This window comes from Sciurus vulgaris (assembly GCF_902686455.1).
Source record: "Sciurus vulgaris genome assembly, chromosome: 8".
Classification (NCBI taxonomy): domain Eukaryota; kingdom Metazoa; phylum Chordata; class Mammalia; order Rodentia; family Sciuridae; genus Sciurus; species Sciurus vulgaris.
Window position 1 is genome coordinate 95,961,698 of NC_136468.1, and position 72,089 is coordinate 96,033,786.

The following is a 72,089-nucleotide window of genomic DNA, read 5'->3' on the forward strand; positions in this document are numbered from 1 at the left end:
GATAAATTTCTAGAGACATATGCTCCTCCCAAACTGAACCAGGAGGACATACACAATTTAAACAGATCAATATCAAGCAATGAAATAGAAGAAGCCATTAAAAACCTACCATCCAAGAAAAGCCCAGGACCAGGCAGATTCTCAGCCGAGTTCTACAAGACCTTCAAAGAAGAACTCACTCTAATACTCCTCAAAGTATTCCAGGAAATAGCAAAGGAGGGTACCTTCCCAAACTCATTCTATGAAGCTAATATCACCCTCATACCCAAACCAGGCAAAGACACATCAAGGAAAGAAAATTTTAGATCAATATCGTTGATGAATATAGATGCAAAGATCTTTAACAAAATATTGGCAAACCGTATCCAAAAACATATTAAGAAAACCATGCACCACCATTAAGTGGGATTCATCCCTGGAATGCAAGGATGGTTTAACATCTGTAAATCAATAAACATAAGCCATCATGTCAACAGACTTAAGGATAAGAATCAATTGGTTATATCAACTGATGCAGAAAAAGTGTTCAACAAAATACAACACCCCTTCATGCTCTAAACACTAGAAAAAATAGGAATAGTAGGAACATACCTGAACATTGTATAGGCTATTTATGCTAAGCCCATGGCCAATATCATTCTTAATGGAGAAAAACTGAAACCATTCCCTTTAAAAATGGGAACGAGACAGGGATGTCCTCTTTCACCAATTCTATTCAACATTGTCCTTAAAACTCTAGCCAGAGCAATTAGGCAGACCAAAGAAATTAAAGGGAATAGGAAAAGAGGAACTTAAGCTGTCACTATTTGCTGATGACATGATTCTATATTTAGAGGATCCAAAAAACTCCTCCAGAAAACTTCTAGACCTCATCAATGAATTCAGCAAAATAGCAGGCTATAAAATCAGCACGCTTAAATCTAAAGCATTTTTATACACAAGTGATGAAACATCTGAAAGGGAAATGAGGAAAACAACTTCATTTGCAATAGCCTCAAAAAAAATAAAATACTTGGGAATCAATCTAACCGAAGAGGTAAAAGATCTCTACAATGAAAAACTACAAAACATTGAAGAAAGAAATTGAGGAAGACCTTAGAAGATGGAAAGATCTCCCATGTTCTTGGATAGGCAGAATTAATATTGTCAAAATGGCCATACTACCAAAAGTGCTATACAGATTCAATGCAATTCCAATTAAAATCCCAATTATGTACCTTACAGAAATAGAGCAAGCAATTATGAAATTCATCTGGAAGAATAAGAAACCCAGAACAGCTAAAGCAATCCTTAGCAGGAAGAATGAAGCAGGGTGTATCGCAATACCAGAACTTCAACTATACTACAAAGCAATAGTTACAAAAACGGCATGGTATTGGCAACAAAGTAGACAGGTAGATCAATGATACAGAATAGAGAACAAGGACACAAACCCACATGAATACAATTTTCTCATACTAGACAAAGGGGCCAAAAATATGCAATGGAGAAAAGATAGCCTCTTCAACAAATGATGCTGGGAAAACTGGAAATCCATGTGCAACAGAATGAAATTAAACCCCTATCTCTCACCCTGCACAAAAATCAACTCACAATGGATCAAGGACCTTGAAATCAGACCAAAGACCCTGCATCTTATAGAAGAAAAAGTAGGTCCAAATCTTCAACTTGTTGGCTTAGGATCAGACTTCCTTAACAGGACTCCCACAGCACAAGAAATAAAAGCAAGAATCAATAACTGGGACAGATTCAAACTAAATAGCTTTCTCTCAGCAAAGGAAAGTATCAGCAATGGGAAGAGAGAGCCTACAGAGTGGGAGAATATCTTTGCCACTCATACTTCAGATAGAGCACTTATTTCCAGAATATATAAAGAACTCAAAAAACTCTACACCAAAAATACAAATAACCCAATCAACAAATGAACTAAGGATATGAACAGACGCTTCACAGAAGAAGATCTACAAGCAATCAACAAACATATGAAAAAATGTTCACCATCTTTAGTAATAAGAGAAATGCAAATCAAAACTACACTAAGATTCCATCTCACCCCAATTAGAATGGCGATTCTCAAGAACACAAGGAACAGTAGGTGTTGGTGAGGATGTGGGGGAAAAGGTACACTCATACATCACTGGTGGGGCTGCAAATTAGTGCAGCCACTCTGGAAAGCAGTGTGGAGATTCCTTAGAAAATTTGGAATGGACTCACCATTTGACCCAGCTATCCCACTCCTCGGCCTATACCCAAAGGACTTAAAATCAGCATACTACAGAGATACAGCCACATCAATGTTCATAGCTGCTTAATTCACAATAGCCAGGTTGTGGAACCAACCTAGGTGCCCTTCAATTGATGAATGGATAAAGAAACTGTGGTATACATATACAATGGAATATTACTCAGCTATAAAGAATAATAAAATTATGGCATTTGCAGGCAAATGGATGAAATTGGAGGATATCATGCTAAGTGAGATAAGCCAATCTCAAAAAAACCAAAGGATGAATGATCTCGCTGATAAGCAGATAACACATAATGGGGGTCGGAGGGGGGCAAGAATGGAGGAAGGAGGGACTGTATAGAGGGAAAAGAGGGGTGGGAGGGGTGGGGGGAAGGAAAAAATAACAGAATGAATCAAACATCATTACCCTATGTAAATGTATGATTACGCAAATGGTATGCTGTTACTCCATGTGCAAACAGAAACAACATGTATCCCACTTGTTTACAATAAAAAAATAATAAAACAATAAATAAGTAGCATGATCCTCATTTTACTCTTAAATGTGAACTAGAAGACATTTTATCTTTTTCTCATATAGTTAGCAATTTGTCTAAAGAAGTTATGGATCTGTAGTCACAATAAAATGTGCTAGATTTGACTACTCCTTTCCCCTGCCCCCAATAAAATCAACCTTTAGTGAAAAAAAAAAAAAAAAAGAAGTTAGAAGTTATGGAATGATTTGCCCTTTCTCAATTTGATTGAAGTGTCACTTCTATTGATTTGAAATGTTTCTCTTTATATGAACTTGAATCTGTTTCTGAACTTCCACTTTTCAGGACTGCCTGCTTCAGTGTAATGCTGCTGTAAGGAACGTTTTGATAATAGGAAAGGCAATCTACTATACATTCTTTTAAAAAAGTCACATTTTCCAGTATTATTTTTTCAAGAATACTTGAGAGACATGTGTCCAAATTTTCTTTAACATCCCATTAAAGTGTTATTTGACATTCCATAACATTTGTAGATTAATTTGGTGACAAAATTAATTTTTATAAAATTTTCATATATAGGTAAATCATATGTCTAGAATTTAGGAATTTATTTTATACCTTCTTTACATATGTCCCACACATTTCCTATTGAATTTATTCCTAGATATTTTATGTGTTTAATCATCATTAAAATGGGATTTTTTTTTCTCCCATTTGTATTTACTTTCTCACTGGTTGTTGCTCTAATGCAGATCTATCAAAATGTACAAATGCATTCTACTGTCATGTACAACTAATTAGAACAAATTAAATTTAAAAGTTAAAAAAGAAAAGCTATTGTTCTGTGCATATTTACTTTTTATAAGTCATTTTATTTAATTTCATATTTGATTTTGTTTTTTTTCAAGATAATCTTTGGATAACAATATCTTTTTGTCTTTTTCAATATTTATACCTTTCATTTTAATTTTTAATTCCATTATTTAAACTTCTCATACAATGTTCAACAGTTACTCTAAGTATCTGTCTTGTTTTCAATTTGAGGATCAAAATGTTTTTTTCTTGAAAGGTTTTTGACTTCTGATTTTGTGCTATTAATCTTAGGATATTGATTTTGGGATTCTTAATTAGGTTTAAAAATATTCTGTTTTTCTGTAAGGATTTTTTTAAAAATCAGGAGTATATATTGACCTTTTATCAAACACTTGATACTAAGGCATATTTATCAAATAATTTTCCTTGTTCTAGTAATATGATTAAGTACTTTAATAAATTACTTTAAACCTTTTGCGTCTACAATAAACTTATATGGCTACAGTACATTATTTTTAATATAGCTCTAGCTGTGATTTGCTAATATTTCATGTAAGATCATTAAATTTATATTGTTTCACATTTCATCTTTGGTTGTCTCTCTTTTAAATTCTAATTTGTAAAGGTTTAGTATCAGGGTTATGCTAGTTTTCTAAAATAAATTTTGAAGATTTTCATTTCCTTCCCTTTTCTTTGAAAAAGTTTTAATAACATAGGAATTGGGTTTATTGACAATATGAAAGAATTTGTGAGTAAATTTCTCTGCATTCAATACCTTTAGCAATAGATCATTCACAATATTTTCTGCACTTTCTGTGCTTCCTGTTCTCTTTTCAAATTCTTAATTTTTTATAAAACTTGACTATTGTATTTTCATTTTTTGAAGTCTTTGGTTTAATCAGGATTTTTAAATTTATCAACAGAGATGCACATTATGTATTATTAATTTTTTTTCCCAAATTGTTTTGTATCATTGCCTAAATCCACTTCTCATTGATATTTTATGTTGAATTTTTTGTTGTTTTGGTTCCCCCTTTCTTTTTATTTTGATTAGCCTTGTGAGGTGTTTGCCAATATAATTGGCCCTTTTCACAAAATAGAGTTTGGATTTACTATTCTGTCTCCACTTATCTAATTAGTTTTGCTTTAAATTTTATGCTATCTCCGGTTTGTTTTTATCATGTCTTTCTCTTTCTGGGTTGAATCAAATGCTTGGATTATTTTTGTTGTTATTTTTCTTTAATAATAAATAGACTTCAGACCAGGATTTTCATTACTGTATATAGAGGTATTCATCAATTTTTGCTAGGTTATACTGCAGGAACAAATAAACCCCAAATTTCACTGATTTGCAGAAGCAAAAGTTTCTTTCTCTTTCACATTACATGTTCTTTGCATGTGGGCGGCAGTTCCAATCAATGTCTTCTTCATTCTGCCATCCAGGCTGAACAAGCAGCCTTGTATCTGGGACATGTTGCTCTCACAGCAGAAGGACAAGAATCATACATGAAGCAACTACTCGGACAGGGTAGACATCTCTAACGGACAAACCAATCACACATTCAAAGGGAGAAGGGTGTGCTCCCGTCACAGGGAGGTAGCAAATAACTGAGAGAATAATGCAATCTACCACAAAATTTTGGTAACATGCCCAAGTATATTATTTGTGAGATAATAATGTTCATACTGCCCTTTTAGAAATAGTCTGCAACTATGATTTTTTTTCTTTGCCTATTTTTGGAACTGCTGATTTTTAATTTTTGAACCATTTTTTGTTTTAAATATTTCACATGTTTTTATTTCTAGTTTTATGGCATCATAGAGAACATAGCCCATACAACTTCCACACTTTGGGGTGAGGGTCTTGAGTTTTCTTTAGTGTCTTACAAAGTGATTCATTTCTCTTAAATATTTCTTTGATGTGGAAAACAATAATTTCTCTAATCTTATAATATTCCACAGGGACCTATTAAGCAAAGATTCTTGTTACATTATTCAGATTCTTATTTATTTTTGTCTCCTTGTTCTGTCCATGACTGAGCTGAGTGGACTGAGTCATAATAAAAATTTTAGTTCTTCTCTGTATCTCGAACAGCCTCTACTTAGAAGATTTGATGTTTGCTCATTATTTAGAATGTCATAAAATGACTTTTTAAGTGTCCACTTGTGAAAGCACAACTGATAATTACACTATGATGGCAGCATTTGACCACCAGATATGTCCCCAAACCACATCTTAGCCTTTGCAACAAACCATTTTTTTCATGTTGTAAGAAACAAGCATTTGCTCCATTTAATTTTTCCCTTGAATTTTCCTTGTCTCATATTGTCAATATTATTCTTTTACCTGTATTATGTATACTTTTGTCTGTCCCCTTTTAAAAGTTATGTTCAAACTTTCTGTGTCACTTTAAGCATGTTTCTTGTAAAACAAAATACAAATTATTGATTACAAAATCTAAATATTTTTATCTTTTTTGGGGGGTGGAGTACCAGAAATTGAACTCAGGCGCACTCAATCACTGAGCCACATCCCTAGCCTTATTTTGCATTTTATTTAGAGACAGGGTCTCACTGAGTTGCTTCACATCTCATTTTTGCTGAGAATGGCTTTGAACTTACAATCCTCCTGCCTCAGCCTCCCAAGTTGCTGGGATTACAGGCATGCTCCACTGCACTGGGCTATCTTGATCTTTTGTGATGAGAGTTTTTAAATCATCAATAGTTACTGTGAGCTTAGTATTTTTGTTCTTGTCACTGTGGTCATTTTTCTGTTATATATGTATAGACTTATGCATGTGCTTTTCCATTTCTTTAAAATTATAATAGAGCATATAATAAATGTTGAGATTAAAATTAAAATGTGTTCATTTATTCCTATGTAAAAATTAGCAATTGTTATTTATTTGTTTGTTTGTTTGTTTTGTATTGGGGATTGCTCGAAAAACTTCTCTCTACCTAGGACCAGTACACTTGGCTATTTAACCACATTTCAAATATTGATCTTGACATAAAAAAATTAACACCACTGGCTTCTGTGCTCCTTGGACCAGGTGTAGACAATTGACCTTCACTTGGGTGGTTTGATTAAAGAAGGAAACAGTCTACCCAGAAAAGCTATGGAGGTAGTAGGTGGGCTCCAACCTGCAGCCCAACCCACACCTTCCCACCAGTTCCTTAAACTTGCCTTATACCCCATTAAGAGAAGCCCCCTAATCCCTGGTACTTAACCATGGTCTGAGCTGATAGCAGGGCCTTCTCTGCTCATGCTTCTTGCATGACTTTTCTAAGTGTTGCCTGTTTGGATTTTGACCATGTTCAGGTGGGTGAGCCTACAGTAATCATTACAAAGCAAATGCTGAGTAGTGTGAGACCACAGAACAAAGATAGTCTGAAGGGTAGAGAGCTTCCTAATGGAGAAAATTTCCTGCTAGCCTGATAGGGAAGGAACTGAGACTTTTCAAGGTTGGGGCAAGTGGAGACTCCTTCAACTGTCTGATCAAAAGCCAGGTGACAATTGTTACTTTAGAAATTGTAATCACCATAGCAGCAAACCTGAACCAAACATGTACACAATGCTAAAATATAATATTCGAATGGTTAAAAACATGACTGCTATGCAAACACAGAAAGAAAATGGGTCAAAGATTTTTACTTGACTTCATAGTTTAGGAGACCCTGTAAGATATTGACTGGTTCAAAGGAGAATTCAAAGAAAAGAGAAATATGTGCAGGCGTCAGAAATGTTAATAAATTTTAAAAACAAGTTAATATCTGAAAAGGCAATAAGATGTAATCGTTGGGGGGGGGGTCATCTTTTCTATGTCTACTGAATGAAATCCATTTGCTAGGCATGTACAAGATCTATTTGCATTTTTACCAGGATTTTTGCAAGCTGACTTCTACCTCTGTGGTTGTAAAACAGCTTAATCAATAGGAAGGGTATGCCAGACAACACCCAGCACACCACTGAAAGAACATCTAATAGTCTCTTTTAAAGTTTTAGAAAAATTTCCTAACACCTTTTTTAAATTATGAAAAATAATTTTTCCAAATTAACTCTATGGAGTGGATCAAATATGTAAAAGCCCACTCCAATGTCTTTAAATTGGTACGTCCACTTCCCTGCCTCTATTCGGGTCTGGCCCATATTCTAGCCATCTCTACTGTGTGTCCCAGGAAGGTCATTCGGGTTTACTCTAGCTATCAAGGGTAACACATTCAGCAAATTCTTATGCTCTTGTCATCTCCCCAGCAACCTTTTGTGGGCCTTTTAACAGTCTGCTGGGTTGAGCAGGAAGAGACAGGTTGCTCTGGGCAGTGTTCAACAGCACAGCTCTTTGTCTCTTGTTGTCAGCCAGCCCTGTCACTACATTGTTCTCCAGGCGGCATGCCTTTGATGGACTATCTGCCCCTCCTGTCTCAACACTCTGGGCAGCATTTGGAGAAACAGCAGCCCCATGCTGTTACTTCTGTTACAGAATAATCCTATTACACTAGGATGTACTATTCACTGAATCCCACGCATTTGTTGAGAACACCCTGGGGAAGTCCCAAAGATGCAAGGCATGCTCCTTATTCTCAAAGAGCTCTCCATCTGTTGGGGAGACAAGTCATGCTTAAGAAGCAAACGGCAAAAAGACCTGAAAGAAGAGCAGTGAAGGGAAATCCAGTTGAAATCCTACTCTGCTACTCGTATGGTCTGGGATGAGTTACTTTTTCAACCTCATTCCAAGTTAGTTATTTTTTAACCTCATGATATGACATATAGACTGTGAAATCTGCCCATTGGAAACACATAGTCAGCTCAGTAAATTTACTGTAGTAGATTTACTGAGCTATGTACAACTCATCTCAATCCAGTTTTTGAACATTGCCGTCACTCTTAAAGAGTCCCCTCATAAGAACTGCAGGCAATCCTCACTTCAGCTTCTGATCACCACAGACCTGACTTCTGATTCTCTACATGTATCTTTCCTAGAAATTTTGCTTGGAAGCATACAGAATGCAGCCTGTTGTTTGTATCTAGTTTTGTTTACTTATCATGATATTTTTGAGCTTCATCCATATTGTAGTGGAGATTAGGATGGATTCAGTCCTTTTGATGGCTGAATTATATTCCAGTATATGGATATACCACCTTCTGTTTATCTGTTCATGGGCTGATGGGTATTTAGACTTTCAGTTTTAGTCTATTATGAATAATATTTCTGTGAACTTTAACATAAAAATCCTTGTATGGACATATATTTTCCTTTCTCTTGGGTAGATGCCTCAGAGTGGATTTGTTGAATTGCATGGTAAGTACTTGTCTGACTTTTTAAGAAACTCATATTCTATTCCAAATTAGTTTTACCATTGATCATTTCCACCAACAATGCTTAGTCTCCACATCCTCATCAACATTTGTTATTTCTGTCTTTTCAAGGGTAACCATCCTACCAGAATGGTTTTGATTTGCATTTTCCTACCAGTTAATGAGGTTGAACATATTTTAATCTACTAATTGGCTCTTCAGACATCTTCTTGGGCAAAATGTCTATTCAAATCTAGCTTGTCTTCAATTGGGATGTCTGTCTTCTTACTGTTGAATTACAAAAGTTGTTAATAGATTCTGGATACAAGTGCCATATCAGATATATGATTTGCAAATATCTTCTAGCAGTTAGTGGCTTGTCTTTTCATTTTCTTAATGGGCAAGTTATTTAAGCTACTTGAATCTACTCTCAATTGCTGCATATACATTGTGGGGAAAGTGATAATATCTACTCTCAGAATTATCATAAGGATTAAAAGAGGTTATATATGTGAAAAATACTTAGCAAAGAGTTTGGAAAATATTTGAGGGTTTATTGAATAATCTGAATGTAAGAAATTGCATGAAAAGTGCCAGATGTGGTCAGATGCCATATTCTTCACTCATTCAGGGAGGAAAGAAACCAAGCATTGCCTGAAGCCTCCACAGCATACCATAGTATCCTGTGCATAACCCTGAGATACTCCTTGAAGAATGGAAATGGCTGGACATAGGAAGGCAGCCCAGTGAGGAAAACGACCAACAAAGGTCTAGAGGCAGGTGTGATTGGAGCTTGTGAGGAAGGTGGAGGAAGCCACTATACTACAGGTTCACACAGGGCTGTCCTCACATGTGTTCTTCATACCAAGCCAAATATCACGGAAGCCTGATCAGAGGCAGTGTGTAAAAGTGGGCATTTTGTCCTGTCTTCTAACTCTCAGGTAATAAAAATGACATTTCTATTTTGAAAGGGAAAATCAAAGAAAGAGCAAAATTATTCTAGTTGATGTAAAAATATATAGTCAATTCTGAATAAAACTGCAAATATATTATTTGAGGTGGGAACAACTATGATGCCTAACTAATACCTGCAGCAGATGGAGCCCAAGGGCCAGCAGGTCTAGAGGCAGGAGTGCCCAGGTTTGCTCTACCAAGTTGTGCACGTAGCTTTTGGGGTGGGGCAGGGAGATATTCACTGCCAAGTCTTGTAACTTGTGACCAGTTTAAAACTCAGATCATTTGTGGCTGTCATGAAAAGAGGGTAAGCCCAAAAAGTCAGGAAATACTAAAGGCTGATATTTATTTGAGTTTACAACATATTAAGGCCTGGATCAAGTTTTCACATGAATTATCTCATCTAATCTTTGCTATTCCCAATGAAGTAGGTTCTATTATTTTTCCATTTTATAGTTGACCAATAAGACTTAAAGAAGGTAAGATACTTGGCAGAGTAGGGGGTTGCACCTGGACAATTTGGCCCAGGCCCAACCTCATTCACATCAACCACAGGAACCACTGTCTGATTCCATCCTGCGCAACACAGGGCCTGACACATAGGTAGATACCTAACAAAAGTGCTTTAAGCAAGGATGGCAGGGAATAAAATTGAAGCAACATCTAATGACACAGAAAGGAGCCAAGCCTTGATACATGAGGCATGAAGAAGAGACCTACAGGTGTACCAAGATCAGGCAGGAAGAGGGTTTGGCTGATGATGAAGAATTCCAAAGTTTAAAAACTGTCTACTTTTACACGAAAGTTAGAACAGATCCAGACTTTTTCCTCTGGACTAATCACTTCATCCCAAATCTCCTCATTTCATTGGACTTTGTTGAATGAGTTCCCTAATCGGTCCTCAGGGTTTGTTCATGGCACAGCATCCACCGAAGGACTTGGTTCAAAGACAGAGCCATCACACAGACAGCTGCCCTGCCCAACTCGCATCATTCAGAATTCAAAGGAGACTACGTCATCCTCTTGCTAGCCGTATGATGAAGGGGACATGGGGGGAGGTTAACTTCTCTGGTCTCAATGTCATCTTCTGCAAAATGTAAATAATAATAATTTCTATTCCATAAGAACCTGGGACAATAGGGAAGTTTAAATAAAATACTCCCTTTAAAGTCATGAGCACAGGGCCTGGCATTTAGAAAAGGCTCAAAAATTGTTAGTCTTATAATTTTACTTGCCTAGGTGCTAGTTCCGATGCCCATATCCGATGGGAATGTCTCATCCCCAAATGTGTCACATCCTTCCTGCACTGTGAGATCCCTGGCTGGATGTGCAGGATGCCAAGGGGCTGAATCTTGCCATTCTTATCCTGTGCAGAGAAGGAATAGACAGTCTCTGAAGATAAGACATCCCTAATTCCCTTCCTTCCTCCATCATCTCCACCCCCTCATTTGTCTTCTTTCAGCCTAGTAGACAAAGAATGAGAGTCCTGGCACCTTGCCAAATGTAGCAGGAAGTTATGAATGAGGATTGCACAGGACAGTTGACTCTCCAGAGAGATAGGCCCAAAATTAATCCTGAAGGCTGGGCATAACCACAGGAAACTTGGAGCCATGAGGCCAGCACTTAACACTTACATATCTCTGTCTATCCTGGAGTGTTAGGCAAACAATAGCTTAATCCACTAAAGACCCAGGGGAGGTATTATTAGTCATGGAATATCTGAGATCAACCTTTAGCAACATACACTCAGGAACAGAATCTGGTATCCAGGGTCTCACGTGGGATGAACATCCCTTCATGAGTCTTTGAGGAATGTCACAGCAAATATCCAACAACTGGTTAATGTCCACCAGTACTTAGCAAATTAGGCTTGTGTTGAAGTGTCAATGCCCAAGGGACTGATTTATTAAACTGCCCTAATTAGGATCTTGTAACACATCCAAGGGTCATTAAAGAAAACAGTGCTGGTTTCAAAGACTAAGGGATACACACAAGTGTGGTCTGTCTGTTTGCCAGGCTCAACAAATGCCATTCTGACACTGCCATGGACTTCTCTGGGATGGTAGCCATCAATTAAATTAAAACATGATCCTTCTGCTAGAGCAAGTCTGATATAATGTCTCCCATGCCCATGTTTTCCTTTCTCTTATATTTTCCTTTTTTGGAGGCCCAAAACTAGCTCAGAGTCAAGGTTGAGAAAGTTCTTGGACCAAAGAACTAGCAAGGACAACCTGCCATGGAGAATTCAGAAACAAATTGCTACAATTAATTTGCTTCTGAAATTATGGTTCTTCTCCCTCTGCTGCCACCATGTCTTAAATGCACATTTTCCATTTGAAATTTCCTTAACAACAAATAAGTACAACTTTCCTTACCATCACATCTTACTAGGCAGGTCAAGCCACTTTTGCCACTGAGAGTACATTGCCATAGTTATTTCTACTCAAGTTTTAACTCAGCACTGCACATTCATGCTCTATAACTTAAGTGAGATACTTAATCACTCAGTTTTGGTTTCTTCATCTGTAAAGAGGGAAAACCAATGAAAATTTTTACGTTGTGTTTTTCGGGGGAGAATTAAAATACATACTGAAGGTCTGGAGTTGTAGGTCAGTGGTAAAGTGCTTTACTTGCCTAGCATCCTACCATGCACAAGAGCTCTGGGATCCATCTTGGTGCTGCAAAAAAAAAAAATGAAGAAAAAGGAAGAAAGATTATGTCAAGTGCTTGATAAGGAGAGCTTGATGAGCATAATTATTGTTATTACACTCATAATATTATGATAAAAGAAGACTCAAATGATCATCTGTACCTGAGAAATATCAACAAGAAGTGACTTCTGTAGAAGACATGGCCAAGGCGGAGAATACTTCTCAAAATACCAAGAAGCCCTTGATTACCTTAAATACAGAACATATTACAAACCCCATAAAATTATGTTTAGCTAATTGTCAAGTTTGCCCTTTATTGACATTGAAGAACATAATACAAAAAGCAATTGTTGCCCACTATAAGTAACCAGGCTCCCTGGAGAAGGCCAATTTCAGGTCTAGGGCAGGAAATGCACAGGATATTTCTCGAGCTCCTTGTCATACCAGATGTCAAGGAAGCCCACGGCTTTACAGGAGTCAAACCAAAAAGACTCAGGAATTGTCCTGAGTGAAGCCATGAAACATTAAACTATTATGTGAAAGATGCTGTTAGGGTTTGGATCTGAGATGTTCTCCAAAAGCTCATGTGTGAGACAATGCAGGAATGTTCAGAGGTAAAAAAGATTATGAGAGTTGTAACCTAATCAGTGGCTTAATCCATTTGATAGATTCATAATTTGAGTAGATTAATTGGTGGTAACTGTAGGTGGGTAGGGCATGGTGGGAGGAAGTAAGTCACTGGGGGTGTGCCCTTGGAGATCATGTTATCCCTGGCTCCTTGTACCCAAGCTCTATCTGCTCCCTGGCTGTCATGAGTTGAGCAGCTTTCCTCTGCCATGCCTTTCTACCAGCATGCTTTGCTTCATCTCCAGCCCAGAGCGATGGAGTTGGCCAACCATGAACTGAACCTCTGAAACCATGAGCCAAAATAAACTTTTCTTCCTCTCAGTTGTTCTCGTCAGGTCTTTTTGGTCACTGTGACTATCACAGGGGTCAATCTGAAAAGGCTACTTAGCATTTGGTTCCCACTGTATGACAATCTGGAAAAGACAAAACTCAGGAGAGAGTAAAAAGATCAGTGGTTGTCAGGGGTTAGGGAGCAGGGAGGGATGAAAAGGCAAAATATAGAGGATTTTTAGGGCAGTGAAACTCTTCTATATGACATACAAATTTCATTTGACTTTCATCATAGAACTTATCACACAAAAGTGAACCCAGGATCTCTGTCAGTGTAGGTTCCTTGACTGTAACAAATGTCCCTCACTGGTGCAGGACGTTGACCAAAGAGGCTGTGCATGTGTAAGAGTGGAGGGTATATGGAAATTTTCTCTACATTCCACTCGATTTTTCTGTGAAAAACTGCTTTAGTAAATAAAGTTTAATTATTTTTTAAAGCAACCTGTGTGGAAAAAAACAACCAACTACAATGCACAGACCATGGACCTTATTTAGCTCCTGATTTGAATAAACAATATATATAGGGGTCAGAGAGGGAAGGAGAGGGAGAAGGCTGGAAGGAAATCAGACTATACATTGAGTGATATTAAGAAAGTATCGGAATGTCTTTGAAGATAAAAAAATACTATGAGTTTGAAAAACAGTTCTCTTGTATAGCTACATATTGAAATATTTATATAATAATATGAACTTTGAGATTTGCTATAAAATATTCTGATGGGGGAGGAAAGCAAGTGAAAATATGGAACACCAGGCTTGGGTCATGGGCACATGGGTTCATTATGCTATTCTACGACTGTTGTCTATGGTTGACACTTTCCATAATAAAATTAAAAAGTCAGCACCAATCAAGGTCCCAGGCCCGGTCTCAGAACAATGCATCTGCCTTGTGCTTGACCTCATGTACAGAGCTCTGGGGCTTCTTCACCAATACGAGGTCCAACATTTGACAGACTCAGTCAGTTAAGCCACTGCAATCTGGAAGGCTCCAAAAAGTTTAAGTAAACTTAATCAATTACTTCAAACCACTGAGTCCTCTACATATCAGGCCGTGTATGTTCAATGTGGTCAATGAAAATTAAAACATTGATGTTGCTATTTTCTCCACAACAGATATTTAAAAAGTTAAATGAGGAGGTCATCCCTTGATACTAGTCTGACAGAGGGAAGAAAATGAACATTTACCAAGTCTCTTCTAGGTGAGAGACCTGTTTCATCTCAGTTAATATACAGGAGAGTTAGGTAAGGTAGAGATTAATGTTTTCCATTTTGAGCTAGTGAAACTAAGCTCAAAGAGGAGAGACAGCCTATTTAAGGCCATAGAGCTAATAAAATGGCTGAGTCAGGATTTCACCCCCTCATCAACCTGAGGGTAGAGCACATTTTTAATCTCCACTCTATATTCTCTTAGTCTGAAGTTACTATGGTCTGAATGTGGTGGGCATGCCCTGAGATTTCATGTATTGAAATCCAGCCCCCATTGTTAGGTATTAAGAATGTGGAAAAAATCTGACTATGGTGATTAGAGCTGGTACCTTTGAAAGGTGATCGGGATTAGACAAGGTCATTAGGGTGGAGTCCTCCTGATTGAATACTAGTGGCTTTATAAGAAGAGGAAGAGAACAGACAGTCACACAGGCATGTCTCTTGCCATGTGATGTCCTTCCTGTCAGGAATCTGCCAGCAATAAGGCCATCACCAGATGCAGCCCCTAGACTGCACCTTCATAAACAGGAACCAAAATAAACCTCTTTCCTTAATAAAGTAGCCTGCCTCAAGCACTTAATTAGAGTAACAATAAGCAGGACTAATATAAGAGTAACCAAGACTGAGTTTTAGCCATCACTTAATATGATACATTCACCCTTCCCTTCTAGGTGTGAGTGTGGTGAGGCAAGGACTGTATCCACAAGATCTCTCATTTTCATTTTGTATACACTTCTACAGTAAAGATGGTCAATGCACCTAAAACCCAAAAGACTTTGTGTTAAAAGTCTCACAAAGTGACCCAGTATAAGGGGGGCTAGGATTTCTCCGATGCCCAAGGAAAGAGACACTATGATGAGAAGCAGAGTGGCTATGGGGGCAGACAAAGTTACTTTCCTACAAGAAGGCTAAAACTACAAGGAAGATTATGCTAAGGCTTGAACATATTGAGCCTGACTGCAGATGCAAGAGGATGCTGGCCACCAAGAAATGCAAGCATTGTGAACTGGGAGGAGACACCAAGAGAAAGGACCAAGTGATTCAGTTTTAAACTTTTTGACTTTTTTCATCTAATTTTGAGGGGAAAATATTGAAGCTATACAAAAATTACTTGTAGGAAAACGAAGAACTGATATAATCATAAAAAATAATGTGATAAATCCTACTGCTTTCTGTGGTCAAGCCTCATCTCTGTGTTGTTTTTCTTTGTCTCTCTCTATTCTATCATTCTCGGGAGGAGACTGGGTTATTGAGCAGAGGGCTAGAGGTGTGTGTAGAAGGGAAGTGTTGGAGAGGCTTGGGAAGCAGATTGAGAGTCAATGACCAAGAATTAAATGGAAACCACACAGCTGGCATCCATTCAACCAAGAAGCATCTCAGAAGGACTGGGCAAAGATCAGGTACAGGGCCGCAGGCTGGAATTGGGACCATCAGCCAGAAGCGAAACCTACGAAGAGTCTCACCTGATTCCCCAAGCCTGTTGGCACAGGATTACAGGTCCCTCTGCCATCTTGGCTGGAGCCTTTGGGGGGTCTGCTTAGACAAGCCCTGAGTTTTATAGTGTTACCCTCCTCCCATAACTTGCTACTTTTACACAATGCCCACTGCACCACAATTCTGAAATACAGATCTCTCCCCAGGTTATTTGGTGTTTTATTCTATAGGTCTCTATGCACATTCATGTTGGGAGGAGCCCCAAACTCTGTCTGGGCCAGAGGTTTTTAAACAATGTTCCGAAGTACCTAGGTAACCACCTCAGATCACCCATGGTCACAAGCCCAGAGGCTGATCTTCCCAATAATATAAGCATGGCCTCAATGGCTTTCGTCCTGCATGCATGATGTTTTAGTCAGTTTTATCACTGCTGTGACTAAAAGACTGACCAGCACAATTTTAAAGGAGGAAAAGTTCACTTAAGGGCTTCAGAGGTCTCAATCCACAGGCAGCAGTGTCCATTCGTTGGGGCTGGAGGTGAGGCTGAACATCTTGGCAGAGTATGTGGTACAGGAAAGCAGATCACATGGAAGCAGAGAGACTGGTCTCCATTTGCCAGATACAAATATATACCCAAAACCCACGCCCCCAATTAACTACTTCCTCCAGCCACACCCCACCTGTCTCCAGTTACCATTCAGTTAATCCCATCAGGGATTAATTCACTGATTAGATTAAGGCTATAGCCCAATCATTTCTCCTCCAAACCTTCTGGCATTGTCTCATAAGTGAGCTTTTGGGGGACACCTCACGTCCAAGCCATAACACATCAGGACGTTTCAGATTCCATCCAAGACAATAGTTTTTAAATGTCTTCCTATGTTTTAAACCTCTGAATCCAGGTGTGATTAGAATTTCTGACAGCCAGAGTGCATGGCTAGAAATGTGTTTTCCCTCTCTCCTAAAGAAACAATTTACAGAATTTGAATGTAAGAGATCTCTAACAGAACACTTTTTGCACCTGCTCCTGAAAGTTCTAAAATAATATATAAAAGCTGTCAAAGTCAATGTTATACACAATTACTTGCAGAGCATATCATTTTCTAGGCTGGACAAACTGGACATTTTGATTCTACTAAGACAAATTTGGGCAAAACATTAAAACTCCTTAACTGCTAAATGATACGTATTTGTTGATTTATTATATACATTCGCTATTTTATATGGCTTAGTAAGAATCCAGTTAGAGCAAGCATCTTCAGGTTTCATTATTTTGCAAAGGATAAAGATATCATAAATGTTTGGATTTTTTTTAATAAAGTAATACAGGTAGCAAAGTATCTTCTTCCAGGGTCATGATTTTTTTTTATGCCTGAAGATCTATGAGACAACAACCTGCCAAGATGGTGCTAAATCAGCCACTAAAAGGGAATTGGTTTGATATCTGTTACAGTTTGCATCTAGAATGTTCCCCAAAGGTCTGTGTATTAAAGACTTGGCCCCCAGTTTGGTGCTATTGGGAGGTGATGGAGCTTTTAGAGGCGGGAAGGAAGGAATGTGTTTAGGTCATTGGGGACAAGCCCTTAAAGGGGATAGTGGGGTCCTGATTTCTTCCTCTTCCTCCCTTTGGCTTCCAAGTGTTAAGGTGAGCAGTTTTGCTCCACCTCCCACTCCTGCCCTAAGATGATGCCTCACCACAGACCCAAAGCAATGGGACTTATCAATCATGGACTGAAGTCTCCAAAACTGTGATCCAAATAAAATTTTTTAAAGTTTATTATTTCAGGTACTTGTTATAGTAAAGGACCACTGGTTTGCATAATATCCATTCTCCACTACCTTGAATCCATGCCTGTAAGTTGTCAACAGCTACAGGAAAGATCGAAGATCCCCTAGTGCCAGGTCAGAGGCAGAATCTCTAAGGCATGTTAGGTCTTTATCAGACCCAAAACTCAAGTTATTTGTCTTTGTGCTTAAAGCTTAACCTTCTTGCATGCAAAGTACATATTTGGATACAAAATTGGATCCAAAAGATCCAAATGTCTAACAGTGCTAAGAGGAAACAGAATCAGAGAGGTGAGACTAGTCCAAGGTCACTGAGTCTGTAATGGCAAGACTAGAAAAAAGGTCAGGATGCCAGCTAAAAGTTTAGACATCCACCTCCCTCCTCCATTTTTTATTTTCAACTTTACCCTCTGTTTCTCTATTCCTTTTTCTTTCTGTGTGCTTTGTTTGTATGTTTAAGTCCCTGAGGCTGAGTTCACTGGAGTGGCCTCTCAGACAAGGCCAGGTCCTCTACCTGTCACCAGAGGAAGTGACCACCCAGCAGTAGTCAGAGTACAGCATCCCTATAGCTTTCCAGACTCATACCTGGGCCCCAGGATATCAGCAGGCAGTTAGTCACTCTAGTTTAGTCATGGTCATTTCTCTCCTCTGTTTACAAGTGTGCATCCGTTTAAGTGACTAAGAATGAGGCACAGTTGGAGAGGGCCTGGAGTTGGGGGAGAAAAGGAAGATGTGATTGTATCCACATTCCCTATAGCAGAGACTACTTTCAAGAATCCAGGTAAAAGCCAGGCATGGTGACCCATGCCTGTAATCCCAGATGCTTGGGAGGCTGAGGCAGGAGGAATATAAGTTCAAAGCCAGACTCAGCAACTTAGCAAGGCCCTAAGGAGCTTAGGGAGACTCTGTCTCCAAAAAAATATAAAAATATAAAAATATAAAAATGGGCTGGGGATGTGGCTCAGTGATTAAGCACCCCTGGGTTCAATCTCTAGTACCAAAAAAAAAAAAAAAAAAAAAAAAAAGAACCCAGGTAATTTTTCCTGGACCTCACCATCTATGAGCTCAGCCCTAAGGTCATTAAACCACTAGAAATTACTAGAAGTCCAGACCAACACAGATGGATACCATCCCTCTCTCCCTCCCTCTCCTTCCTTGTCTTGCTTCCACATAGGTGGTAGGGTTGGAGGGGCATGATAACTGCTCTAATAGACTTCAAAACAGATTTAAAAAAGACAGAAATATGAAAGGTATGTTAAGTCCTGTATTGGGTGTTGAATTCTCACTACAGCCCTTTAAGATAGGCATAATAATACCAGTATGTAAGAAAATGCTGCCCAGAAGTACAAGGAAATTCACTCAGGAACTCAACCAGGAACTGGAAGGACAAGGATTCAAACCAAACTTTGAATGCAGAGCCCACTAAGACTGAGAAGGCACCAGAATACACTTTGTTTCCTTCCAGTTGTTTTTTGCCTCCCCACCTCCACTCCATGTAGGTCAGTACTTGGTGAAGAACTTCCTTTCAGAACACCCAGGACATGTAGACGGCTCAGCAGAAGCAGCCATTGGCCGTCAGTGCCTTACCTAAGGAATCTTCACAGCCACCATATTTCACTCTCACCGGCCCTTCTGGAGTCAGCAGCCCTTTGTAGAGAAGAGGGAGCTCTGAGCCTGAACATTCAGCCCACCTTCAGGGTTTGCTCGAGCAAGAGAAGCAAACTAAATCAGGAACAATTTTAACAATTGTGCTGAAATCCTGTTTCATGGTTTTAGAGTGTCACCACCACTGACATGGAGCAGGCGATGAATGTGTTCACACATTGTGAATCTAAGCTACCACTGGTCAGACCTCACAGCCCAACACCTTCTCCTTGCCCTCCGAGCTGGAGCTGGGCTCCAGAAGCACAGAGGATCTACCAGCCTGGCCACTGTGGACAGGACCTCCACTCAACCAACAATCTCCTTCACCCCTCATAATAACCCTGAGGAACAAGAAGAAAGACAGTATTCTTCCCAATTTACAGACAAGGAGAAACTGAGGCACAGGGAGGTTATATTATTTGTCCAAGGTCCTAGAACTTGTACATAGTAGAGCTGAGACCATCTCCTTGGACTCCTGACTCCTAGACCTTTGTTCTTCCCATTACCCACTGAAGCCAGAGATGCAGTCTTATTAACATTTGTCATTATTCTTTAGTCTTCTTAATGAACTAAGGGACTTCTTCAGGGTTCTTCTCTATTAAAACATTGCTCAATAGTAACAGGGATAGCGTGATTCTCCCTCCTCTACCCCCAATAAGGTCATCTGCTAATAAATTTCCCTCTTTTGCCCCAAGTTCCACCCCTTTCTGACCTCTGCCCTTGCCATTGCCACTCATCCCCACAATCTGCTTTGACAACTGTTCTTTCGGACATGTCCCAAGGCCTTCCACCCTATCAGGTCCCCAGCAGGGAAGCATCCTTGGAGATTTACATCTCAGATACACTTATCCAAGTGAAAGAAACTGGGAAATAATGAGAAAATAGAAAATGTGGAAACAGCAGCTGTTTTCTCTCTCCTCCCTGGAGAGAGGAACCGAAGGAAAGAGGGAGAAATATTTCCTGCTTCTACAAACAACCCAGCTCCGAAGGGAGGCTTCTTTTACATACACTTTGCAGGGATGACTTAAGTAAGTCTTGACGACTCTCTTTCCCTGGAGACTAGACTAAAAGTATTGTTTAGAAATCTAATATATGGTTTATTTACTCAATTTGTGCTGAGCTCCACAGTTCCTTCAGGCCAGCCTCACTCGCCCATTACTCTATTAATGCTCCATTACTGAAATTAGTGCTGTAATTGGAGGGGGAAGGGCCGAAGAAGGGGGCACTCCTTAAAGGCGCAGGTCTTGGCTAATCACATCACCGGCCGAAGCACGGAAAAACTGGTGTGCCGGCCTCGACAGCGTTGGGTCCAAAGCGACGCCTTCGCAGCCAGGCGGCAAGAAATGGACTGGCCTCAATGTTGCACCGGCCAATCAGCGCGCGGCTCAGGGACGCGCTTGGCCTGGCCCAGCCGCGATCGGGAGCCCGCACGGATCACAGCACAGCGGGGGAGCAGCACCTGTGTCCGGCCCCGCAGGGCAGAGGGAGTGGCTGTCACTGCCCCTCGCCGCAGCTCCGCTGATCTTGATGCTTTGTCGCTGTGTAACCCTTCACACCAGCAGTTCCAAACAGCCTCCATGTCTGTCTCTGATCCCGCATTCCTGCCAGGTGAGCTCAGGCCCTTTGTCTTAAGCTTCCTCGACTGCCCTTATCTTTACTTCCACACGCTTCGTGTTTGCTTTTCTGTTTGCATACGTACTCAGAGCCCAGTCGCCCTCACCTCCCACGCGCACACCCACTCACTGTACCTTCAGTCTGCACAGCCTACTCCAAGAACCGGTGCTCTGCATCCTGACTTGTTTGCTGTCAGGTAAAATGCACCCGGCTACTCGATATTCAGCCCATCACTTCCTCTTAGAAATGAATTTCTGGTGAGTGCTGACCACACTTTTTGCCCCTAATCTTTACCGGACACTCAGTACTCAATTCTTGGGATCTGAAGTGCACCCTCTCCTAGCTGCTGAGACAGCTTGCTTAAAGGTCCCCAGTTTTCCAATCCAATGGCCCTTTCTCAACTTTTATTCCCCAAAGGACATCTGAGTAACATCTAAAATTACCAAACATCCTCTTTCTGGGGCGAATGTCCTCTTCTTTACCTTTACAAAACGTTTTCTCCAAGTTCTCTTCCTCTCCTCTCTGACAGAACATTCTCCTTCTATGGCTGGGATTTTTTAGTAGTTCTTTTTTTTTTTTTTTTTTTTAAATCACATGGTCTTTTGAAAATCTAGTGAAAAAACAAACATTCAGCCTATTCATGAACCCTACGGGAACCTGCAAATCCTAGGTTAACCACCTCTGCCTCTTTATTTTGTGATGATCTTGTCAATTCTTATTTTTAAAATAATATATATTTGGGCAATTCCCAAATTAATATGTCGAGCCTGGATTTTTTTTTTTAAACCAGTTCCTTACCTGAATTTTCAGCCACCTTATGAACACTCCATATATACCCCAAAGACACCTTTTCCTCTTACCTGGCCTATCTCTGTTGACAACTTGATAATATCCTATAGCTATGCAGGCTGGAAAACTTATGGTCACCATTAACCCTTCTGGTTTCCTAAGTCTGTCACCCAAATCTATAAGAAACTAAATCCTGGTGATTTTCTGTAACTGTGACCCTCAAAACTATTCCTTCCTCTTGGTTCCCACTGACACTACCTTAGTTTGATTCCTCTTAACTGATCTTGCCTCCAGACTATCAGTCCATTCATATCACACCACTGATGAATTAGGTATGAAAGAGCCCAGTTCAAGGGTCTTAGACATGACAGGGGTCTTCTAGTCTGGCCCACTACTTTATCTCCAGTTCCCTTCACAATGCATCTGGATGGTGGATGTTCAGGGTCTGCTTGAATGTCTCTGATGAAGAGAAACTATCTTCTTCCTTAAACAGTCATTTAACTTTTGGTCAATTCTGGTCGTGGAAGGCTTCATCCTTACACTGAGTTAAGTTCTGTCTTAACTATGTCACTCCTTAGCTCTTTACTGCTTCTGTCTGCCCACAGAAGATCCAAGTGTCACCACTAACAAAGATTAACTTGGTAAGTCCCTGCACACCTAGTGACTACATTTGCCAGCCTTCCCAGGAGCTATCAGTGGCTGGAAACTAAATTCCTGCTAATCTAAAGTCACTAAAAATGAAGTATGTTGACTTTTATACATGGAGCACACATTTCTCTGCTTTCTTGTCCTATTCCTTGAAACTGGAATAATAAGGTTTCCTGAATCATGCAAATGAGAGCCACACCCGAGGGAATGACAGAGCAATAGGCAGCAACCTGGGTCCTGAACCACTAAACAGAACAATCCTACCCTGACAGCCCGATTTACTCTCCTTAAGACTGATCCAGAAGGGAGGGGTAAGCTTTTCCATTCTTTAAGTCTCTGGCTATTGTTTAAATCACCTTAACCTTTAACGAAAGTATCTCTCATCAATCCCCCTTAGTTTATGTCCCAGCCACGTGGGACTTGTTTCCATGTCCAAATATAATGTGCCTTCCGTGTGTCTGTTCCATTGTTCAAGCTGATGCCACTGCCCGAAATGTCTTCCCCACCTCCCCCACCTGCTGTTCTCCACTCGACCCCCAAGACTTTCTCCAAATGCCACCTCTTCAGCTTAGACTTTTATGACTTCCCCAAGAATTTAGTAATAGGTGTTGCTTAAGCCATTTCCTCATTTTCAACATTTAGGAGTGTTTTTGGCCAGAGGCGACAAAAAATCCAACTGGCCCTGGCTAGGCTGAAGTATGCTTATTTCCTTAACAAGAAGTCAGGTGATAGGTGGTCTCAGGTTTTTCGTGGTGGCTCAATAATGTTACCAAGGCCCCGGACTCTAATATCTCTTTGCCACCCACAGGTGTTGTCTCTGGGTCTCAGAATCACAAAAGAGCTTCTCTAGTTTTAAGCATCACACACTTATACAAGAGCATTCCAAGCAGGAAGAATGGGTGCAGAAATAAAATATTTTCTCCTTATGGTTTCCTTTATCAGGGAGAAATATCATTTTGCAGATGTGTTGTTCAAAAGAACTCCCTGAAGTTTAATGGTCAGAACTGTCTCACATACACATCCCTAAGCTGGTCACTGGCAGAGGGAAGCTAATCAGACCACCATGATAGAGAAAATTAAAGAGAAATAAAACTGGAGTTCTGTTAGCAAAAACGGAGGGGAAATAGTTGTTCGTGTGACTATGTAAGCAACTAACCATACTGTGTTGTTATAAGACATTACTTTATTTTTCCAGACTAAGAATTCCTTAGAGGAGCAGAGATTGTTCACCTTGGAACCATTTTGTCCCCCTAGCCCACAAAGATGTTTAAAAGATGTTTTAAAGGATAAATGAAGAAACCCACATCTCCTGATTCTTTCCCTGGTTTCCCAAGTGTTTAGCACGCTTGTCATATCCAAAATTTGACGTGGGCCCCTATGCAAGAAGAGAGAAAAATGAGGAGACTCAACACCACTCACCTCAGTGTGAAATTAAACAGAACTAACACTGATCATTCCCAGGAGGCCTAGATTATTTTAAGGGTGTGCAGGTGAAATACTATTAGTGTCTCACTTCTCTTTACCCTTTGGTGCTGCTGCTGAAGCCAGAGCCAGAAGTGCTAAAATCTAGCTGAAAAGGCTGGTCTCAGGACACTTCTGGACATATCAAAGTTAGAAAGATAAAAATCCCATAAGATCAATTCTTGTGAGACTTAAGGCTGTGTTTTGGAATGACTCAAGGCTTCTGGAGAAGTGGCTGTCCTTCAGGGTGCCCTCTGGGTCAGTGGAGAGCTACAGAGTCACACCTTCTTGGGGCAGAGTGATATCTTCCATTGCCACAAAGAAGACCCTGCTAATGATTTCCCAAACACAGCACTTCTAAGTGGTCTGTGCTGTTCTCTGGTGGGAGCACACTCCTAGGAGGGGGGAGGGCTATTGTGAGAACTGAATGAGATCAAGTGTGTTGAAAGTGCCATGTGAGATGAGATTTGTGAAAGGAGTCCCCAGTGCCATGTGACCCCCATAGTAGATGTCAATAAATGTCAACTGATTGGTTGTTATGTGATCAAACATTCCTTTATACTCCATCCTTTCCAATCAAGATAGTGAACAGGTAGTCCACTATAATTAGAGTCTAATTGTTTGATCTTAATTTATATTTTCACCAAGAGGTAAAATACAAACTATAGAGCTTAAATCCTTCTATGATGATGACTGACCTACTGATACAACTGGAAGAGTGAGAAGATGAGCTTGAATTTTGTTATTTTTCTTTGCAATCAAGAGGCCAATTAACCCAGAAAATGTTAAAATAGAAGGTCCTCTATTTCAAATGCAAATCAAAAGTACCCTCAGATTTCATCTCACTTCAGTCAGAATGGCATTTATCAAGAATACAAGCAATAATAAGTGTTGGTGAGGATGTGGGGGAAAAGGTACACTCATACATTGCTGGTGGTACAGCAGACTGGTGCAACCACTATGGAAAGCAGTATGAAGATTCCTACGAATACTTGGAATGGGACCACCATTTGAACCAGCTATCCCACTCCTCGGTTCATACCCAAAGGACTTAAAATCGGCATACTACAGTAATGCGGCCACATCGATGTTTCTAGCAGCTCAATTCACAGTAGCTAAACTATGGAAGCAACCTAGAAGCCCTTCAACAGATGAATGGATAAAGAAAATGTGGTTTATATATACCATAATGGAATATTACTCAGCCTTAAAGAAGAATGAAATTATGGCATTTGCATGTAAATGGATGGAGCTGGAGAATATCATGCTAAATAAGCCAAACCCAAAATACCAAAGGCCAAATGTTTTCTCTGATAAGCAGATGATGACCCATAATGGAGGAGGAGTAGGGAAGAATGGAGGAACTTTGAATTGGGCAGAGAGGGTGAGGCAAGCAGAGGGGGTGCATTGGGGGGAGAAGGATGGTGGAATGAGATGGACATTATCACCCTATATTCGTGTATGATTGCACGACTAGTGTGACTGTGCATCATGTACAGCCAGAGGAATGAGAAGTTGTGCTCCATTCGTGTACAATGTATCAAAATGCATTCTGCTATCATGTATAACTTAGAACAAATTTTTTAAAAAGTATTCACAGGTGATACAGAAACCATGTTTTCAATAAATACAAGCACACACACACACACACAAGAAGGTATAAGATTCCACCCCTTGATAAGTAGTTGACTTAAACAACTGAATAGAATATAACCAATTAAAATAATGTAGAACCTTAAATCTAAAATATTATTTAGTCCTTGTTCCTTTAGCTTGGAGATAGGGACATCAATAGGAAGGTGCTCAGGTTACCTCACATCTGTCTTTGGTTTGGGCTAATTTAATTGTAAACTGCATACTTCAAAACTATTTTTCAACCTTTTCTGGTTGGTGTGGTAATTAGTAGCAATCGTCCCCATAATTGAGAGTCTTCTCTTATGTTTTTTTTAAAGTTATTACCTACCTTTTTTGTTTGTATTTTCATTGGTTTCAAATTAGCATTTTGGGGGACAAAGGAGGAATACCAAACACCATAACACCAAGTTACAGAAGTCTCTACTTTGAAATTCTAAATCTCACCAAGTTCTTTTTTCTTTTTGCAGAGCTGGGATTTGAACCCAGAGGCCTGTACTTGCGAAGCAAGCACTCTACCAACTGAGTTATACCCTCAGCCCCTAAATTTCACCAAATTTTAACTTTTCTCCCGGACTCAACAGGCATTACAGACACAATTGTATAGTGCTCTAACTTAATGACCATTTTTAGGTATGTAAGACAGTGTTCCTACAATAAATGACCCCAACATGTTGCACTTTAAAAAATCTTGTGTTTCCTCTCTCCTCCCTCCCTGTTGAGGGGCACTGCCAGTGCTTATATCTTTCCTCTTGACCCATTCTGCCCCTCATTTGAAGCCTTTAAAGGACTCTGCTCATTTCTGGAAAAGGAGGAATAAAATCTCAAGTGGGAAGAGATTTGTTAAGGATGACTAATCCAGTCATGCCTGCAAATTTTACCCAACTGGTCATCTATCCTGTTTGAACACACCCAGCAACAAGAGACTCACTGCCTCCTGGGACAGTGGATTCCATCCCTGGCAGCTCCAGTCATAACGTCAGTTCCTAAATTGAGCGGAAATGCATTTCTCCTTTGCTCCCCTCTGGTTGCTCCTGGTTCTACCACATAGAGACTTGAGTCTGTCATGTCTCCACAGGAGCACCTGCCAGACACCTGAACACAGGTTTTATGCACCCTTCCCACCCCAGATGCAATCTTCTCTGGAATAAATAGGTTTGGTTTCTTTGATCCCTCCTGCGATTCTCTGTAATGACTGGGGTGTGTCATTTGACTCATGAGAATCTTAGTTCAGTTCATGGGAAGCAGGAACAAGGCAAAAGTGCCAGGGAGAAACTGCCCATCGCCAGCTCTGGGGTCGCCATCATCAGAGGAGAGACAGGGCTTTCCTACGGGATGGGGGACCAGCGTTCATTCCTCATGGAGCAGCTGTCTCTGACACGAGATGGCCACTCACGTTGAAAGTTCAGTATAGAAGCTAATTCTCAAGGTGTGAGCAGGGAGCAAGGAAACCACAAGGGACGCTGCCATGCGAGGGCTGGTAGTAATGGGACCTGGTCACTATCCCCAAGTCCAAATGGGTGGGGGTTACAGTAGAACAGTGCTGAGTTTATTACTAGTCAAGTTACCTTCATTAAAGAAACATCAGCATTGATAACAACTGCTTAGCTTATATTTTGAATCCTTGCTGTTAGCATTAATTGGCATCGAATCAACTGATAAGAACTCCTTGGTTTTAATTAAGCATTGATCGAGGAATAAACCAAGGAAGACTGCTGGAGTAGGAGCGTGAGGGAGGTGCATTCTGGGACCTACGGTGAGGGTTCCTGTGGGCCAATCTCAAGCACCCTCCCTCTGCTCTCAGAGGTGGCAATTATATGTCCCTCTTTGGCTCAGGGCTGAAGCCCAGCCTGGCTGGGAGGCAGCTGGCACTGGCCCAGGCACGACTGCATGCCTGCCCCCCTGGGGCCCCACTGCTAGCAGGTCACCCGGGTCTGTGTTGTCACCTTGAAACATTCGAGAGAGCTGTGAGCTTCAGAAGGTGAGGCGCTGGGGGCCAGGGGTTGGGGGCAGGGAAGGCCAGCCAGGCGGGGTGGCTGGAGAGTTTTGACAGCCCAGAGCAGAGCCCAGGATCCCATTCCTGACGACGTGAGCCCCCCAGGCAGGCGCCGAGTGGATAAGCGTGTAGACAGCCCGGCCAGGCCGGCCTGTGACGCTTGCCAGCACCTGCAGATAGCAGGCAAATAATTGGCACATGTTTAAAAAAAAATTAAAAACCTCTTGGATGTGAGTATTTTCTAACAGCATCTGGCGGGAGTGCCTGGGAGGAATTTAATCAGCAAGAGTTGTTTAAACGGGGCTCCATGCAGCGGCCCAGGGAGGCTGGTAATGAACTCCGTATCATGTGCCACCCCTGTCTGCTGAGGACATTCAATTTGTTAATTCTGCAGCTGGTGAGAGAGGTCAGATAGGAAAGTGACGATTGTTTTTTGACGTTCCAACCCCTGCTCACATCTTTCTAATTAATCCTTTTAGGAGCCACAGGGAGATTAAGAAGGAGAAAAGGTGAGGGAAGCAACCATGAGAGAAATTGATGGAAAAACAGCGCTGCCCTTCTCAGATGGGATGGATGTGGGGAGGAGGGGCAGGAGAGAAAAGAAGGCTGCAGCTGCCTGCTGCTCTTCTCACACAAAGGAAAATCAGGCGCTGGGGATGGGACCCACAAGGGTCCCCGGATATTTTCCTATAGTGACCATCAGTTTTAAACAGAGAGGAAGGATCCATAGTCTCCATCACAGGTCTGGGGCAGACCTACAGGAATCAAGAGTCATGAAATTGTGAGGCCTCCCAAGCAAAGTGACAGGTGGGCAGGGTGGGTGTGTGACCTGCAGTTAAAGACCTTTGGCCATTGAAGTTTGGTAAGAACGTCCCCTGGGAGCCAGAGGCCCTAGGTAGATGTCTCCACCCCTGTATGTCCCGTGACTCTTGCCAACTTGTGGAAGAGGTTGCTGGTGTGCAGCTATCTTCGGTTGGTTGGACCCTCTAAATCCATCTTCCTTCTGCTCCACCCTGCTGTTTGTCATAGAACTAGAGTCCTGTGGATCTCAGTTACAGATTCCCCTGTCACTCAAACCTGAACAACAGGGAGCCTGGATAGCTGGGAGGAAGGAGCAGCCTGAGGTTGCTGTGGGCTGATGGAAGTGAGACCGCCTCACCAACAGCCTCCTTTGAGGTTTCTTTGTTGCTGCTATCTCCAGTTTCCAGCACTGCCCTCCTGATTCCCTTCTACCCACACACAGCTTTATAACTAGTGTCTTTGTGTAAACACCCCTCAAATCATCCTGATTGAGGATACTCTTCCTATTGAGACGTTGATACTATTGCCTTATGAATAGGGCACACCTGAGTTTGTATGATTAGGGACATGAGAAAGTTACTTAGCCCCTCTGAGCCTAGGGATAAGAATGCAGAACCACAGCTTGTGATATAAACCAAACCAGGTACCTAGTAGTTGCTTAGTAAAAATCCATGTCTTTGCTTATAAAAGACTCAGGATAGGTGCACCACCAATATCAGTAGAGTGTGAAATGAAAGACTACAATGAACCCTTGAAATGAAACTGAAGATATCCAAATACTTTTTCTGCCAGTGTGACCCTGGCTAGGTGGTGCTATTTGATATGAATCATCACTCTCGTGGTCTGGAGATAACCCTGCTCTGTTCTGTCCAGCTGTGGCAGGTACTGAGCCCAAAACACACATGTCCACTCTTACATCCCTGTGGCTCCTCACATCTTCCAGTATCTTCACTCACACTCTGATATTCATCCTGCAAGTCTGTGTGCTAGATACTATGTCCTAGGCCATCAGATGACTCAGACACAGCACCAGATTTCAAGGTGCTCACAACCATCTGGTGATGGACCCTAACTTTGATGAATTGATAAAATGCCATCAAATGCCATCAAGCACAAAGGTGGAAGTGATTACTTTTTGTCAATTGATTTATGTGTGTTTGTGTGTGTGTGTGTGTTGGGGGAGAAGGATCTGGAAAGACTTCTCCAGGACCTTGAAAGATGAGCATCTCAAACAATAGAGAAGAGCTTTGATTCAGAGGGAACAGTTTGTCAGTGTGGCTTGGAGGCAGCAGAGCAGGTGGGAAATCTGCCCATGGTCCATGGTGGTTGGCATGTGAGGTCCAAAGCTCTGACAGCAGTGGGGGTGGGGGGAGGGAGAAATAAAGGCTGACTTGGAAGAGAAGAAAGATTTGAAAACCACCCTGAGGAATTTAGCTTTGTTCTGGAGACAAAGGAGAAGGCGCAAAAGTTCTTTATTCTAAAGTATTTTGGAAAGAAAACACTGGCACAAATAAAGTAAGGATTTTTATAATCACTTGTGTCCTGATAGTAAGGCCCTATTCCCTTGGGCTGGCAAGAGATTGGTCCACAGCTATTATTGACACTTCCCTCTCCCCAGCCCCCATCTGGGATGGTACACTATCTCCAGAGACATGCACAGGGATGAGCGGACTCCAGGGGGCCCACAAAGCCTGCTTCTGGAAATCTGGCCACTTCTCCAGGGACTGCCATGAGGTGGGAGTGACTCCCACACCCTTCGTGTAACTCACTGACCAGGGACCTCTCCCCAGGCTAGGAGGAAGCTTTTCTTGTGTTTCTTTGCCCCTGATGATCCCCCTCATCCTCCATCTCTTCCTCCTGACTTTTCTATAAAGTTTATAAGTTCTATAAACTTTTATGAAATACAAGAGAAATCCTAGACTTCCGGCAGCTTTTGTTTATATGCTGTCCTGCAAAAATCCCCAAGACAAGGACACTCTGAGGTCTGACAACTGGTTTGAAATGTGAGAGAGCGAGCAATCCTAGGGAAAGAAAATACAAATGAATGTGTCCATGAAGCATCCTACCCAGCATATTTTTAAGGCTTTGATATTATTACAAAGTGGGGCAATTCACATTCTGAGGTCATCTGTCAAAGTAATTATCAGAATAATGTGGCATCCCAAGTGTTTTTGGCAAAAGCAATTCAATTAACTGAAGTGATAATAGGAATTTTTAAACTTGATATTAATAATTAATAAAAATGGTAACCAAAATAGTCTCTATTAGACAGTGAACTTCAGGGTAAAACTATTCATTATAATGTTCTTGAACTGTAGAATTTGAATTTCATCTCCAAGTGATATGACTTTGGGCAATTTTTTAATCCCTTGAGCCTCAGTTTTCTTGTTAATAAAATAGGGCTGTCCTGTTTGGCATGGTGACACACCCTGTAATCTCAGCGGCTCAGGAGGCTGAGGCAGGAGGATCATGAGTTCAAAGTCAGTCTCAGCAACTTAGAAAGGCCCTAAGCAACTTAGGGAGACCCTGTCTTAGAATAAAATGTAAAAAGGGTTGGGATGTGGCTCAGTGGTTAAGCACCCCTGGGTTCAATCCCCAGTAAGCATTGTGTGTATCACTGTTCACAAAAAGGCCTGACAGACAGTAGGTATTAAATAAAGACTGCCTGGAGGGATGGACAGATAGATGCATGGAAAGACAGATGGACAAATGGACAGACAGATGGGTAGACAGCTTAGCCCTTCGATTTATTCTGCATGCATAGTGCAAGTGTTAAACACCTTAAAGTGTTAATTAAACATATGTGGTCATGGCATCACTGGAAAGTTTGCACCTTGGAATACATCTAAGCATTTTGTGAACTTCCAGAGTGTAGCTTCTAAACTAGGATCTAAACTAGGGTCTCTGTCTTGCATATGCAGATTACTGCACATATAAATACTGAGTGAGGATAGGGAGAGAAGAGGTGAGGGTCAATTACTTCATTATCAGGTGTAAGGGCAGCACATTCTTCCATTCATTAGCACCTACTTATGCCTGCCAGGAGAAAGTCAATCAGCTGCCATTTGTCTAGGGCTCCAGCAGAAGGGGTGACCCTGGGCAACAGAAGACTGGGCTCCAGCAGTACAGAGGTCAGAGGAAGAAAGTGTAGACGTGCCAATCTCCAGAACAGGCCAGCTCTTCTGGCCTCAGAGCCTTCTCCAGAGATGCAAAGATCTGATCCTCAGGGCCCCTGGCTGAGTAGAGCAAAGAAACTAGAAGATCACTGGGGCCAATGTTAATCATAAAAAAAGTTGCTCTTCAGGACAATAAGAGGCCACTGAAATGTCAGGAAAGCAAATCTACCTAATGTAGTGGTTGGCAAGTGAGGTGACTGGCAAGTGAAGTTATCACTCTGAGCAAAAAGTGGCAGTCTCAGGTCCCACAGTGAGAGAGTACAACAGACACTGAGTGAGATAGAGGGGGCTCCACCATGATAAACTGCCACCTAAATGTGGCATGTTATAGGTCATCAGGTTTTCTAATTTTCAAAAAAGTCTAACATCTAGATATATGGGATATGTATGTGATATGTGAAATCTCCCAAGTTCAAATGTTTAAGTGTTGGCTATGATCTTTTAAATTTTCAAAATAGCTTCTTCTCTGGGAAAACACCAAATGGTGGATGACGCCAGTGCAGCAGGAGGGCCCAGAGTGCCCGGGGGCCCCGTAATGGGTGGCCAAGGAGAAGGAGGCTTCAGCAGTGGTCTCCAAGGCCATGACTGAGGCCGGAGTTGGGGCCGGGTTGGGGCTGGGGTCAGGGCCGGGGCCACGGTGCTCGCCGAGGCAAGACAGTGGATCCTGGTCACCAAGCTGGGCCGCCTGGTCAAGGACATGAAGATCAAGTCCTTGGAGGAGATCTACCTCTTCTCTTTGCCTATCAAGGAGTCTGAGATCATCAACTTTTCCCTGGGGGCGTCACTCAAGGATGAGGTTTTGAAGATCATGCCTGTTCAGAAGCAGACTCGTGTTGGCTAGTGGACCAGGTTCAAGGCATTTGTAGCTATCGGGACTATAGTGGTCATGTTGGACTGAGAGTAAGTGCTCCAAGGAGGCAGCCACTGCTATCTGAGGGCCATCATCCTGGCCAAGCTCTCCATTGTTCCTATGCTGAGAGGCTACTGGGGGAACAAGATTGGCAAACCCCACACTGTCCCTTGCAAGGTGACTGGACGTTGTGGTTCTGTCCTGGTGCAGCTCATCTCTGCCCCCAGAGGTACTGGCATTGTCTCAGCCCCTGGGCCCAGGAAGCTGCGGATGATGGCTGGTATTGATGACTGCTATTCTTCTGCCAGGGGCTGCACTGCCACCGTGGGCAGTTTTGCTAAGGCCACCTTTGATGCCATCTCCAAGACATACAGCTATTTGATTCCCAATCTCTGGAAAGAAACTGTGTTCACCAAGTCTCCCTATCAGGAATTCACTGACCATCTTGTGAAAAGCCACACCAGAGTCTCTGTACAGAGGACCCAGGCTCCAGCTGTGGCTACAACATAGAGTTTTTATTAAGAAAAAATAAAGTGAATGAAACCTGTTAAAAAATTTTTTTTCGAAACACTGTGTAGGTCAAATGAAATGTGTTTAAAGGTTATCAGTGACCCTCAGGCTGCCATTATCTCAATCAAACACCAAATGCAGGCCATGAGGCAAGAATCAAAGGCAAGCCAGTGTCAAAACTCACAGTGGAAGAGGCCACACACCCAGGATCCAGAGTTAAGTTTAGAATTAACAATGTATGTGAGAAGATAGGTGATGGGGTCATGAGGGGAGGTTTAGTAAATAGCAACTTAATTCTGACAGATCTTGTCTAATTGGCATGAAGTGTACCTTTCTAGTTTTTCTGTAGGCTGAGTCAAATTCATGGCCCTGTATATAAGAAAGAGTGTATTACCACTTTGAAGGTAGTAATAATGAGGTTGTGCAGTGAAGATCATTTTCACTTATTTAGATTTTAGGTTTTTTTCTTTTTCTGAGTATACACACCCAGAAGTAAAATTACTCTTGCATTTGACTTATGTTGTAAATTGATTCCCCAAAAAAACTGTACCATGTGTTGGGTTCAGCCTGACTTGTGTCAGGTGGTATTCACTAAATACTTCATATGTTCTCTTACATTTCTAACTCCCTTGTAATTAGTTTGGGGTCATGCGACTAATTCTGATCAGTGGGCTATGAGCAGAAATGGCACACATCTAAGATACCTAAGAGAGGTGTGTTTTCCCTGCCTCCTTTGTACTTATCAAGTCAATATGGAAAGCTATACATTGAGATACTACCATGGACTCCTGAATCACAAAATGTAAGAGAATCACAATAGCCATTGAGTTTGTTATAGCAGCATAGCCTAACTTATCCAGATTAATGCATACCTTTCTATAATACTATCATTAATAAACATAAATATCATTTACCTTTTATCTCTAGGATTTGTCACCACCATGAAAAACATATATTGTAACTTATTAAGGAGATGATGTATTATTCCTCAATTTTATTTAGTCTTGCTGAGATCATTTGTGAGATTGAATAGTTTTCATGTTTATTAGTTATAATTCCTATTTTATAATTTACCAATTGCTACTTGATAATGTATCCTATTGAATCTTTCATGTTTCTTATTATTTAGACCTCAAATTAGCCCTTTGAATAATAAAGATATTAAGCCTTTGTCAAAAAGAAATTGACTGAAAATATTTTCCAGTGTGGTTTTTGTCTTTTTATTTTGTTCATCATTTTAATGGCAGTTGAAATTGTGGGCATAAAATCAGTTATGACTTTGCCCTTCTTTGATGACTTTTAAAGTTAAAAATTCACCCACTACAAAAAAAATCTGATAGATACATAATTCAAATTTTCTCAAAGTTTTCTAATATTTGGTTTGTATTTATTTTGGTTTATAATAAAAATGATGGTCTAGATAGTACTTTAGTACAAAATACCAGTTATCCCATATATTCATACATAATGTGGTCCTTTTCCATATTAACTTGTAATGCCAATTTCATAAAATATTCTTACTTAAAATAAGTTTTATTTCTGTGTTATATGTGTCTACCATTGAAGCAGTGCTCCAAACATTTAAATTACTGTAACTTAACTGTGATTTACCACCAAGGAGACTAGTAGGTGTTACTCTTTGCTGTCATAGTCTTCTCAAAATCATCTTTCATTTTCCTGACTTAGCTCCTTTGTCATGTGAGATTTCACATATTTTTGTCATGTTCCCTGCAAAACATAGTTTATTGGAATCACATCTTGCTAATCTATTATTGGGGCAAGATGAAATATTCACGGTATTTGTTCTTTCATCTAAGAATATGTTATGTCTTGCCACTTATTCAAGTCAGCTTTTATGTCTCTTTATAACCTTCTGTAATTCTATTTATGTAAAGACTAAACAAATATACATTTAAATTGTGATGTAAATTAAACTGTGTGTAATTTAGAGTGAGAATATTTACAGGGTTTGGGGGACTCAGCACATGGTCCACTCTCTGAGCACATCCTGAGTGAAACGGGGCATTGGTTTCAGCTCCTGTACCTCTCATGGTGTCAGCATCTCAGGGTACTGACTGTGATGCTAAGTTCATGTTGACTATACAAGATTTTAGCTGAAATCTATTTGTGATCTAACTCCAATGTAAAATGTAGTTCTACTCTAGCTCACAAACAGTTAATATGTGTACATATATATATATATATGTATAGAGAGAGTAGATACATATATATTCCATATTTCCTGTGTTGCTGATGTGAGAATTCTTCTCAAAATAATCTATTGGTAATTTTTACTTTAAATTACTATAGGGGAAAGAGCTGTTCTTTATGTAAAATATATGAATACAAGTATCAACAGAAGAAAATTTTAAATATTAGTTTAAAAAATAGGTCAGACTAAGAAATTTTAAGCTTCATTTCCATAGAAACATTTTTAAAAACCACCTAAAATACCTTTATGGGTGCTCGGGAAAATAGTTAAGTCTCAATAGCAATCAAGTAAATGTTCAATCAAGAAAAAGACATATTAAAAATGGTAGGAAATTTCATCCTATTTTTATGCAAGCTTGTCTAGTCTATATCTAGTGTGGTGCATTCTTCATCTGAAGAAGGTAGCAACTCAGTTCATAATTACCTCTCTTGAATGAGAGGGAGTGGATTGAATAATGACAGTTAAAATTGTGGGCATAAAATTCTTAAACTTTCTATCAAAATGTATAAATGCATTCTACTGTCATATACAACTAATTAGAAGAAATAAATTTTAAAAATTTTAAAAATTCTTAAGCTTGATAATTTCAAATGTACTATCTTTAAGATTACTGATTATTTTTTTTCCTGTCTTCCCAAATCTGCTTCAATTATAGAATTTCTTTTTGATTCCTTTTTATGATATCTATATCTCTGTTGAAATTTTGATTTTGTTCTTGAATCATTTTTCTGATTTCTTCTAGCTCTTTGTACTTTCACCTCTTTGATTACTTTTAAAGTTAAAAATTCATTCACTGCAAAAATCTGATAGATATATAATTCAAGATTTCTCAACTTTTTCTAATATTTGGTTTGTATTCAACAGCAGATTTGAATAGACAGAAAAAAGTAGTCAGCAATCTTGAAATTATATTCAATAACGTGTCTGGGGACTGCCTAAAAGACTGCGCCCTGTTTTGCATTGGAGCTCAGGGAGAAACGTGGCATAGATTGGACCTCACACTGGGAAAAGTGGCAAAAGAACAGTAGGCATGTCTCAGAAAAGCTGCAGAGGGACCATGGACTTGCAGGCACCTGAGGCAATAAAGTACAAATGAAGAATTATAATGAGCCATCTAAGACCCCCAAGAGAAATTGGGGTGATATCATTTGTGAAACTGTGACATTTAAAACCAGTCAGGCAATAATGAAATTGAAAAAGTTATGCCTAAGTCCAGGAAAGACACATGCTCAGAAAAGAACTGAAAAGACCTTAAACCTTCACCTTGTCCTAATTCCAAGATTCCTGTTATGCTCAGCTAGTAAGTAGAGAAATATCCTGGCATGGAGACAGTCTACAAAGACTGGTAGAGGTGGCTGTTTTTCAAATGCTCAATTCCAACAACAACAAAATCACAAAGCATACAAAGAAACAGGGAAACATAACCCATTTAAAAGTACAAATCATATCCAGGAGTTATCCCTGAGGAAACACAGATATAAGACTTTCTAGACAAAGATTTTTTTTTACAATTTATCTTAAATATGCTCAAGAACTAAAGGAAAACACAAAGAACCAAAAGAAATCAAGAAAATGATCCTAGAACAAAATGAAAACTTCAACAGAGATAGAAATCACAAAAAGGAATCAAAAAGAAATTCTACATCTGAATTCAACAGCAGATTTGAGCAGGCAAGAAAAAATAATCAGTAATCTTGAAGATAGTACATTTGAAATTATCAAGCTTAAGAAGCAGAAAGAATAAAAAATGAGGATAAGTGAAATGAGCCTAAGAGGCTCAAGTAGAACAACATACACATTCTGGGAGTCCCAAAACAAGAATATAGAAAGTAATAGAGAAGTTATTTGAAGAAATAATGACTGAACTTCCCAAATTTGAGAATATACAAATTACAAATCCAAGAGCCCAATGAACTCCAAGAATGATAAATCAAAAGACCCACAGTGAGAAACATTGTAAGAAAAATGTTAAAACAGAGAATCTTGAAGAAATCAAGAGAAAAATGACATTACATACAAGGGATCCACAGTAAGATTATTAGCCTATTTCTTAGTAGAAACCTTGGAGGTCTGAGGACAGTGGGATGATATAGAGAATTCTATATCTGGAAAAATTATCCTTCAAAACTAAGGGCACATGCCTATAATCCCAGCAGCTCAGGAGGATGAGACAGGAGGATCATGAGTTCAAAGCCAGCCTCAGCAATGGTGAGGTGCTAAGCAACTCCATGAGACCCTACCTCTAAATAAAATACAAAATAGGGCTAGGGAGGTGGCTCAGTGGTTGAGTGCCCCTGAGTTCAATCCCCACTACCAAAAAAAAAGGGCAGGGGGGATAAATTAAGACATTTTCAGATGAGCAAATTCAGAGGAAATTCCTTACTATAAGACTTGCCCTGTAAAAAATGTAAAAGGGACACCTGCTTGAAATGAAAAGATATTGACCATGAGTTGCTCTCCTGTATCTTTTCATATGACCTCTAGCAAGTTAAATACGTAGGCAAATATCAAAACTAGTATATTTGTAATTTTGGTTTATAATTCTGTTTTTTGCTTTTACAGAATTTAAAAAGTTAAATGCCTAGAAATTAGTTATAAATCTATGTGAAATAGGTATAAAATATATAAAGATGTAATTTGTAACATTGCATACTGAAAAAGAGGGGGATGGAGCTATATAGGGATAGAGATTTAATATGCAGTTGGAGTTAAGTTTGTGTCAGTTCCAAATAAATTGTTATAATTTTAGGATATTATATGTAATCCTCATGAAAACAGTAAAGAAAATACACAAAAAATGAGGGAATTAAAATGTGTCACTACAAAAAATGAACTACACATCAAGAAAGGCAGTAAAGGAGGACATGAACAACAAAAAAGTTATAAGACATGTAGAAAATACATAATAAGATGTAAAAATAAGTCCTTCCCTGTCAACAACTACCTTAAATACAAAAGGCATAGATTGGCAGAGTGGAAAAAATAATAATCCAACTGAATGAGCACTACAAGATACTAACTTTAGATCTAAAGATACACATTGGTTGAAAATAAAAAAATGGATAAAACCTGAACCCATAATCTGAAAATTCAAAATCTAAAGTTCTCCAAAATCAGAAGTTTTTTAATCACTGATATGATGCCACAAGTACAAAATTCCACAATATGAAACTTTTTCATGCACAAATTTATCAAAAATAGTCTACAGGTGCTGGGGTTGTGGCTCAGTGTTAGAGCACTTGCCTGGCATGTGTGAGGCACTGGGTTCGATTCTCAGCACCACATAAAAATAATAAATAAAATAAAGATATTGTGTCTACCTACAACTAAAAATTTTTTTTAAAAATAGTCTATAAAATGATTTTAGGCTATTTGTATAAGATCTATATAAAACGCAAATGAATTTCATGTTTAGACTTGGGTTTCATCCCCAAGACATGTCATTATTTACATCCAAATAGTCTAAAATCTGAAAAAGTAATCCAAAATCTGAAACACTTCTGGTCCCAAGCATTTTGAATAAGAGATATTCAAACTGTAGTAATCAAAAGCGAGACGAGGAGGCCATACTAAAATCAGATAGGCTTTAAATTTTAAAAAATGGGATAAGAGTCAATTCACCAGGAAAACATAAGCTATAAAAACATACACCAAGTATCAGAGCTCCAAAATATATGGAGCAATCACTGATAGAACTAAAGGAAGAAATAAGAGTGCCAACCACTCTGGCACACAACAGCTACTCCCAGCAGCTCAGGAGACTGAGCCAGGAGCATTATAAGTTTAAGGCCTGCCTGAACAATTTATCAGAGGAGGAGGCAAAGGAGCAGGAGGTGAGAGAGGAGGAGTAGGAGGAGAAACTGGGGATGTTGCTCAGTGCTAAAGCACCCCTGGATTCAATCTCCAGTACAAGAAAAAATAAAAACAGAAAGCTCTGCATTAATACTTAAAATTAACACTACTAGTACTTCACTCTCAATCATGGCTAGAATACCAGACAGAAGCTCAGTTAAGGAAACAGAATACCTAAAAAGTAACAGTATGAATCAAACACCATTACCCTATGTAAATGTATGATTACACAAATGGTATGCCTCTACTTCAGATTCAAACAGAGAAACAAGATGCATCCCATTTGTTTACAATAAAAATAAATTTTAGAAAAAAGGAAACAGAATATCTAAACAACACTATAGACCAATTGTATGCAACAGACATATGTAGAACATTCCACCCAACAAGAGCATAATACACACTTTTCTCAAATAAATATGAAACATTCTCCAGGATAGACCATATGCTGGGCCACAAGTCTTAATGCATTTTTAAAAGACTGAAATCATAAAAAGCATCTTTCCTGATCAAAAAGGAATGAAATTAGAAATCAACAACAGAAGGAAAACTGGAACATTCACAAATATGTGGTGTCTAAAAACACATTCTTAAATCCGATGAGCCAAATAAAAAAATCACAAGGGAAATTAAAAAGTATTTTATGAGACACAAAAATGAAAACAAAAAATACTGAACCTTCAGAATCCAACAAAAGCAGTGCTAAGAGGAACACTTAAGTTTGCAAATACTTCTATCAAAAAAGGAAGCAAGGCCTAGAGATGAGGCTTAGTGGTAGAGTGCTTGCCTGGCATGTACCAGTCCTAGTTTGGATCCCGAGAGGGAGGAGGAGAAAAACTATCTCAAACCAACAACCTAACTTTACAATATAAGGAACCAGAAAAAAAGACCAAAAAAAAAAAAAAAAAAAAACAAAATTAAAAATAAAACCTAGGAAACAAGAGGGAAAATAACCCAAAATCTGGCAGACAGAGCAAATAATAATGGTTAAGGCAGCAATAAGTAAAATAATGAAAGAAAAACAACACAAGACAAAAGCTGAGTCTTTGAAAAAGATGACAAAATTGACCAGCCTTTTATCTACATTGACTAAAACATTAAAGTGAAGACTCAGATTACTAAAAGCAGAAATGAAATCAGGAATTTTACTATCAATTTTATAGAAATAAGGATTATAAGAGAGCAAGATAAAAACAACTATTGACAATAATTGGAAAACCTGAATAAAATGGACAAATTTCTAGACAGTCGTTAACTTACCAAAACCAAATTACAAAAAAGTATTAATCCCATCACTATTGTCATCAGTCTGAGGTCTACATAGCCAGATGGATGAATGGAGGGAGCAAAAATGGAATCTTCCATAACAAATGACTTATTTTACTCCTTCAATTGGTGACATCTTTGCACATCTATGGTTACCATTTACTCTCTACAACTGAACTGTCCAACATAAAAGTCAAATGTGTCCACAAGTCAGATGTGACTGTTTATGTTGTCATTTAAACTAATCAAAATTAAAAGAAATTAAAAATTCAGTTCATCAGTGGATTAGCTTCCCTGTGCTGTTGTCATTCATTGAAACATAGTCACAGGTTCCAGGCATTAAAACATGGACAGTTGCGGGGGACCATTGCTCTGCCAGCCACACTTTTAAGATTTCAATCTCCACACGTGTTGGGTATCACAGATTTCAAAACATTTTCACCTATTTTCATTGTCTGTCAGACAGTGCTGATCTAGAAGTTAAGAATCTTTGACAAGTTATTAGCTTATTTGTGCATAGTTTCTGCCTCTGTATAATGGATATAATAGCAAGATCCAGGATGGGGCTATAAAGAGTGGGGAGATTAATAATAGCGCTGTTGATGTTCTCATATCACATAGAATAAAATTAAAACTGAACATTCCAAGATTTAAAGTCACCTTAGCTCCCCATGTGAACTACTTTCCTAGATGCCCTGATAGTAGCTTGGTGGCATGCACCAAAGCCAAGGGACCTTGCTGCTTCCTGAAAGGCAATGGTGGACAGCTTGTGGTTCACATTTAGGAAGCACAGCTCATCCTCTGCCAGAATGATAAAGGACAATGGGGAAGAAACCAAAGTTGGAGGGCAAAAATGATTTCAGAGGGTTTAACAAAAACACAAGTTTTGAAGTAAGGAAAGAGACAACCTCCATAATAGCCAAATCAAGACTTGCAAATTGAATACAAAGCAAGAGTAATGAATGGAGTCCCAGTGAGAGAGCAGTTCAGCTGTCTGCTGGGAGTTCTGTGGGCAGCTACTGCCCCTTTCTCTCTATTCTCCTCCTTTGTGTCCTGCCTGGGCATTCATGAACATGTTCTCAACATGATGGATGGTGCAGGCAGACCTGGAAAGAGAGCTCTGCACTAAACTGAGCTCCAGCAAGCCCCGAAGCAGGTCCTCCATGTGCCTTGCACAAGAATCACAAGAATAATGCATTTTTCTTACGCAAAAGTAGTCATCAGGTTCCTACTTTGTACCCTGCTAAACTCTTACTGCTCCAGCCCTTCCAGATCTACCTTCCCTTGCCTCTCTCTTCATACTTATCTTAACCATCCTGTTCTCTGACCACCCCAAATTTATCTGGGTACATGCTTTTCACAATGAATTCATTCACAATGAATGCCTTCCCCTACCTGGTCTGTGTGCCAACCCAAGCTCCCCACATCTCACCTACACAAATTCATTAGCATTTATGTCCTTTTTCCAGATGAGAATCTGATCTCAAATAGGATATAGACAAGTGGGCAGGTCCAGGTGGAGATTGAGACATCTCACTATGGGAGTACTGGGGTGAGATAGTGAGGACTAATGGGCTATATCTGAGCCCCATGGATACTGGTCCTTTAAGCAGGGTCTGGGTGAGATAAGGGGCCTATAGGCATCCCTGGTTGGTGATAAGGAGTGGTCCCAAGAGGGGGAGCATGGAACTACTCACACACCAGCAAAGAACTCAGCAAGGATTCCTGTACTCACAGATCAAGTAGGGCTCCTGAGAGGAGCAGCTTTGTGAACCCAAGATGTACAGGGTACTTACCACTCAGCATGCAGCAGTGGCAGATGCACGGTGCCACTCTTAGTGGCCTTATGTGCCACAGGCATCACCAGAGTACACAAAATGGACAGGAGTGAGATGCTAGCAAACTCCTCTCAGCCACCCCCAGGGTTAAGGCCAGATTAAGATCTTCATATATGACCGGACAACCAAAGTGATCCTACAATATGTATAATCAGAAAAATTAGAGTATACTTCATTTACGTATGATCTATAAAAATGTATACATGCATTCTACTGTCATGTACAACCAATTAGAACAAATAAAAATTTAAAAATGTAAATTTGAAAAAATGATCTTCAGAGGCATCACCTGTGTAAATCCAGTGAAAAGTCACACTAAACAATACATATGTATCAGTGAATCCACCAAATCATTTTTCCATGGATAACCCACTGTATGCTTTTCTTATAATATCAAATCCATTGTCTTTGACAATTGGTTATCCTATGAACAGTGCTTGATTCCCTCAATGAGCACTGTTCAGAGACTCCAAGACCAAACAGGGTAAAACTAAGAAGATCTGGAGGGCCTCTGTGCAGCAAGTAAGCAAAGAAGTTAGCCAAGTTTGGGCTTTTTACAAGTACTGAACATCCATCAAACCCAACAGAGCAGAAGGGTCTCCAGAGTTCTTGAATTATGTGGCATTTTTCACATAGCCTGTGACAGTCCAGACTTTTTCAGAGGCAATGTTTTTCTACCTCACAAGTTACAGGAGTGGAAATTAAAGACCTCAAGCTGAATCGCCACTCTGCTGCGAACCCCCAGCTGCCCCTTACGAGGCCCTCATCAGTAGAGTGACAAGATCTGTCTTCACTGTAGGAGGCACAGGACAGCAGGAAATGGTCACATGGGACAATGACAACTGCTTTGCTTCCAACACTAACAGCCCCACCATGCAATTCCATTCAGGTCTGGATTCTGGAGAGAGACTTCCAGAAGGCACCATGTGGATAAAGACCTTGTTCCCTTCATTGGTATGATATAGGACAACACCCAAAATAGACATAGAACTCTTCAAAAATCAGTCTGGAATGGTTCATTTTGGGTGTTAACTTGACTGGATTAGGAATACCTAGAAACCTAGAAAAGGTGAGGCTGTTTCTAAAGATTAGTATGTGAGTCTGAGCAGATGAGGTGGGGGAAGAACCACCCTCAATGTGGACAGGCACCATCCCATTGGCCAGGCCTGGAGAATATAAATACAGAAGGTGAACTGGTCTCCTCTTCAAGAGCTATGGTAGACCTTTTGTCCTGGTGCCTTGAACATCAGAACTCCAGGTTCATATGCTTTTGGACTCTAGGATTTACACAAGCACCCCCCAGGTTCTCAGGCCTTGGGTCATGGGCTAAGAGTTTCTCCATCAACTTCCCTAGTTCTGAGGCCTTTGGACTTGAACTGAAGCATACTACTGGCATTCCAGGATCTTCAGCCTGCAGAGAGGCTTCTGGGAACTCCTCTACCTTTATAACTGCATGGGTCAATTGCTCTAATAAATCTCCCTTATAGCACTAGAAGACTCATATAGTCTTCTACTGGTTCTGTCTCTCTGGAGAGCCCTGAATAATACACAGTCATTTCTTCCATTCTCTTTTCTCCTTTTCCTACTTCCTTCCCTTCCCTTCATGCCTCTCTCCTTTCTCCATTCTTCCTTTTCTTCCTTCCTCCATCCATTTGTTTGTTCAACAAATATTTATTATGTACCTACTATAACCCAGAAACATTCTGGCCCCTAGGCATAGGTAAAGCAAAATCTGACAAAATCTGTCAAAGTCTCATCAAATTTACCTTCTACTCAAGGAAGTATAGCATAAAGAAATGAATGGGTGACATCATATTGTGCAGCACTGAGTGATATAAAGAAAATAAAGCAAAGTAATAGATGGTAAGGAGCTCAGGAGATTCTTTCAGATGAAGGGATCAGGAAAGGCCACTCTAAGAAGAAGGCATGGCTGGGCAGCAAGTATAAAGGACCTGAGGCAGGGACTTCTTGCTGTGTTTGAGGAGCAAAAAGGTAGCCAGTACAGCTGGAGCCAAGTGATTGAGGCAAATGAGAATTTGGGCCGGAGAACAGTAGGGGCTGGGTTCTGCAGGGCTTTGCACTCCATGGTAGGATTAGGCTTTTACCCCCAGGATAAGGAAAGTCCTGGTGGTTATGAGCAGAGGAATGAGATGATCTGATTCTTGGTTTTGATTTTTGTCGTTGTTGATACTGTTTTTTTGTTGTTGTTATTGCTTGTTTGCATTTTTTGTTGCTGTTTGTTTGATTCTCTATCCACACTAAAATGTTTAGGGGAAAGAGTGCTGATTTGTGCAACTTACTTTGAAAAGCAGCAAAAGATAAGATGGATAAAGGAACAAATGAAGACATCTGTGATAAAAACAAGTACTATAAAATGTTCATGCCTGAATCTAGGGGTGAGTATATGAACATTTGTTGTAAAATTCATAGCTTTCAGTAGATGAAATTTTTCACAATAAAATGTTCGAAAGGTACTGCCTACCATGTGGGAATAGACTGGAGGGAGGTAAAGTAGAAGCTGGGAGACAGTGAGGGGCCACTGCCAGGACCTGCTGAAGGTCTGGAGGCCCTGCACCAGCATGGTGACTGGGAATTAATGGGTAGTGGAATGTTCATTTGAAAGGGCAGCTGGTCTTCAAGGAGGGAGGGAAAACAATTGTAAGCTGGAGGTAGCTAGTCTAGCTGGAATCCTGCCTCTTCCACCTGCTCTGTGACCTTGAGCACATTACCTGCTCTCTCAGAGTCTCAATTCCCTTAATGGTAAAATGAGGGAACAGAATTTACCATGCAATGTTCTGTTTTCTTTATGCAGGGGATCACAACCAGGCCTTTGCGTGTATTAGGCAAGTGCTCTATCAGTGAGCTACATCCCCAGCCCTAATATTCTTTTCAATAATATGACATGTAAAATTGCCTAGAAGAGAGCTGGGAACAAAGCAGATGATAATAAACACTCATTCTCCCAAAAGGATGCATTAAGAGAATTTGAAAACCATTGATGTTATCAATGATGACTTGAACACAAACTCTGCTACCAATTTTGTACTAAAATAGTAAGTTCTGAAACCTCCATGAAAAGGATTTTTATTTTTTAAAACTCCTTAAAAGACACAGAAGGCCTTAATCGAAGAAAGAATAAAAGAAAACAAATGAGTTTCCCCTTTAACCTATAGGAGTCCTGGACATTTTCAAGCAGTAAGGGCCGTTCTGCAAATCTGTAACCTTGAAGCCTCACCTCCCAATCCACATGAGCATACTTCACTTCCGGTTGTTTTGGGAGACTGACAATGAGTCTGTTAAAATAAAAAAATTTTAAAAAAAGAAAGAAAAAGAAAAAAGAAAGTAGGAGTAAACGGAACCCATAGCTTACAATCACAACCTCAGCACTTTGTGATCTCCCTAATGACTTTCCTATGTCTCTAAACTTTCAAATTTTGGCTAAACCCAGGAGTAAAAATTGCCAAAATGCTGTGGACAAGACATCCTTTTATAAAGGTACTGGGAAGCCCATACAACATGTCCAGTAAATTGGAATTTTGCTGCCAAAACTACTAAATCAATTGATTACTCCCAGAGAATGTTCTCTCTGATTCTCTCTTTCTTTCTCTCCTCCTCTCACTCCTTGAGCTCTTTCCCTCCCCCAAGCCCCTCTGGAATTGCCTCACTCTCCTGGAACCTCTGACTCAGCTGTATAAATAACAGGAAAAATAATTAGAAGTCGGAGGTCAAATGCTCCAAATGCCCATTTGACAATTTGCTCTTTTCCCACCAGGACTGGGCGCCTTGGTTTCCTTGTGGGAGCAGTTTTTGCAACCCCTAGTCATTCAGGTAGTGAAAAAAAGAAAGAAAAGAAAAGAAAAATTGACCCAGAGTGGTGGTGTTTCAGGCCTGGTCAGAATCTTGGTCCAAATTCCATACCAAGAGGAATGCTGCATGAGTCAGGACTGCCTATTTGCTCTGCTTTATAGGTTAGCAAAAAGCCAGAAAATCCAGGGGTCCCCTGCAGAATACTAATTGTGATGTTTGCCCTAGCACCCTGAGTGTTCATATCATCCCTCTTTTGTAGAGGAAGAATCCGAGACACAGGAAGACCAAGTAGCTTGCCTGAGATCACACAGCCAGTAAGTGGTATGGATTTGAACATGAACAATCCAGAATCTTCATCATTATACAACTTCTCTCCAACCCAATCCAGTCTCCTCTTCTAGTGCTGGTCACCACATCTACATCCCCATCTACATCCCCACAGCCAGACCCAGTGGCTGGGTTGGTGCAGGGACCTGATAATCCAGCTCTATGTATCAGGTAACACTGCCTGCCCTGCGCCAAACACCTCCTAGCAAAATATAATAACAAAAATAATGACAAGTTGGGATCCTGCTTCAATTTTGGTTAAATGTCCATAGATATTGACAGGCTGAGATGGCTCCCATGGAGCCTGCAACTAGGGTAGGAGCAACAGAATTCTCTGAGCAAAACTTACCACTAGATACAAGGTATCTGACACTATAGCCCAGCCCAAAGCTTAGGTTCCCCACACAATGAGTGAGTGAAATCCTGGGCCCAGAATAATGCTAGATCTCTACCATACACATGCTGCCACTCAAGGGGCAGGTATGTGTCCTGGGAGAAAATAGCTCTGTGTGACTTGAAAGAGCTGCCTCTCTCTCAGGCTCAAGAGGCCTGACTCTGCCACCAACTCATTTTAACACCAAGAAAGGGGTGTGGGACTGGGGCAGGGGAGGGGATCTCACTTCTAGGGGAGCAGCTTGGATTCTACCAAGCAGAGTTTTCACTTCCCAGTGCTGAGACTTGGTCAGGTATCCCTGACCCTGAACCTTGAAGACACCCTGTGTTACAGCTCCCCTGCCCTGAGGAGTGGATTGGGCAGCAAGGCACAGTTCAGCTCAGAGCAGCACCTCTGAGTTCCCTCCAGGGCTGTCTGATTATGAGGCATGGTAGCAAACAATGACCACAACTCATTCTCAGATCCATGCAAGCATCCCTGAGATCACTCAGGAATGATGAGGGTCAGGGAGGGAAATTCTTGCCAAGACTGAAGGCTTGCAGGTAAGTTGGTGGGAGCTTGTGGCTTCCAGGATCAGTGTAATGCAGCTACCCCCATACTCACTGGCTTGTGAAAGCTGAGTAGTCAGGACATGGACACTTTGAAGTTGGAGAATTCTGACTTGGGTATTAAGTGGGTGCTGAAAACATAAATGGCAAAGTATCCATGTCTCTGGATTCTGTCACTAGTCAGTTTCAATTCCCATCATTGTCTACATGATACAACATAAGAATGGCATTATAAGGTGCTAAGGATAGAAAGTGCAACTGCTCTCCTAGGGACCCCTCCAGGCATCCATCACACTAGTGTTCCTCAGCTCCAGGGCATTCGTCTTTGGCTCTTGTTCTGCAACGTCACTCCATGGATGGGCTATCTGGTTTGGAGTCATCTACCTTGTCCCTAACTCTGCACCCAATGTGTGCACCACCAGTTTCAGGGTTGTAACTATGAATCATAACTGCATGACCCTTACTACAGCCCAATGGGCCCTCCCACCTTAGAGGAAAGAATAGAAGACACAGGGCCTAGTAGTTGCCAGCATTTCAGAACCCACATTGTCCACCAACCTTACGAATGCCAAAGCCTGCCCACCCCACCCCTTACCACTGGCCAGTGAAGCTACTAACTCTGGGGGAAGTCTGTGTTGGCTCTAGGTTACTGATGGGGACTAGGACAAAGAAGCTAACCTGTCTTCATGTGCTGTTTCCACTTTCCCAAATACTTGCTCACACAAACCTCCTCCAGATATTTGATTTAATACCTCTCCATTACAGCAGAGTAAATTGTGATTCGGAGTCCACACTGCAAGTCAGGGACAGAACCTCTAGAATTCAGGTGTGTCAGCTACTATGAATGGCCATAGTTATTCCCTTTCTCACTTTCTCTGGGATTTAGTTAACAGACCTGAACCAGGTTTAGGAAGACTACCAGCTGAAAGGATGCTTCCTATGACATGACATGCCTAAGAAGGAGGAACCTATAGAACAACATGGAATCTGTAAACTTACAGATCCCATCTCTCATAGAAATTCTGACACAGAGTTGAATGACGTTATTTTGGTCCCCACACTTTGGTTTAGCTTTGGCATCAATCATTGATCTGTCTTCTTTTGCATTTGTATCTCGGATTTCATGGGATCATTTTCAATAACTGGATATCCTAGAATGTAGTGTCTCATTATGAACTATGACTTTGTTTTAAAAACCCTTATTAGCAAATCACAAATTATTGATTTATTTATCAGATGGAGTAAATTAATATTAGTTTTTATCATGGTATAATGAATTCTAGTGTCATGGTAAAATGAATTTACAGCTAAAGTCTATCACTTGCCATGCCCCAATAACTCTGTAGTACAATGACCATCAGACTTGAAATCCCAGTATGTTCAAACTCTGAACCATCCTGTGTTGCCAACACTTCCACAAGGAAGAACCATCATTTTAGGAAGTCCAAGGTTACACACACACTTCAACAGGGTGGTTCCTCTCACCCACTAAATAGGAAGATGACAAGGTCAGATGCAATCCACATAGACGATCTTCTTTGCTCATGGACCCATGCATTCCTCTGCCTTCTGAAGACAAGAAAATATCCACAAAGAGGACACAAAGCTTTAGAGTTTTTATCGTAATTTGAGCTTGAACTTTGCCCCAAAGGACATCCAGCAGCTTTCAGAATGCAATGCCAGATAAGATGAGCACATCTACAGGTACCTTTGAACCCCTTCCCTTCCATGCTGCATCGGCACCTCACTTCAGGGGATTTAAACTCCCAGCTCTGGCAGGGTAAGTGTGAAAACCTCGCTCTCACTGCCCCTCAGCATCTTGATACAGATGCACAGTGAGGCCTTCGCAGCAAAATGTGGTGCTGCTTTTGACTGTGAGATCCAGGCCTTCAAGGGAGACCTGCCACTGGGAAGTTTGTTATATCTCCTTAGCTGAGTTTTCTAGTGGCCTGAACTGTCCCTGAATTTCCCTCCCAAGTTATACAGCCTACCTCCGAACCTTCTAGCATTTGAATCATAGACCATCCTTTGGTGCTGTAAGAACCTATACCTGTGAACTTTTTTTCATGTGGTTGAGCAAAGACACACTGAGACTTCCTACTATAAATTATCTACATCTCTCTCAAGTCTCTAAATCATCATCATTGTCTTTAAAAAGTATGTGTCACCTTGACTGTGAATCAGAAAGGCCAGGCATGTCCACAATAGTTCTGATTTTGAACTCTAATATATTTTTTCAATTATAATAATTTAACTTTATTTTAAAAGGCTAAAAGTCTCTGTTAAATCTACATTAAAAGCAATTCCCATTTCGACATCTCTACCAGCTGTGTTATTTAGCCCATAATAAATTCCCTGCATTTGTCTGTATTTCTACACACTTAGTTAGTGAAAACATCTTATTTTCCTATAAAACCACCTAACCATTGAAAAACCCATTTGCACCTTTTTGACAAATATATTTTGGGTATGAGACATTTCATTCTTAATTTTTCTATAGCCAAAACAATTTGATATTCCTTCCAGACACCTGGGCTTTATCATAAGGTAAAATAAAATAAAATATTTCTTTAGCTGCAAGAGGAATAATAATACTGACTCAAATTGAACTTGAAAGAAGTCAAAGAGATCATGTACACCTGCCAAAGACTTGAACAGTAATAGATAGTCCTACCTTAAACATTTTCTATAACAAGAGCATGTCATTTAGTCTCTCAATTGCTACTGAATCACCTGGGGATATAAGACAAGGCAAAAACTAACAGTCCTAACAAAACTCACAAGTAACAGTGGCTAAACCCCCATAAATAAAAATAGTGGGATTTGGACTAAGTAGACAAATCATCCACCCAGTAAACGGAGGAAGGCAAGGAAAGAAAGAGAAGTCAATGGCAGATGTTTCAGTCAACTTTTTCATCACTGTGACCAAAAGACCTGACAAGAACAACTAAAAGGAGAAAAAAATTATTTTGCTCACCGTTTCAGAGGGTCAGTCTTTGGTCAGCCAACTCCATAACTCTGGGCCTAATGTAAGGCAGGATATCATGGCGGAAGGGAGAGATGGAGTAAGGCAGCTCAGGACATGGCAACCAGGAGGCAGAGACAGAGCTCTACTAACTGGGGGACAAAATATCAACCCCAAAGGCACACCCCATTGACCTACCTCCTCCAGCCACACTCTACCTGCCTACAGTTACCACCCAGTTAATCTGTATCAGTGGAGGATTAGGTTACAGCTCTAATAATCTAATCAATTCACCTCTGAACATCTTGCATGGTCTCATGCATGAGTTTTTGAGGAGACACCTCATTTCTCAGTCATAACAGCAGGCAAGTATCTTTCACGTGGGAAAGCAGTTCTTCTGGTTACATAGAATCCTTGTGTCCTTACTGAGAAAAATGATTAAAGATATACAATAACAAAGAAAAAAAATCAAATTAATAGCTTTAAATTTCCTTTACTCAGGTTAGGTACCTGACTCAGGCAGTCATTTGCATTGTGTGCTATAGGTAGATTCTATAAAATAGCACAAAATTGGCCCTATTAGCATTCCTACTTCTTTCCAATAAGAGGAAATGTTTCTTATTCCACATCCTTCACTTTGTTTAAGGGAAAACTTCCTGCATTTGATGACCATGGGTACCATTCCCTTCCATTACTTGCTAACTATGCCAAAATGTTCTGCACGATTGGAATACTTTGCCAGGAGAACTATTCAAATAAAAGCAGCTTTGTGCAGCACAATAGATGATCAAGGCTTATTGCCCAAGAACTGGAGTGATTTTGCATCTTTCAAGATTGTTTGCTAATTAACCAAATCAATGGGCTAATTGGTAAAGATCAGGGGCAGAAATTCTCTTCATATCATCTTCCTTTGAGGACCTGTGAATTTCCTTCATCTATAAAGTGTGCTTGAAATTCAAGTAGGCAAGATGATCGTCATTACATTTTTTAAAATGATGGGAAAAGGCTGTCAGACATGTGCCAATAAATTAACAGTGATTATCTACAAGTGATAAAAGATTGGCAATGTTTTCCTTTTTTTTTTTAACACATTTCTAAATGGGATACACAATATGTCTTTACCTTTATAATCAGAAAAAAGAAAAACAGTAGGTAGGCTTTTAAAAACTACTGTTTGTAATGTTATATTTACCCATTGATTATATGTATCGAATATATGTAAGAAATATATGTAACTCAAAAGAATTAGTAGTAAGTTCACGAATGTGCTAACAACAATTGTCTATAGGAAGTGGTAGCATTTATTTTCTTCCTTTTTCTTTTCCATATTTCAAAATTTTTCCTAATGAGCATAAAAGTATTGTTATCAATAGTAGCAATAAATAACAAATTCAACACTCCTTTTCTAGCACGGCCAATGACATTGAAATGAAGATGAACATCAAGGATGAAGATGATCCAGGAAGCCACACTTTTTGGGGTTTTCCAACAGATTCTGCTTGGGGGCAGGGGAATCCCAGGCCTGCCATCCTACACCAAGCTGGGTCACCCGTTGGCCAGTCCAGTGGCTCCCTTATCCTCTCCTGTGTGGTGAGAATAGGGTCCTGGGACCTCTGGGCAAATGATGTCACCAAGCAACCCTGAAAAATGACAAGCCATGAGAACTGTCCTCTGAGGCTCCAGAGGAGTGCCACTTGGCCCCAATGGGGGCCTCCCCTCCACTGAGGTCAGCAGGAGCTCAAAGAGGTGAGGGGGTCAGCACTTGAGATCATGGCATGACTATGTTTTCCTAAGCTGGGAACAGCAGACTCACAGACAGAAAGGTGAAATGTGAACTAAAAATAGAGTGTTGCTAGCCCAGGCCAAGAGGCCAGAGGCAGACACAACAGACCAGCTGAAGGAGCTGAGGACAGACAGCCCCTTGCCGCCCCCACATCTGCTCTACATCGAAGCTGATCGCCACAGCCGGGCTTCTTCCTCCCCTGGTTTGGAAACCTGCCTGCCTGCATCCCAAGACAATTCCAGAGGGTTCACTCAGAACAGAGAGGCCATGTCCTTCCATGACTCTTGCTGGCCCTCAGGAAAATGCATCCCTACTTGAAAACTGAAGCTGCCCTTGCCAAAGCAGAACACTACTATTGCCAGAAATGCCTGGTGGAGTCAAGAAAAAATGTCCACAACCAAAGCCTTAATTCTGCCCTTCCTCTCCCAGCTGGCCTCCCCACTGAAGACATCCTATTGGGCTTTCTTTCCACTTACAACCTCCATACAGCAGGTAGAATGCAGCCTCAGCCCCTACTGAGCCCGGGAGCCAACATAGGCAGTGCTTTAGAGTGTCAGAGTCCTGTCTGTGAAATGCACGTGTTACTACCTCAGCATTGTGGCACTGTGCACACTGAAGATGCCCAGAAAGTGTCTACAGGTTTACCTTCTTCCTCGGTGAACAGTAATATGTGAGTCACTACAGTTTCTAGATAATTTGGAAATATCCTGTCTAGACTTTGGGTATTTGCTTTCTCATTTTCAAAGTGTGTTATGGTCTGTTCTAGTTGGGTTTTTGTTTGTTTGTTTGTTTGTTTTTGACTGAAAGGGTCCTACCAGAACAACTGTAGAGGAGGAAAAGTTTATTTGAGAACTCACAGTTTTCAGAGGTCTTAGTTCATAGATGACCAGCTCCATTCCTTGGGGCTCAAGGTAAGGCAGAACATCATGGCAGAAGAGTGTGATAGAGGGAACCAGCTCATATGATGATCAGGAAGCAGAGAGAGAGAGAGAGAAACACAGCTCTCCAGATACAAAACATACCCCAAAGCCACATCCCCAATGAACCACTTCTCCAGTCACACACCACCTTCTTCCAGTTACCACTCAGTTAATCCCATCAGGGATGAATTCACTGATTAGTTTAAGGCTATACCCAATCATTTCTTCTCTGAACCTTCTTGTATTATCTCACAAATGAGATTTTGGGGGACACCTCACATCCAAACCATAACATAGGCTGATATAAACAAGCCATGGATGCACATTAAATTCTTTAAAAGAGCTGCTTCTTGCCATGTTAACCAGGCCCCTGGCAAGAAAGACAATTCCACTCAGAGGGTTTCAGTTAAAGAACTGTGGCAGGGTGAAGGGAACCCAAACAAATTGTATGGCAGTCAGGTTCTGACAATGTCAGGAAACCATTATCAACATAGGGCTAAAGAGAGAAAGAAAGAAAAGTTGCTACCATAGCTGGTGAGGAGTTGGCAGAAACTAGGTGTTCAGACTGTCCCAAGGTCTTCGCAGCACATGATCATGACCTGTACTCTCTAAGAGTGACTCAGCACAGCTGCCCTATGAGGCCACCCAACCCAGTCCCTGTCAATGATGGGCTCATCATTGGTCAAGATTCCAGCCATGTGGTTCTGTATGAAGCTAATTAAATGGACCAAATCTATACACCCTGTTAAAGTGTACATCATTCCAATATCAACTAAACTTTCCCTGCTTCAGGGCACACTGGTTTTCAGTCCTGACATGTTTGAACCACTCTCCAACCTAGTGACCACCGAATGATTCTGAGCTCTCTGAAACTTCTGGTCCCTAATATTTTGGACAAGGGACAGTGGCCTGAGATTATGGTCAGAAAACCTGGGAATAACTGAACTCTGTCCTCCTGCCTCTGTTCTTTTCCCCTACCAAATGGGAAAAATAAGACCTGATCAATGGGAATCAGCATGAGGTTTTGATATCCCTCCAGTAGGGATAAGAGTTGGATTCAAGCTTGATGCTCGGATTCAAGGCCCTTCATTCAGTTCCTGACCCAAAGGTGAATGGAATGCAGAACAGACCCCATGCTACCTTACCCAGTAAGGTACAGAGGTCAATGGAGGAGGAAGCACAGAAAGAAAAGTGACGCCCCCCCCCGCCCCCAGCAGGGATGCAAGGGGCTCACTACATGCAGCAAAATCTAGGAACGGGGAGTATGGTACTTACCTTTAGGGTTCACTAGTCTCCCCAGATTTGAATAAGGACTCAGTAGGGACTCAAGTATCAGACAAATCAGATTGGCACTCTTCCAGGAAAAGATGGAGTTGGGTGGGATGTGAAAACTTGGTGAGGGGGAGAAGTTACCTCCTTAAAAGTTCCCTCCCAGGTCACCTTGCTTTGGGGATTGCACTGTTTAAAGGACGCATTAAACTTTTTTGGCAGAAAATAAATTAATTAGGAAAAAAGAAAAAACATCACATTTAGCACTGGACTAATCCTTTTTCCAAATTGCCAAAAGAGGTGGCCCACTTCTCCATGTAATGTATAAATGCCTTTTTTTCAACATTTATAAGAATGTTTTAAATTTCATTTCACTGAGATGAGAATACTTAACATGACATTGACCCTCTTAGCAGATTTGTTGAGTGTACCATATAGTATTGCCGTCTAGGGGTACAACGTAGTAGAACAGATCTCTAGAGCTCACCACTGTGCATGACTGCCACTTCATGTCCATTGACTAGCAACTTATCACTTCCTTTCTGAGGTTACTGGCAACCACCATTTAACTCTCCTATGAGCCAGGTAGCCAAACTCTTAGAAGCATAGTTTGACTCTGAGTTTGACCACTTTAGGTAACTCATTTAAGTGGAATCATGCAGCATTTGTCCTCTCATGATTGGTTTATTTCACTAATGTCCGCCAGGTTTATCCCTGTTATTGCATTTTGTAGGAATTCCTTTTTTATTGAAAGCACTTCCAGGGAGGTAACTTCCCACCAAACCTCTCACCACCTGCTGTGGAGTGGGCACCAAGAGGCCACCAGTAGGGAGTAACAGAGAGGGGAACCTAGACCTAATTTCCGGGCCCTCCAACCAGATGGCTGACCTTCTATTGCCATTTATGGTCTCTGGGCGTCAGTTTGTTCTTCTGTAAAATTAAGTGATTGTATTAAATGCCGCTGAGGTCTCTTTTGCTTTTGAGTGGTTACGATTCTGTGCGGATTAGATAATGCAGTGAACATGTGTCTAGGGGCACGTGTCTCCACACATCCACACACAAATGTTTAAGTAAATGTATTTCCTCCCCAAGGACTTTGCCATTTGGGAAAAATTTGCTTTATGGTAGTTCCCACACTGAATTCCATGAGTAAAAATCATTATTTCCAGCATCTTTCTTTAGACTGCTTTTTTGTTTCCCTTTTTTTCCTAAGAAAATGCCTTAATATAAATGTTAAGATCATTATAGAAAAGGAATCCTTCCTGATGAGCTTGGGATCCTACAGTAATTATATTAAATCAGGCCTTTTATTGCTGGTTAATGAAATTCTTTTAAGATTGAACCAGCTTCAAGTAAACGTATTTGCATTGATTTCATGATGTATAGAGCTCAAGCCACTCTATGTATAAGCAAATTAAAAGCTTGGAAGCCTGTAAGGCCAAGCTGCATAGCCTCTGGCTGAAAAATTGATCCCATGATTCCCTCCAGGGGCACCTTGCTTTGGGGTTGGTGCCATTTAAAGAGACATCGACAATTTCTTTGGCAGAAAGTAAAATTAATTAGGAGAAAAGAAGAATCACGTTTGGTGCTAGGCTAAACCTTTCACCAAGTCACCGAAGACATGTTTTATAATGCGAAAATCGTCTTGGATGCGGTCTAAGTTCATTTCAAATACTCTGAAATGACACGCACAGGCAAAGCTTCTGTTCTAACCAAGCATCCAACAGGATTCCTGGGGCCTCTGAGCCTCAAGCAGTCTGGTCTTCCATCCATCCTACTGCTGAGCTGCAGTCTGGTATTTCCCACCCTCCCCATCAGTCCCCCTCCATCCACCCAAGTCACGGCTCTTCTCCAGCTAACGAGAGGTAGGGAGGATAAGCAGAGACCCTCATGGAAGCCAGGCTCAAGGACCAAGGGGCAGTGCTTTCCTGAGTAAGAGCATCAGCACCACCACTTATTGGTGGTGTGAACTTAGGCTCTCTATGCCTCAATTATTTCATCTATAAGATGGGGATAATAGGGTAGCTAGCTGATATATCATGAGGATAATGCACAAAGTCTTAACATTGAACTGTGTCCAAAAAAGTCAACTATTTCTGTTGTCATGGCTGTTAACGTTACTATTATGAAGTGTGAATGAATTCATCCTTGCCCTGCTGTCCCAGAACTGCCCCTAACAGGAGGAAAACAGTCCTTCAGACTTGTGCAGAAAAGCCTTTTAGATACCGACTCAGCAACTACTTCCAGAAAGGTTAACATAGCCAACACTTGGGCCCAGCCTGGAGATAAAGCATGAAAAGAACCAGCTTCAGCCTCTGTTCTCTTTTGATGCACAAGGCAGACATCAAGCAAATATTTTCATAGATAAATCACAATTAAAGTAAATCTTAGGGCTGGGGATATAGCTCAGTTGGTAGAGTGCTTGCCTCGCATGCACAAGGCCCTGGGTTCAAATCCCCAGCACCACAAAAAAATAAATAAATAAATAAAGTCTTGGAATGAGAAGTAAAGGGTATTTAGTGAGTTATGTCCAAGGATCCCAGTAGTGGAGTGAGGAAGGGTGATCCTCCCTGAGGTTCCCCATGGTGGGGGTCATGGAGTGGAGGTGGCCAAGCAAAGCTTTACATTGACCTTCCATGTTTAATAAACCCCTCTTCCTCTCCCTACACATGCCCTGCTTAGGGTATACCCAGTCAACTTTCCTCTGGTTTTAAATACATTCTTACATACCTATATATTTACCATTAAACTCAATGTTTAACTAGATATAATATTATCATATGCTACAGTATTAATGACAGTATTATATATACATATTATGATAGTGTTATGATAGGATATAGTAATACAATCAGTACTGATTTAATATTAATTCAATTACTATTCTGAGTGTTAATATTCAGTTACTAACATAAAAATCTAGACATTCTATACTTCTGGAAAATGTCTGTTCCAATCATTTATCATCACACTATGAAGGGCTCAGGCTCAGCACAGAATAATAAAACTGGACCTAAAATTAAACTAGTTAAACCCTATAACAATTAACTCATTTAATCCCCCAATACTTCTACTGAGAAGGAATTCACAAACTCATATGGCAAAGGTAAGATATTAGAACTGGTGGACACTGAGAGAAAATTTTTGAGGACTAATAAATTCATTTTTTTGAATGAGAAAAAGGAATGAGAGAGGTTAAGTGGCTTGCCCAGACTTCACACGGTCATCAAGACAGCCTGAGCCACCATGTCCAGCTCCCAGGCCATGCTGTTCCTCTTCAGTTCCTGAAACCCCTGCCATCAGAGCCCACTTTGTGGAATATTTCAGCATATTTCTACACACGAGGACTTCCTTGGAAGCCTTGCATTTTATTGTAAAAAGCCATATGACTTTTATATTCTATCCCATAATATACTTTCGTTTAATATGAAATATGTTGGTTTAATTAATTAATCCAATGGATGATCCAAGGAAAGCTGCACATTTGTTTATTCTGTAACTGGTGCTGCTAACCCTCAATCACACACCTTCAATGGTACTCATGATTGACCTTGAGAAGCAAATGTTAACCTCAGAATGAAAACATTCTTTAGATTCATTTGCATTCATCAGTTTTCCATCCCTGTGACAAAGCACCCGAAATAAGGGAGAAAGATTCATTTCAGCTCAGAGTTTCAAAAGTTTCCATACATGGTTGCTTGGCCTGGTTGCTAGTAGGCCTGTAAAGAGGTAGAACATCATGGCAGAAGCACATGGCAGAGGACAGCTGTCATGTCATAGCAACCTGGAAGGGGAAAAAGAGAGAGATAGAGAGCCAGGAGAGAGAGAGACAGACAGACAGAGAGACAGACAGACAGAGAAAAATATACCCTTAGAGGGCACACCTCTGATGACCTACTTGTTCCAATTAGGTACCACCTCCTAAAATTTCCTACCTCCCACTAACCCATGAAGATATGAACCCATCAATGGACAAATCCACTCATGAGATCAGAGCCCAAAAATCCACTCACCTCCCAAAGGCCTCACCTGTGAGCACTGAGACACTGGGGACCACACCACCAAAACATGAATCTTTGGGGCACATTTCAGGTCCAAATCGTAACATCATTCAGCAATATTATTTTATGCACTCAACAAGTACTTTTTGAAAGCCTGCTATGTAGCAGTTGCTGGACCAGCCACTTAATAAGATATCATCTCATTCGATCTTCATGACAATCATGTGAGGTAGGTATCATTTCTCCATTTACGGATAAGGAAACAGGTTCAAAGAAATTAAGTAAATGGTCCAACAAGTTCACAAAGCCAGTAAATTTGTGACAGACTGGAAATTTGAATCCATGTCTGGATTTATAATCCTTGTCTGAGTCTGCAGGCCCCAAAACTCAACTCACGCCACTGGGGAGTCCACAGGTAAAGTCAGCCTCACTGACACATCTCCACATTTGATCCTTCCTGCTGCAGCTGCCATCCCCTGAATGATGGGAATAATGAAGAAAGGGGCATAGCAGCAGGTGGTTCGATTGTATATCAAACCACTTCAGAAGCCCCGGGGAAACTGAGAACCTCAAAAATGCACTAAGAGATTCTGATTGGTTAGGATCAGGCTAGCACCCATCTCAGGACCGATCACAAGGCCCAAAGACGAGATAACTTCAGCTGGCCTACCCAGGTCGTGTGACCACCTTAGTGACTGGAGTAAGTATGGATGGAGTTAGTCATGATAGCTGTAGTCTGCAGATTGCAGGACCATGCCACCCAACTGAAGGGATTCATGGCTGACCAAAAAGTAGTAGATGACCTCTCTAACCATCTCAAGACAGCTGACAAGGTTGTCTCAAAAATAACACTCATAATAAAAATCAATTTGTTGATCATCAATGCACTTCCACTGCTCTGTCATAGAAACAGGAAAGATATTTTAGCATATGTTCCTGCCCTGGATTTCACAATCACACTTTTGAAAGAGTCTCTATTTAGCCCTAGCAAAAGGGCAGGAAGGAAGGTTGGCCTCCTATGACTAATAAAATCAGCTGATACAACCCCTGGGTTCAATTCCCAATACCAATTAAAAAAAAAAAAAAGGTGTTACCCTATGGCTTCAATTAATTCTGCACTTTTTTTTGCCAGGTACAATGGCATACACCTATAATCCCAGCAACTCTGGAGGGTGAGGCAAAAGAATCCAAGTTCAGAGCCAGCCTCAGCATCTTAGTAAGGTCATAAGCAGCTTAATTTATTTTGAGACCTTAGCTTGTTTTGAGACATTGTCTCGAAATAAAAAATAAAAATGGGCTAGGGATATTGCTCAGTGGTTAAGTGCCCCTGAGTTTAATCCCTAGTACTAAAAAAAAAAAAAAAAAATCAGCTGACATGGATCTCCTACCTATCAGAGCTACACCCAGCAGCTCAAACCCCTGAGTTAATTCTGTTTGCATGAAAACTGAAATATCGTTTGATCTCCACAATCTCTCCCAAAGAGTGTTATCACTCAGATGCCGGCCCCTGTCCTTGGTGGCCCCTTGCTCTGGCTGTCCCTTTGCGGGTGTGCACAACCTAAATCCTGAATGTGCAGACATAGGTAGGTAGCGGTTTGGCACCACTGAAGTCTGGGTTTCCAGGCCAAACTCCACACTTGCCAATAACTATTTCCATTACAGAAGCAGAGCACAAAGCCCAGAGCCTCCTCAGGGCTGCACAGCTGAGAAAGGGCCTTAATGAGCCCTGAGAATCCTGCCTTCCCAGCTGAACAAGTAGCTCAAGGTCAATATCAGAATTCAGGGAGAAGACCTTGTTTTGCCTGAAAGATCAAAGCAAGGGACAGTTTTGATCAGAATTGTCCAGACAAATATTTTAGCCTCCAATTTATTCTGATTATGCAGAACAGGCCTGAGAGGGTCACAACCATTAGAGAGACGGTCACTCAGTTCAGCCAGGCTGGAAGGATACAAACCCTTCTTGGAGAGTTCTGAGATTGCAGAACTTTCTAACAGCTTGTGGGAAGTGACAGAGGCAGGTGAAAACTTGCCCTGCTTGCTGAGTTTGTTATACTCTGATGAGGAATACAAGTGGAGCTGGAAGGGACCTCAGAGACTTCCACTGGTACACAGTCACCCCAGCAACATGCCAGTTCATGATAAGTTAAAAATGAAATGTTGCCTCCTAATCCACCACTTCTCTTTGATGTTCCCTGATGAAAATACTCATGATGAAACATAGTCCTGACTGCAAACTGCAAGCCTCAGGGAGATGCCAATAAGAACTTTCAGGCCGCCCCTGAGAAGTTGGGGAGAACCTGTCCATTGTCAAAGTTGCACTTCTGAAGGGCATAAAAGGCCTTTTGGGTAAGGAAGGGCAGCCCTCCAGGTGGACAGTTACCAGGAATGAGGCTCCCTTGGGGAGGCAGAGGCCATGTGCCCCTTGGCCCTATGGGCACAGGATTCTGGGGCCACTCCAGGAGAACCACGCTGACATTACAGACATTTCATGAGCACTTACTCAGTAGCAAGTACAGGACTTTTACACAAGTTCATTTATGGAATTCTTGTCACAAACCTACAATACTATCTCCATTTTATAACAAAAAACTGCATAATAATCTGCTTATGACAAAGGAATCACTGTGTAGCAGAGGAGGAATTCAAACCCAGACCTTCATATCTTCCATGACTTTGCAGAATCTAGCAGCTGTCCTAATATCCCTATATGAATAATTGGTACATTTTAGAAAATTCCTGCTAATAAGTGAAAAAGAAATGATAGATTTAGAATATTGCCACTCTGCAATCCCTAATAAATAAAGAGTTGGAGGCAATAATTATTGATGACTAAACAAACCATTAGGTGAAAAACTGACAGGGAACCATACACACGATGGATCAACCCCAATATCACAAAAGGGACAACCAGACATAAGGTGCTTCTCAATGTGATGCAGTAGGAAGATGTGCACATATCAACTGTCAAAAAATCAGACCTGAATCTGATCAAGCAGCTAAATCTACCACCAGCATATGAGGAAGTACTGGGGACAGAGGAACATGCTAAACTACACCATGGTTTATAAATGGGAAAACCCAAAATATGAAGAATTTTTCAGTTCAAAATGGTGTGGTTTCTTCCAAAAATAAATCAGTAGAGAAAAAAAGAGGAAGTGGAGATTTGCAGGCAAAGATTGAGGCTTCAGAAACATATCATTCAAATGAAATGTGTGTATCTTACTTAGATCTCATTCCAAACCAACTATATAAAGGTATGTTTTGAAAATAGTGAGAATTTGAATATTGAATGGATATTAGATGACACCAAGTGTATTCATTTTCTATTGCTGCCATAACTAATTTATCAACTTAAAGGAGTACCCATTTGTTATTTCACAGTTTTGTAAGCCAGAAATCCAAGTACAGTAAGGCTCATCTGGGCTTCAACTTGGAGTCTCACAAAGCCAACATCAAGGCATCAACTGAGTTGTGTTGCTTTCTGAAGTCTCTGGGAAAGAATCTGGTTCCTAGCTGTTTGACTATTGGCTACCTCCAGTTCATCGTGAGACTGTGTCCCCCTTCTGGTGGCATCAGCAGATGGCTTCCTTTAGTTCTTTGAGGCCTGTCTCTGCTCCTTGCATGCTCTATCTTAGAGCCAATTACAACTCATGTCAACCTCATATTCAACTCTCTCTCCTGCCTTCCCCCTCTTCTTTCAGGTGGAAACAGCTATCTGTGTTTCAGGCCTCATAGTTTGGGTGTATCCAAATAATCCAGAATAATTTCCCTATTGTTCAGTCTCTAACCTTAATTACATCTGCAAAGTTCCTTTTGCCCTATTTTCACAACTTCCAGGGATGAGGCTGTGGACATCTTGGAGGGAGAGTATTATGCTAGCTATGACATGCAGGACCTACCTATGACACCAAGGAATTAGAAATATTTTTAGAAGTCATCAGGCAGTTGTGGATAGGGATTTAAAGCAAACTAGCCCTTATCTTTTAGGTTATATTAAGAAACATCTAGCAATGAAATGATAAAAATAACTGAAATTTGCTTAAAGTAATAACAAGATAGGTCAGGGAAAGTGGGTGAGGGCTTCGGTGAAGCACGTTGACTCCCTTTTGATCATTGTTAAACCTTAGTGGCAACTTCACAGAAATACATTATGTATTTCCTCTGTTTTGAGGTGGAGATAAGATTTTCTGTAACTTGCAAAAAGGTGAGAGATCCCTTTCCACCACCAGAGATCCTCAAAATACAATATACATGAGTCTCTAGAAAACTTATTAAACATGCAGATTCCTGAATCCCAAGCTGAAAGTCCTGGATCAGTAGATTTGGAATGGGGTCCAGGGGATTCTGAAACAAGTGTCATTAAGCATGCTTTAAGAAGCACCACACAGCTGGACACAATGACATGTGCGTATAAGCCCAGCTACTCGGGAGACTGAGACAGGAAGATTTCAAAGATTTCAAGTTTGAGGCCAGTCTGGACAACTTAGTGAGAAACCATCTCAAAACAAAAAATAAAAATGGCTGGAGATGTAACTCCATGTTAGAGCACTTTCCTAACATGCAGGACACCCTGAATAATTGACCCCCACTATTTCAAATAAAAAGAAGCATTGCACTATTGTGGGATGATTAGTAAGAAAGAGACAAAACCAAAACACTGGGCACAAAGAAAAGGTTAGAAAGAATTAAAAGCTAGACAGATTGGACCAATTGAAGAAATCAAGGAAAGTTTCCTAAGACAGGAGATGCCTGAGGCATGGACATGTAAGGATTGATAGAAATCGAATGTCAGAAAATTTGAAATTTTCTTCTAAAACTACATTGGCAGGAAATGGCAAGGCAAAGCTGGCAAATATCTAGTTGTCCAGATTGATTAAAAAATAAGGTCAGCCAGTGGAGGTATAAAATCTTGAAATAGAAGGTGGAGCTCTGGCTCTACAGGGTCCTGAGTGCTGGGGCTTTTGCATTTAAGTCAGCAGGCAAGGGAACTATTGAGGGTATTTGTGAAGCAGAATGGCAGGTTTGGAGTTAGGCATTCCAACTTAAATCACCACTTCAGAATAAACTTTGTTTACCATATTTTCTAATGTTGGTGAGATGGTCCTAAAAGGATTGGATATGCTGAGGCTAATCACATGTTTTTCCCCAAGACCAGCATTCAGAAAGCCATGTACTTCTCCATGGGACTGTCATGGGGTGGGGGTGGCTGAGCTTCATTTGCTCCTCTCTCTTTCTGCTTCTACGAACACACTGTGCAGAATTATGTGCTCCCCTCAAAAGAGAAATAGCAAAAGTGGCAAGTGTATAACAGATTGTCAGAGCTGCTATTTGAAATCCTTGCCAAATAAACTTCTTATTTTTCTAAATATTGACTAAGTATGGCAAGAGTCAGGCCACCGTTTGGAAAGGTGGAACTGACTTACATTTTTCCTTGTGTATTTTGACATTTCTGAGGGCGGACAATGGAATTGAGAAGTTGGATTGGTCATCCTATTGGGAAATGGAGAATGTAAATCATAACTCTTTCTACTCTTGTAAAAATGCCTCACACATATGTAGGAAAATCTTAACGGCCCACAGTATTTCACATTTTTTATCCCAGGGTTCAGTGTTAAACAGCTATGTTTGTTACAAGTAAATGTAAGAGGACAATGGATACACACACAAGTTTTATCCAGATGGAACATATCACACATTTTTTTTTTACTGACTTTCAATACATCTAAGACACTCCTGAGTGCAAGACACATCATTAAACTATGGTGGGCTATTGACTGTCAGATGCATCATAATTTCAAGGATATTAAAATGTCAATTGGTGAAATAGAGTATTCTCTTTAAATCCTCCTCAAAAATGAAGTCCAAATTACACCTTCCATAGATATTGCTGAGTCTTCAGCATTCACAGAAACATGGAAGTCATCACTGTGACCACAGCAAGGCATGTACCCCAAAAGACCCAAGAATTCATTAAGCAGAGAGCACTGAACTTGGAGTTAAGAGGACTTGGTTCAGATACCAGACCTGCTACTTCCAGCAATGAAAACCAAACCAGGTTGGTAAACTCCCTAGTTTCAGTTTTCTAATGTGTCAAATGAGAGTATTGACAACTAGACAACAGATTGTTTTAAGAATGCAATTATCAGCCATCTAAGTATTTCTAGCCCTAAATCCATCATATACCAAGTGATTACTATATGCTAGTTGAATCCAAGTGTAAGTATCATGCACCATGATAGTGCAAAGATGGAACAAGCAATCAGCAGAGTAAGTCTTTACTGAGATCCTGCCATGAAAACTTTCCCTCAGGGTCCCCATATTATGTTACAAGGTTGTTTTCAAACTTGAGTGTGAATTAGAATAAAAAACACAGATTACCAAGCTCATCCCTGGAACTTGTGAAACTTCAGGGGTGAGACCAGAGAACTTGCCTTTGTAAGTTCCCAAGGATCCTCATGCTGCTGCTTTGGATACCACGTTTGGAGAACCATGGATGACAAGCATGTTCTTTGCCCCAAGAAGCTCTTGGTCTAACTGAGGAAATAAGAAAAAGCTCTCATGACCCTCCAGTGAACTGCAAATCTTCCTCTCTGTGTATTTATAGGTCAGACTCAGACTCAGATGGATACAGCAGGAGACCAGAGGAGAGAGAGAACAGTGAAGGCCAGAGAGCCAGTGTGTATCTGTATCACTGAGAAGACTGGTTGGAGTCTTCAAGGTTAAGTGTGAGCACATTTTGTCTAGGAGGCTGCATGGCTGATACTGAGCAGTACCATTGTTTACAGCTGATGTTTGTACCCGCTCCTGAGTGATTGGTGTCCATTATGACGACTCAGTGCCCACATCCACAGAATAACTTATTTTGTCCCTTGATGAAAGATGTAAGTCTAGGTAAAAGAATGAAGAATGAACAGAGAAGAGAGAAGGAGGGTTCTGGATCACAGCACGATCAGCCTAACTGGGTGAAAGGCAGCACCAGAGAGAACTATAGGGGAGGCCAGAAGAGATACTAGGAGGTGATGTGCCTGGGATAGGTCCATAACAGCAGTCTGCAGAGTGGGGGTATGAGTCTGAGTCCAAGACACAGGAATGAACATCTGGAGCAGGGTCTAGGAAGTAAGACCTGAGAGCAGGAGTGAATGTAAGCAAGATTTAAAGGGAGAATTCTACAGAACTTGGTATATGGTGGTGAATGGATTGAAATAAGGGAACCTCTAAAGACAGAATGATTAAAAAATGGTAGAGGCAAAAAAAAAAAAATGGTAGAGGCTTTGATTAAAAATAATAGGTACTAAAAGAAGGAAGAGGTTTGTGGAGGATGAAAATGGGTGAGATTTGAGACTGTTTTCTGTGCTGACTGTCCAGCAGGATTATCTACTGAACCTTTTTAATTTTAACTTTTTTATTGGTTCTTTTTAATTATACATGACAGTAGAATCCATTTTGATACAATTATACAAGCATGGAATGTGCCTTATTCTAATTAGGACCCCATTCTTGTGGATTTACATGATGGTGGGATTCCCTGTGGTGTATTCATGTATGTACACTGGAAGATTATGTCATACTCATTCCACAGTCTCCTTTTCCTATCCCCTTCCCTTCCCTTTATTCCCCTTTGTCTAATCTACAGAATTTCCATTCTTCCCCTCCCCACCTCTTATTATGGGTTAGCTTCCACATATCAGCAAAAACATTCAACTTTTTGGGGATTGGCTTATTGCACTTAGCATGATAGTGTCCAGATTCATTCATTTACTGGCAAATGTCATAAAGTCATTCTTATTAATGGTTGAGTAATAATTCATTGTGTATATATATCACATTTTCTTTATCCATTCATCTGTTGAAGGGCACCTTGTTTGACTCCATAACTTAGCTATTATAAATTGTGTTGCTATAAACATCAATGTGGCTGCATCACTGTAGTATGCTGATTTTAAGTCCTCTGGGTATAGGACAAGGAATGGGATAGCTGGATCAAATGAGGGTTCCATTCTTAGTTTTCTGAGGAATCTCCATACTGCTTCCCAGAGTGGTTGTGCCAATTTGCAGTCCCACCAACAATGTTTAACTGTAGCCTTTTCCCCACATTCTAGCCAATATTTATTGTTGTTTATATTCTTTTTTGTTGTTGTTGTTACTTATATTCTTGATAATTGCCATTCTAACTGGAGTGAGTTTAGATCTCAGTATAGTTTTAATTTGCATTTGTCTAATTGCTACAGTTATTGAGCAGTTTTTTCATACATGTGTTAATGGATTGTATTTCTTCTCTTGAGAAGGATTTGTTCAGTTCCTTTGCCCATTTATTGATTAGGTTATGTGTTTGGAAGGTGTTAAATTTTCTGAGTTCTTTGTATATCCTGGAAATTAATGCTCTGAGGTGCAGGTGACAAAGATTTTTCTCCCATTCTGTAGGCTCTCTCTTCATGTTCTTGATTGTTTCCTCTGCTGTGAAGAAGCTTTTTAGTTTGATGTTACCAGTTTATTGATTATTGATTTTGCTTCTTGTGCTTTAGGAGTCTTGTTAAGGAAGTCAGTTCCTGAGCCCGTATGTTGGAGTGTTGGGCCTGCATTTTTTTCTAATATTTGAAGGGTTTCTAGTCTAATTCCTAAGTCTTTGATCCACATTGAGTTGAATTTTTTGCAAGGTGAGAGATAGGAGTTAAGATTTGCCATCAAGCTTGAAGAAAGGACAGGACTCAAGGTGTACATTTGGGAGTTCATCAGTATGGAGACATAAACTGAAGCCAGAGAGGTAGGAGAGATCTGAAGGATTGGCAATCAGGAGAACACTGAGCTCATTTGACAAGTACCCAAAGTTAGACAAAATGAAGCCTCTTCCATTTTTTTTTTTAGAGTTTGATAAAATAATTTTTAATTATAAGAAATGTTTTCAGTGTTTATGAAAATTATTTTGTTGTATGCTGATTCTTTTCTGTATTTTTATTGGTGCATTATAGTTGTACATAATGGCGGGATTTGTTGTTGCATATTTGTACATGTGCATTATATAACAATACAACTTGACCAATATCACTCCCCAGTATTTCCCCTTTCCTTCTGTCCTCCCTTGCCCTGGTCCCTTTACTCTACTGAACTCCCTTTTATTTTCATGAAACCCTTCCCTACATTTCTTTTCCTAACTTCAACATGTGAGAGAAAGCATGACCTTGACCTTCTGAGTTTGGCTTATTTCCCTTAACATAATAGTCTAAAGTTCCATCCATTTTCATGCAAATGATATAATTTCATTTTTATTTATGGTAGAATAAAACTCTATTGTGTATATATACCACATTCTCTTTCTCCATTCATTTGTTGATGAACAACTAGGCTAGTTTGGCTATTGTGAATTATGTGGGTATGTATGTATTGCTATAATGTGATGACTTTAATTCTTCCATTGAGTTTTTAACACAGTTGTTGCAGAAACAAATAGAACAAGCAGGATGTGTGTGTGTGTGTGTGTGTGTGTGTAGAGAGAGAGAGAGACAAAGAGAATTTGAACATCTCAATGAAGAAGCAGGATATATATATATATAAAATATACATTATAATTATGTTATATTATATATTTTTTATAATTATAGTATATATATATATAACCAACAATTAGAGAATATACATTATTTTCAAGTATGCATAAAGCATATATATGATGTATCCTGTCATGTACAACAATGCAGGTCTCTCAAGGAATATACAGTCTAGTAGAGACATAAGTGATTTATGGTCCACTCAACTTTGTCATCTGTTCCCTGATGAAACTTCAAGAACAAGAATCTAAAATAAATGAAATTGACTTACTCACCTACTTGGTGTCCTGGAATGCCCTCCCTGGCCAAATGCTGGCCAGGTCTGCCTCCTCCTCAGGTCATCTCCAGCCAGGGCTGGGTAGCTGTCCCAGGGTCAAGTTCTCTAGGGAGGGCCCTTCATAACTCCAAATGCTGGGTATATGAAACAAAGTAGACCAAAGGAGCAGGACAGTCACCAACCCATTGGAAAAGAATGAAAGACTCCTCTCCCCACCTCAGGGAGGGAACAAGGAAAGAACATTTAAGCACAATTGTTGATTTTAAGCTCCTTGGTTTAATTTTTTTCTTCCTTTTGTGCAGTGGGGCCTCAAAAGTTTTCTCTTTTCTAACTTGACCTTGTACAATTTGAGTTTGCTGACCATAAGTGAAGCAACATAGAGAGAAAATTCTCCCAAACTTTTGAAATCACTTTTGTGTGATGCTTCTAGTAACATCTTATGAAGAAACTTTCCTAAGAAACACAGTTTAGGAAATGGCAGACTAGAGGACAGCATTTCTGAAACTACTTTCTTACTACAAACACACATTGCAACAATGGCCCCATTGCCCAGCACAAATATGGAAACCACCAAGTTCTCCAACGGGAACTATTTCCCTGGTTCCTCTGGTGCAAACAGTTTAAACACACAGAAGAGAGCATCTGAGGCTGGGGCCTGCCTCACTCAGCGGTAGAGCAGTTTATTTTCCTTCCCCCAGTAAGGTTGACCTTGACCTCATCACTTCACATTCTACATGGTTGGTTCCACCGTTTTATTATTATGTTGTTGCCATCCACATTTTCTCTCCTTAGAGAAAATGCCAAAAATAAATCATCTTAATTCAATGACAGGGATCTAAAATCCATAAACATTTCTTTTTGAGTACATGTTGGTGACTTGTGCACAGAATTGCCATGATCTGTCAGCATGGCTCCTCACTACCCTGGCAGTGGAGAATAAGGCACTGTCAGCGAGGTGGCTCCCAGATCCCATCTGAAAACTGTAGGACAGCCCTGGTGAAATGCCTTTCACTAGACTTTGTGTCAACATAGTTGACAATTCGTTAGTGTTTGGCTTTCCTTTAGAAACCAGACTAGGGAAGAGGCCATGGAGTTGCTCCTTGATATGTCCATACCAACCCAGGAGATGTGCTAATTCTTCATGACAGTGATACTGGAAGATAGTGATTGAGGAGATAGTGGCTGGGTGAATGACAAGAACCAGGATGACACCTGGTAACACAATACCCCTCCTAGTCAACCAGCCAAGAGTGCGTTGGGTCTGGGAGCTGGGGCCTTCAGGCAAGTCTCAGGATTTCAGCACCCTTCTGAATGACTCATGGTGCACTCTGACCAGCTGAAGCGTTAAAGACAATTTAGAGCAAGTGGCATTCATTTGTGGTTAGATGGACCACTTTAAGAGTCCAATTACTAGCTTTTCTGGGGCTTCTAAACCTATTGCGCTTGGACCAGAGCCAGGCCATTGGAAAAGTTTGGATTTGATTTTTGTTTCCTGCTTCCTGGGCCCTTCCTAAGATCCTCTTCTTCTTCTTCTTCTTTTTTTTTTTTTTTTTTTTTTTTATCTAAACAATAATTTACTACTGGCAAGGTCAACGCAAATTAATTAATCCCAGTTACTGGATGGGTGTGACAAAATACTCTAGAGGTGACTGAGAACTGCAGATCACATTGATGGATGAGAAGATGTCCATGTCTGAGTGCCTCTGCCCTCATACCCTTCATGTGTTTATGTTGTCCCTAAACCTCCCCATCAGGGTAATATAACAAAATGGCAGATAATTATTAATTATTGTTAACTGGACATGATGCCAGGAGTCAGCCACATACACACACACTCACACAGTGTCTCACCCTCACAAAATTCAGGAAATTAAGTCAGTTGCTCCAAAATCACAGCAATAGTGAGAGAAGTGATGTTGGAATCCAGGTTGTTCTAATAATCCTTGCTCCTCATATACATTTCCCTCCCCACCTGTGTTTCATTCTTTCTCAGCTTTAAACTAGTCCACTGAAGTAGTGATGATTCTCAGTGTGGTCCCAGACTCACATTGGCTTCACCTAGAAACACAAGAATTTGGCATTTGCAATTCTTATACTGCCAGGTGAAACAGAAATTCTGTGGGTGTGGCAGAGCACTCTGTGTTATAAAAATGCCTTCCAGATAAGCTTGATACTCCTCAAAGTTTGAGAACCACTAGGCTAAATTTTCAACCTACCACATTTCTTTTTTTTTTTTGGTACTGGGGATTGAACCCAGGGCCTTTTGTTTGCAAGGCAAGCATTCTATCAACTGAGCTATATCCCCAGCCCCTACCACATTTCTGAGATTGACAAATTGCAAAGCAATTCTCCCTGCTTTGTATGAGAAAATACTTAAGACTGCAAAAGGCTGTAACTGTCTGCAACCTCTGTCTCTGTTTACAATTAATTTCTTAAGCATTTTCTCTTCTAGATCATACCCACATTCCTGTCCAGTTCAGCAGCACCAACTCAGACATGGATATCTTCTCATCCATCAGCGTGATCTGCAGTTCTCAATCACCTCTATAGAGTATTTTGTCACACTCATTCAGTAACTGGGATTAATTAATTTGTGTTGACTTTGCCAGTAGTAAATTATTGTTTAGTTAAAAAAAAAGAAGACTTCATGAAAAAGTTTGGATGGAGGCAGACAAAATAAATTGGGGGAAGAGCAGGAAAGGGGAGGAAAGTGGAGACTGGCTTCTATAAGAAAATTGTAGGGTGATTTTTCAAAAAGTTATTATTATAGTAAAATATACCTAACACCAATTTTACCATTTTAGCTATTTTTAAATGTGCAGTTTAGTGGCATTAAACATATTTTCATTGTTGTGCAACCATCACCACAAACCATTTCCAGAATAGTTTCATCTTGAAAAATTAAAACTCTATTCCCATTAAAATGAATGAATGGGTGAATGGATGAGATCAAGTTCTGCCTGAAATCTAAGGGCAAAGTTAAAACAAAATCCCATTTGTTGATTTAAAGGGTTGGTTACCAGGGATGTCTCTGTAGAAGTGGTTTTCAAATTTCTGTGTGAGTCAGAATCACATGGAGGTCTGGTAAAAACACAAATTGCTGGGTCAGTAGGTCTGGAATTTGCATTTCAAACAAGTTCCCAGTTGCTAATGCTGCTGGTCCTGGAACCATACTTTGTGAATCATTTGCCTAGAAGAAATATCTCAGTGACCAGAACTACAATTATATCTACAACCTGCTTTATTTTTATCTCAAAATTCAATGCAGTCTCCTCAAACCACAATTAGAAGCCACAAAGAGTTATTACCTTAATACAAAGGGGATGACTCTGAGAACCCCCCCACCAAGCTGCCTCTAATTCTGTATTTTAATTTACCCACACAAACCCAAATAGAATTGTAGAGTTTCTCTTAGATTTTAAAACACTTCTTCCCACCTCCATTTAAGATTAGATGAACTAAAAGCATATCAGTTGAATTCCAGTATCTTTCAGCAAACACCAGTGCCAACCCTGTGCACAGGGAAGGATACAAAGACCACAGGAAACAGTGCCTTACCTCAAGGAGCTCCTGATTCCTATCTTATCTGGATGTCCTGGAGAATAATGGCCAATCGGAAAAGGTACAAACTGGACAAGAGCAAAGGTTCTTACATCTACTCACTATCTTACATCCAAATGGGAAGGATTCTCTCTGCCAAGGTGGCCATGAGGGGGTGGTCAGTACAAGTTGGAGTCTAAAGGCTAAAAGCTTATCAAGGACATGACAGTCACTTGGGAATTGTGTATTTCACTCACTGGAGGGGAATCACTAACCACTGACCTGTGGAAATAAGTAAAAATTCCTAGACATACATTTGGATTTTGAATGCCCTCCTAAGGTCCATGTGTTACAGGGTTGGTCACCAGTCTATAGCCACGTGGGAGGTAGTGGAATGTTTAGGAGGTGGGGCTGAGTGAAAGGAAGTCAGGTGATCAGGGCCTGCCTTTGAAGGAGATTTTGGAAACATAGGCCATGCCTGTCTCTGTGTGCTTCCTGGTTGCTGTGAGGTGAGTACCCTCCTCTGCCACAGGCTCTTGCCGTGATGTACCGTGCTGCCACAGACCCCCAGCAACATGAACAAGTAACCACAGACTGAAACCATGTGCCA

At 40.5% G+C, this 72,089-nt stretch overlaps 1 long non-coding RNA gene and 1 pseudogene across 2 annotated transcripts; one reads left to right on the forward strand and one right to left on the reverse strand.

Annotated features, from left to right (window-relative positions):
- Positions 1-11,019: 11,019 nt before the first annotated feature.
- Positions 11,020-21,301, reverse strand: LOC306668116. Its single transcript, XR_013765751.1, has 4 exons — positions 21,210-21,301; positions 19,405-19,520; positions 12,375-12,462; positions 11,020-11,150 (listed from the first exon to the last, which is right to left on the reverse strand). It is a non-coding gene; the product is annotated as an uncharacterized lncRNA (long non-coding RNA).
- A 6,130-nt stretch (positions 21,302-27,431) lies between these two features.
- LOC306667940 (small ribosomal subunit protein uS5-like) lies at positions 27,432-32,961 on the forward strand (annotated as a pseudogene). Its single transcript, XR_013766734.1, has 2 exons — positions 27,432-27,586; positions 32,037-32,961. The product of XR_013766734.1 is annotated as a small ribosomal subunit protein uS5-like (transcript).
- Positions 32,962-72,089: the final 39,128 nt, after the last annotated feature.